Here is a 70,766-nt window from a genome sequence, read left to right on the forward strand (position 1 = left end):
AATGGTGTAGTAGAGAGGAAGAATCGAACTCTATTGGACATGGCAAGAACCATGCTTGATGAGTACAAGACACCGGACCGGTTTTGGGCCGAAGCAGTCAACACCGCCTGCTACGCCATCAACCGGTTATATCTTCACCGAATCCTCAAGAAGACATCATATGAACTCCTAACCGAAGGCTTTTTGCTTGGTTATGACTCAAACACAAGGGCATATAGGGTCTTTAACAAGTCCACTGGACTAGTTGAAGTCTCATGTGACGTTGTGTTTGATGAAACTAACGGCTCTCAAGTAGAGCAAGTTGATCTTGATGAGATAGGTAATGAAGAGGCTCCATGCATAGCGCTAAGGAACATGTCCATTGGGGATGTATGTCCTAAGGAATCCGAAGAGCCTCCAAGTGCACAAGATCAACCATCCTCCTCTATGCAAGCATCTCCACCAACTCAAAATGAGGATGAAGCTCAAGTTGATGAAGGGCAAAATCAAGAAGATGAGCCACCTCAAGATGATGGCAATGATCAAGGGGGAGATGCAAATGATCAAGAAAAGGAGGATGAGGAAGAACCAAGACCGCCACACCCAAGAGTCCACCAAGCAATACAACGAGATCACCCCGTCGACACCATCCTCGGCGACATTCATAAGGGGGTAACCACTCGATCTCGTGTTGCACATTTTTGTGAACATTACTCTTTTGTTTCCTCTATTGAGCCACACAGGATAGAGGAAGCACTTCAAGATTCGGATTGGGTGGTGGCAATGCAAGAGGAGCTCAACAATTTCACGAGAAACGAGGTATGGCATTTAGTTCCACGTCCTAACCAAAATGTTGTAGGAACCAAATGGGTCTTCCGCAACAAGCAAGATGAGCATGGTGTGGTGACAAGGAACAAAGCTCGACTCGTGGCCAAAGGGTTTTCACAAGTCGAAGGTTTGGATTTCGGTGAAACCTATGCACCCGTAGCTAGGCTTGAGTCAATTCGAATATTATTAGCCTATGCTACTTACCATGGCTTTAAGCTTTATCAAATGGACGTGAAAAGTGCCTTCCTCAACGGACCAATCAAGGAAGAAGTCTATGTTGAGCAACCTCCCGGCTTTGAAGATAGTGAGTACCCTAACCATGTCTATAGGCTCTCTAAGGCGCTTTACGGGCTCAAGCAAGCCCCAAGAGCATGGTATGAATGCCTTAGAGATTTTCTTATTGCAAATGGCTTCAAAGTCGGCAAGGCCGATCCTACACTCTTTACTAAAACTCTTGAAAATGACTTGTTTGTATGCCAAATTTATGTTGATGATATTATATTTGGGTCTACTAACGAGTCTACATGTGAAGAATTTAGTAGGATCATGACACAGAAATTCGAGATGTCAATGATGGGGGAGTTGAAGTATTTTCTAGGATTTCAAGTCAAGCAACTCCAAGAGGGCACCTTCATTAGCCAAACGAAGTATACTCAAGACATTCTTGCTAAGTTTGGGATGAAGGATGCCAAGCCCATCAAGACACCCATGGGAACCAATGGGCATCTCGACCTCGACACGGGAGGTAAGTCCGTGGATCAAAAGGTATACCGGTCGATGATTGGTTCATTGCTTTATTTGTGTGCATCTCGACCGGACATTATGCTTTCCGTTTGCATGTGTGCAAGATTCCAATCCGACCCTAAGGAATCCCACCTTACGGCCGTAAAACGAATCTTGAGATATTTGGCTTATACTCCTAAGTTTGGACTTTGGTACCCTCGGGGATCCACATTTGATTTAATTGGTTATTCGGATGCCGATTGGGCAGGGTGCAAAATCAATAGGAAGAGCACATCGGGGACTTGCCAGTTCTTGGGAAGATCCTTGGTGTCTTGGGCTTCAAAGAAGCAAAATTCGGTCGCTCTTTCCACCGCCGAAGCCGAGTACATTGCCGCAGGCCATTGTTGCGCGCAATTGCTTTGGATGAGGCAAACCCTGCGGGACTACGGTTACAAATTAACCAAGGTCCCTTTGCTATGTGATAATGAGAGTGCAATCAAGATGGCCGACAATCCCGTCGAGCATAGCCGCACTAAGCACATAGCCATTCGGTATCATTTTCTTAGGGATCACCAACAAAAGGGAGATATCGAGATTTCTTACATTAACACTAAAGATCAATTAGCCGATATCTTTACCAAGCCTCTTGATGAACAATCTTTTACCAGACTTAGGCATGAGCTAAATATTCTTGATTCTAGAAATTTCTTTTGCTAGCTTGCACACATAGCTCATTTGAATACCTTTGATCATATCTCTTTTATATGCTATGACTAATGTGTTTTCAAGTCTATTTCAAACCAAGTCATAGGTATATTGAAAGGGAATTGGAGTCTTCGGCGAAGACAAAGGCTTCCACTCCATAACTCATCCTTCGCCATCGCTCCAAGAAAAGGACCTTGTCTTTGGGGGAGAAAGTAAAAGCCCAAAGCAAAAGGACCGGACTTCGTCTTTGGTATAATCTTAACTCATTTACTTATGACCAAAGGGGAAGATAGTACTTCAATGGGCTCTAATGATTCCGTTTTTGGCGATTCATGCCAAAGGGGGAGAAAGTATGAGCCCAAAGCAAAAGAACCGCACCATCCACCACCAATTTCAAAAACTTAGTGCTTTCCAAGAGTATTTATCAATTGGTATCCTATTGTGTTCAAAAGGAGGAGAAAATTAGTTTTTCAAAAATGTATATCAAAACCCTCTTGAACACTAAGAGGTGGATTTCCTTTAGGGGGAGTTTTGTTAAGTCAAAGAAAAAGCATTTGAAATAGGGGGAGAAAATTTCAAATCTTGAAAATGCTTTGCAAAATCTTATTCATTCACCTTTGACTATTTGCAAAAGAACTTTGAAAAGGATTTACAAAAGAGTTTGCAAAAACAAAACATGTGGTGCAAACGTGGTCCAAAATGTTTCATAAGAAAGAAACAATCCATGCATATCTTGTAAGTATTTATATTGGCTCAATTCCAAGCAACCTTTACACTTACATTATGCAAACTAGTTCAAATTATGCACTTCTATATTTGCTTTGGTTTGTGTTGGCATCAATCACCAAAAAGGGGGAGATTGAAAGGGAATTAGGCTTACACCTAGTCCCTAATTAATTTTGGTGGTTGAATTGACCAACACAAATTATTGGACTAACTAGTTTGCCCAAGTGTATAGATTATACAGGTGTTAAAGGTTCTCACTCAGCCAATAAAAAGACCAAGTTTTGGATTCAACAAAGGAGCAAAAGGGGTAACCGAAGGCTCCCCTGGTCTGGCGCACCGGACTGTCCGGTGTGCCACCGGACATGTCCGGTGCACCAGGGGGACTCAGACTCAAACTTGCCACCTTCGGGAATTCCCTGAGGCGACTCGGCTATAATTCACCGGACTGTCCGGTGTACACCAGACAGTGTCCGGTGCGCCAAGGGTGGTCGGCCTCAGGAACTCGCCAGCTTCGGGAAACTCCAACGGCTAGTCCACTATAATTCACCGGACTGTCCGGTGTGCACCGGACTGTCCGGTGCGACTCCGGAGCAACGGCTATCTCCGCGCCAACGGCTCTCTGCAGAGCAATAAATGCGCGCGCAGCGTGCGCAGGAGTCAGAATCGCCCATGCTGGCACACCGGACAGCAAACAGTACATGTCCGGTGTGCACCGGACACCCAGGCGGGCCCACAAGTCAGAAGCTCCAACGGTCAGAATCCAACGGCAGTGATGACGTGGCAGGGGGCACCGGACTGTCCGGTGTGCACCGGACTGTCCGGTGCGCCATCGAGCAGACAGCCTCCCAATGGCCACTTTTGGTGGTTGGGGCTATAAATACCCCAACCACCCCACCATTCATTGCATCCAAGTTTTCCACTTCTCAACCACTTACAAGAGCTCTAGCATTCAATTCTAGACACACCAAAGAGATCAAATCCTCTCCAAATTCCGGATACGCCATAGTGACTAGAGAGAGTGATTTGCTTGTGTTCTTTCGAGCTCTTGCGCTTGGATTGCTTCTTTTCTTTCTCACTTGTTCTTGTGATCAAAACTCCATTGTAATCAAGGCAAGAGGCACCAATTGTGTGGTGGCCCTTGCGGGGAAGTTTTGTTCCCGGTATTGATTTGAGAAGAGAAGCTCACTCGGTCCGAGGGACCGTTTGAGAGAGGGAAGGGTTGAAAGAGACCCGGCCTTTGTGGCCTCCTCAACGGGGAGTAGGTTTGCGAGAACCGAACCTCGGTAAAACAAATCCGTGTGTCACACTTCATTATTTGCTCGCGATTTGTTTTGCGCCCTCTCTCGCGGACTCGTTTATATTTCTAACGCTAACCCGGCTTGTAGTTGTGTTTATATTTGTAAATTTCAGTTTCGCCCTATTCACCCCCCCTCTAGGCGACTATCATCTACTGTGTTGTTTCTCTCTGTGGTTTCTGTGTTTCACAAGTACTACTCTCCAACTACTTGATCCTATTGCACTAACACTTAACCAAGTTTTTGTGGCAATAAGTTTTTAAGTTTTTACAGGATCACCTATTCACCCCCCTCTAGGTGCTCTCAATAGGGAAAGACTTTGCTTATATTGCATGGAGTATATAAGAATCCTAACATGATATGGTCCTAAGAATTCTAATAGGATACAAATGATCATCAGAAGATAGAAAATAACTATGCTAGTAGTGTAACTCCCACTATTACAACTCATGTTTCTAATAAACCACACATTTATGCCTTGAGCGACAGACACCAAATAGACCCAACAACTATCAACAATGTATCAAAGGCAGTCTACGTCACAGAAGAGCCCAAGAGCCTGCGTCATGCTTGCTTGTCATCATTGCTAGCATCTACAAAGTCCTTACACAATGAAGTGCAACCTTTGGAACACATCTAGCTTGAGATGCTAGCCCTTAATGTTGTTTTTGGTCGTTTGATATTCTAGAGACATCTTAGGGTTAGTTCCTATGCACACAGGGTGCTAAGGAATACTAGTTGTAGGAGCAACAATAGTACACCCTCAAAGGTAGAGCTAAGGTGTCTCCAGTAGGGTCTAAACCATTGTTCAATTCATCTGATTTTCATCACTAGTGCCCCCACTCACCCAAACTAGGTGTTTTTACTCATTGGTGTAAGTAAAGGCTTTGTAAGTGTGGCACATTATGGATTTTGTCATAGGTCCGTCCCTGCACAACCCTCAACGTGGAATGCCATAAGGAGTCCTAGGCCACCACTAGTCGCGGGCCTAGAATTGAGCTAAAGGGAGGTTGATCAGTGGTAGAGACAATATAAGTTGGTAAGGGGTCATTTTTCTCCCTTCTTCCTCCTCCTCCCTCCTCCTCTACCCTCCATCTCTTTCTCCAATGAAGTTTCATGGATGTAGGGAGGATGGAGCTCCCCAGTCACCTTTAGATCCGCCCTTGGCCATCACCCACCACGCATGATTAACACGAACACCACTTGCTTGTGAGACGATAGGAGGAAGATCATTTTAGTCAGAGTAGAGCATAGTTACTACTATATGCATCTCTTTAATTTGTTCATGTTGTCAGTTCTCGCAAGCATCTTGAAGGTGCAATAGCACATCATAGTGTGGCGATATTTTTTTTACTATCAATAGAGGGAGAGAGAGTCCCCACCTAAATTATATTGCCATTAGGCCTCAAAACGGCATGAATCGTAGAAGTGAAAGGGGGTTACATCATAAGAACCTACCGAGAACATTAGGTGAAGACCTCACTGGACCTTGTCTTTAGGGAACACTACGTAGTACTCAACGCCCGACACTAGGAAGCCACAATAGGTTAGGTTGAAGTGACCAAAGGTTATGAAAAATACGACAAGTCGTCCTGCGAACGATATCCTTAATATCTTTATTATAGATGTAGATCAGTTTCAATATAGTGTGGTGGTTGAGACTTGAGACTATGGAAGATAGGTATGAGTGAGACAAAGAGGGAACGTGAGGGTAAATGGTATTTCTATGCATCACAAATCTCGCAACACATTAAAGGAAGTGGCACGTGCGGTTCTAAAAGTTGAAGTGATGGCTACTGCGAAATAAAAAAAAAACTATTATTATAAATAAGGATTGTTTTTAAAGTGGTCCATGCGGAATTATCTCTTATATCTAGGCCTCCTGTTGACGCCTTTTCGGAGCGCCAAACACTCAACAAGAACCGTGGCGGTGCCCTCTGCACAGGGGCGGACGGTCCGCGCGCAGGGGCCGGACGGTCCGCGGCCTGGTGCGAGGCGCGGTGGTGCTCTCTGCGCAAGGGCGGACTGTCCGCGGCCTGGGGCCGGACGGTCCGCGGCCTGGTGCGCTGCTGGGACTTCTGCCTGACGGCCGGACGGTCCGCGCCCTGGGGCCGGACGGTCCGCACGTACGCAGGGATGGCGGAAGATCGCCGACGGTGCCTGGATCTCGCTCCCGGGAGGGACCCCGTCGGGGAGTAGAGATCCTAGGTGGTGTCTAGGCTCGGGCAGGCCGACCTAGACTCCTCTAATCGACGTAGAGTCGAGGAGAGACGGAGAATTTGGGGATCGAGTGGCTAAACCTAAACTAGACTAGAACTACTCCTAGGATAAAATGCGAGTAAAAGTTGTATTGATTCGATTGTTGATGATTACAAATCGGCCGTAGACCTCTCTATTTATAGAGGAGGGGGGCTGGACCCTTTACACAACTGATTCCGAGCTAATCCCGCGAATATAGCTAACAACCGTAGCACAAAACTCGGAACCCTAATCTGTTCTGCGCACGCGCGGACCGTCCGGCCCACAGGCGCGGACCGTCCGGACCGCGGACCATCCGACCTCATGGCCGGACTGTCCGCCGGCTCAAAACCGGTTCGAACATATGCCCCCCTGCCTTTTGGTGGAGCTGGGCGAACCAAAAGCAACTAACTCGATGTGATCACATCGGTTTTCTTAGGCATCTTGCCACATACTAGGATGGTACTGTTTGAGGAAACGCCCATTCAAAGCCTTAGGTAAATCCTTGCCTTGTAATGTTTGTAGTAAATAAGCGTTACCAGACATCACCTGTTTCACTTTATAAGGACCCTCCCAGCTTGGCGACCATTTCCCGAACTTTCGGTCTTTATTCCTTAGAGGTAGAATGGTCTTCCACACCAAGTCTCCTACTTGGAATGATTTTGCTTTGACCTTCTTGTTGTAGGCCCTGGCTACCATGATCTTGTCCTTTTCTATTGCTCCTAAAGCTATCATCCTCTTGTCGGTCACCTCATCAATATTATCCATCATTGAATTATAATAATCAGTAGCAGTTAGATCATTTTGTCTGGCAAACCTGACAGCATTCAAACTTATTTCCACAGGTAACACTGCTTCCTGCCCATAGACAAGCTCAAAAGGAGATACTTTAGTAGCACTATGCTTAGATATTCTATGAGCCCATAAAGCTTCAGACAAAATCTTATGCCAATGTCTAGGATTATCAGATACCTTTTTCTTTATCAAATTAATCAACGTCCTATTACTAGACTCGGCCTGTCCATTGGCCTGAGCATAATATGGAGACGAATTAAGCAGCTTAATTCTGTATAATTCAGCAAATTCACGTACCTCTTTTGACATAAAAGAAGTACCTTGATCTGTAGTCAAGGTCTGGGGAATGCCGAATCTATGAATAATATGCTCAGTTATGAACTCAATTACCTCCTTGTGCGTCATGTTCTTTAGAGCAACGGCTTCAGTCCATTTGGTGAAATAGTCAGTGGCAACTAACACAAACCGATGCCCCTTTGATGACGAAGGATGAATTTCTCCAATAAAGTCTAATCCCCATCCTCTGAATGGCCAAGGCTTGATGATAGGATGTAATTCGGCTGCAGGGACCAACTGTAGGTCGCCGAATTTTTGACACACTTGGCACCCCTTGTAGTACTTGAAACAATCAGCTGTCATACTAGGCCAATAAAAACCAGACCTTCGCAACAACCACTTCATCTTTGGAGCTGATTGATGGGTACCACAAATTCCTTCATGTACTTCGGCCATGGCTAATATAGCATCGTCTGGGCCCAAGCACTTAAGCAGGATATCATTAACCGTTCGGCGGTAAAGTTCATCACTCATCAACACATACTTGAAAGCTGTTCGCCGAATGTTCTTATCTGTCCTGATATTGGGATTTTGCAAATAATTAAGTATAGGTGTCCTCCAATCACTTGTATCGGCTTCATTGTCAGCCGAATCGATTAAGAGAACCCTTCTGGTAACCTCGGACGGTCCGGCGTCAACACGCGGATGGTCCGCGACCTGGGAATTTGGCTCTGCACTGGTTATCAGATTTTCAGTTTTGTGAAATTTCCCTCTCTTTATCCGATAACCCGATGCATCTTGTGCCAAGTTGTTAGCTCTATGATTCTCAACTCTAGAGATATGCTGAATACTGAATTCATCAAAAGAATGGATTATGCTCCAACATTTCTCAAGATAATTATTTAGAGTACCATCAAGACATTGATATTCTTCTAACACTTGTTGGACAACCAGCTGAGAATCACCAAATACCTTCACATGTTTTACTCTCATACCATTTAACAGTTCTAAACCGAATAGGAGGGCCTCATATTCAGCTTGATTATTAGTGCAATACGTTTTCAATCGGCTAGAGAAGTCAAAGGAGACATTACTTGGTGAAACAAGCACAATGCCAATTCCTTGCTGAAAGAGAATTAGGCTTACACCTAGTTCCTATATATTTTTGGTGGTTGAATTGCCCAACACAAATCTTTGGACTAACTAGTTTGCCCAAGTGCATAGATTATACAGGTGTTAAAGGTTCACTTTCAGTCAATAAAAAGACCAAGTATTGGATTCAACAAAGGAGCAATGAGGCAACCGAAGGCACCCCTGGTCTGGCGCACCGGACTGTCCGGTGAGCCACCGGACAGTAAACAGTACCTGTCCGGTGCACCAGGGGACTCTGACTCAAACTCTTCACTCTCGGGATTTTTCGGAAGCCGGCACGCTATAATTCACCGGACTGTCCGGTGTGCACCGGACATGTCCGGTGCTCCAAGGAAGCTCGGCCTCCTGAACTCGCCAGCCTCGGGTTCGCGCGGCAGCCGCTCCGCTATAATTCACCGGACTGTCCGGTGTGCACCGGACTGTCCGGTGTGCCAGCGGAGCAACGGCTCCCTGCGGCGCCAACGGCTCCCTGCGGTGCATTAAATGCGCGCGCAGCGCACGCAGTAGTCAGAATCGCCCATACCGGTGCACCGGACATCAAACAGTACATGTCCGGTGTGCACCGGACACCCAGGCGGGCCCACAAGTCAGAAGCTCCAACGGTCAGAATCCAACGGCAGTGATGACGTGGCAGGGGCACCGGACTGTCCGGTGTGCACCGGACTGTCCGGTGCGCCATCGCGCAGAAGCCTCCAGCCAACGGTCAAGTTTGGTGGTTGGGGCTATAAATACCCCAACCACCCCACCATTCATTGCATCCAAGTTTTCCACTTCTCAACTACTACAAGAGCTCTAGCATTCAATTCTAGACACACTAAAGAGATCAAATCCTCTCCAATTCCACACAAAGCCCTAGTGACTAGTGAGAGTGATTTGCCGTGTTCATTTGAGCTCTTGCGCTTGGATTGCTTCTTTTCTTTCTCACTTGTTCTTGTGATCAAAACTCCATTGTAATCAAGGCAAGAGGCACCAATTGTGTGGTGGCCCTTGCGGGGAAGTTTTGTTCCCAGCTTTGATTTGAGAAGAGAAGCTCACTCGGTCCGAGGGACCGTTTGAGAGAGGGAAGGGTTGAAAGAGACCCGGCCTTTGTGGCCTCCTCAACGGGGAGTAGGTTTGAGAGAACCGAACCTCGGTAAAACAAATCCGTGTGTCACACTTCATTATTTGCTCGCGATTTGTTTTGCGCCCTCTCTTGCGGACTCGTTTATATTTCTAACGTTAACCCGGCTTGTAGTTGTGTTTATATTTGTAGATTTCAGTTTCGCCCTATTCACCCCCCCCCCTCTAGGCGACTTTCAATTGGTATCAGAACCCGGTGCTTCATTAGAGCCTAACCGCTCGAAGTGATGTCGGGAGATCACGCCAAGAAGGAGATGGAGACCGGCGAAAAGCCCACTACAAGTCACGGGACCACTTCATCGGAAGAGTCCCGCACCAAAAGGAGGGAGAAGAAGAAGAGCTCCTCCAACAAGGGGAAGGAGAAGAAATCTTCTTCTCATCACAAAGAGAAGAAGGAAAAATCTTCTTCCCACAAGCCGCATCGGAAAGGCGACAAGCACAAGAGGATGAGGAAGGTGGTCTACTACGAGACCGACACTTCATCAACATCGACCTCCGACTCCGATGCGCCCTCCGTCACTTCTAAGCGCCAAGAGCGCAAGAAGTATAGTAAGATCCCCCTACGCTACCCTCGCATTTCCAAACATACACCCTTACTTTCCGTCCCACTAGGCAAACCACCAACTTTTGATGGTGAAGATTACGCTAGGTGGAGCGATTTAATGCGATTTCATCTAATCTCGCTCCACAAAAGCATATGGGATGTTGTTGAGTTTGGTGCGCAGGTACCATCTATAGGGGATGAGAACTATGATGAGGATGAGGTAGCCCAAATCGAGCACTTCAACTCACAAGCCACAACAATTCTCCTCGCCTCACTAAGTAAAGAGGAATATAACAAAGTACAAGGGTTGAAGAACGCCAAAGAGGTTTGGGATGTACTCAAAACCGCGCACGAGGGAGATGAGCTCACCAAGATCACCAAGCGGGAAACGATCGAGGGGGAGCTCGGTCGGTTCCGGCTTAACAAAGGGGAGGAGCCACAACACATGTACAACCGGCTCAAGACTTTGGTAAACCAAGTGCGCAACCTCGGGAGCAAGAAGTGGGATGACCACGAAGTGGTAAATGTTATTTTAAGATCTCTCATTTTTCTTAATCCCACTCAAGTTCAATTGATTCGTGGTAATCCTAGATATACTAAAATGACCCCCGAGGAAGTTATCGGGCATTTTGTAAGTTTTGAGTGCATGATAGAAGGCTCGAGGAAAATCAACGAGCTTGGCGAGCCATCCGAAGCTCAACCCGTGGCATTCAAGGCGACGGAAGAGAAGAAGGAGGAGTCTACACCAAGTAGACAACCAATAGACGCCTCCAAGCTCGACAATGAGGAAATGGCACTCGTCATCAAGAGCTTTCGCCAAATCCTCAAGCAAAGGAGGGGGAAGGACTACAAGTCCCGCTCCAAGAAGGTTTGCTACAAGTGTGGTAAGCCCGGTCATTTTATTGCTAAATGTCCTATATCTAGTGACAGTGATCGAGGCGACGACAAGAAGGGAAGAAGGAAGGAGAAGAAAAGGTACTACAAGAAGAAGGGCGGCGATGCCCATGTTTGTCGGGAATGGGATTCCGACGAAAGCTCAAGCGACTCCTCCGACGACGAGGACGCCGCCAACATCGCCGTCACCAAGGGGCTCCTCTTCCCCAACGTCGGCCACAAGTGCCTCATGGCAAATGACGGCAAAAAGAAGAAGGTTAAATCCAACTCCTCCACTAAATATGAATCTTCTAGTGATGATAATGCTAGTGATGAGGAGGATAATTTACGTTCCCTTTTTGCCAACCTTAACATAGCTCAAAAAGAAAAATTGAATGAATTGGTTAGTGCTATTCATGAAAAGGATGACCTTTTGGATTCCCAAGAGGATTGTCTAATTAAAGAAAACAAAAAACATGTTAAGGTTAAAAAGGCTTATGCTCTTGAGATAGAGAAATGTGAAAAATTGTCTAGTGAGCTAAGCACTTGCCGTGAGATGATTGACAACCTTAGACATGAAAATGCTAGTTTAAATGCTAAGGTTGATTCACATGTTTGTAATGTTTCAATTCCCAATTCTAGAGATAATAATGATGATTTGCTTGCTAGGATTGAAGAATTAAACATTTCTCTTGCTAGCCTTAGATTAGAGAATGAAAATTTGATTGCTAAGGCTAAAAATTTTGATGTTTGCAAAATTACAATTGCCGATCTTAGAGATAAGAATGATATACTTCGTGCTAAGATTGTTGAACTTAATTCTTGCAAACCATCTACATCTACCATTGAGCATGTCACTATTTGTACTAGATGTAGAAATGTTGATATTGATGCTATTCATGATCATATGGCTTTAATTAAACAACAAAATGATCATATAGCAAAATTAGATGCTAAAATTGCCGAGCATAACTTAGAAAATGAAAAATTTAAATTTGCTAGAAGTATGCTCTATAATGGGAGACGCCCTGGCATCAAGGATGGCATTGGCTTCCAAAGGGGAGACAATATCAAACTTAATGCCCCTCCAAAGAACTTATCTAACTTTGTTAAGGGCAAGGCTCCCATGCCTCAGGATAACGAGGGTTACATTTTGTACCCTGCCGGCTATCCTGAGAGCAAAATTAGAAAGATTCATTCTAGGAAGTCTCACTCTGGCCCTAATCATGCTTATATGTATAAGGGTGAGACATCTAGTTCTAGGCAACCAACCCATGCTAAGTTGCCTAAGAAGAAAATTCCTAATGCATCAAATGATCATGCCATTTCATTTAAAACTTTTGATGCATCTTATGTGCTTACTAGCAAATCCGGCAAAGTAGTTGCCAAATATGTTGGGGGCAAGCACAAGGGGTCAAGGACTTGTGTTTGGGTACCCAAAGTTCTTGTGTCTAATGCCAAAGGACCCAAAACCATTTGGGTACCTAAAGTCAAGAACTAAAATTGTTTTGTAGGTTTATGCATCCGGAGGCTCAAGTTGGATACTCGACAGCGGGTGCACAAACCACATGACCGGGGAGAAAAGGATGTTCTCCTCATATGAGAAAAATCAAGATCCCCAACGAGCTATCACATTCGGGGATGGAAATCAAGGTTTGGTCAAAGGATTGGGTAAAATTGCTATATCTCCTGACCATTCTATTTCCAATGTTTTTCTTGTAGATTCTTTAGATTACAACTTGCTTTCTGTTTCTCAATTATGTCAAATGGGCTACAACTGTCTATTCACTGATGTAGGTGTCACTGTCTTTAGAAGAAGTGATGATTCAATAGCATTTAAGGGTGTGTTAGAGGGTCAGCTATACTTAGTAGATTTTAATAGAGCTGAGCTCGACACATGCTTAATTGCTAAGACTAACATGGGTTGGCTCTGGCACCGCCGACTAGCCCATGTTGGGATGAAGAATCTTCATAAGCTTCTAAAGGGAGAACACATTTTAGGATTAACAAATGTTCATTTTGAGAAAGACAGGATTTGTAGCGCATGTCAAGCAGGGAAGCAAGTTGGAGTCCATCATCCACACAAGAACATCATGACGACCGACAGGCCGCTTGAGCTACTCCACATGGATCTATTCGGCCCGATTGCTTACATAAGCATCGGCGGGAGTAAGTATTGTCTTGTAATAGTGGATGATTATTCTCGCTTCACTTGGGTATTCTTTTTACAGGAAAAATCTCAAACACAAGAGACTTTAAAGGGATTCTTGAGACGGGCTCAAAATGAGTTCAGCTTAAGGATCAAGAAAATAAGAAGCGACAATGGGACGGAGTTCAAGAACTCACAAATCGAAGGCTTCCTTGAGGAGGAGGGCATCAAGCATGAGTTCTCTTCTCCCTACACTCCACAACAAAATGGTGTAGTGGAGAGGAAGAATCGAACTCTATTGGACATGGCACGAACCATGCTTGATGAGTACAAGACACCGGACCGGTTTTGGGCCGAAGCGGTCAACACCGCCTGCTACGCCATCAACCGGTTATATCTTCACCGAATCCTCAGGAAGACATCATATGAACTCCTAACCGGTAAAAAGCCCAACATTTCATATTTTAGAGTTTTTGGTAGCAAATGCTTTATTCTTATTAAAAGAGGTAGAAAATCTAAATTTGCTCCTAAAACTGTAGAAGGCCTTTTACTTGGTTATGACTCAAACACAAGGGCATATAGGGTCTTTAACAAGTCCACTGGACTAGTTGAAGTCTCATGTGACGTTGTGTTTGATGAAACTAACGGCTCTCAAGTAGAGCAAGTTGATCTTGATGAGATAGGTAATGAAGAGGCTCCATGCATCGCGCTAAGGAACATGTCCATTGGGGATGTGTGTCCTAAGGAATCCGAAGAGCCTCCAAATGCACAAGATCAACCATCCTCCTCCATGCAAGCATCTCCACCAACTCAAAATGAGGATGAGGCTCAAGTTGATGAAGGGCAAAATCAAGAAGATGAGCCACCTCAAGATAATGGCAATGATCAAGGGGGAGATGAAAATAATCAAGAAAAGGAGGATGAGGAAGAACCAAGGCCGCCACACCCAAGAGTCCACCAAGCAATCCAACGAGATCACCCCGTCGACACTATCCTTGGAGACATTCATAAGGGGGTAACTACTCGATCTCGGGTTGCTCATTTTTGTGAACATTACTCTTTTGTTTCCTCTATTGAGCCACACAGGGTAGAGGAAGCACTTCAAGACTCGGATTGGGTGGTGGCGATGCAAGAGGAGCTCAACAACTTCACCAGAAATGAGGTATGGCATTTAGTTCCACGTCCTAACCAAAATGTTGTAGGAACCAAATGGGTCTTCCGCAACAAGCAAGATGAGCATGGTGTGGTGACAAGGAACAAAGCTCGACTCGTGGCCAAAGGGTATTCACAAGTCGAAGGTTTGGATTTCGGTGAAACCTATGCACCCGTAGCTAGGCTTGAGTCAATTCGCATATTATTGGCCTATGCTACTTACCATGGCTTTAAGCTCTATCAAATGGACGTGAAAAGTGCCTTCCTCAATGGACCGATCAAGGAAGAGGTCTATGTTGAGCAACCTCCCGGCTTTGAAGACAGTGAGTATCCTAACCATGTTTATAGGCTCTCTAAGGCGCTTTATGGGCTCAAGCAAGCCCCAAGAACATGGTATGAATGCCTTAGAGATTTCCTTATTGCTAATGGCTTCAAAGTCGGAAAAGCCGATCCTACACTCTTTACTAAAACTCTTAAAAATGACTTGTTTGTATGCCAAATTTATGTTGATGATATTATATTTGGGTCTACTAACGAGTCTACATGTGAAGAGTTTAGTAGGATCATGACACAGAAATTCGAGATGTCAATGATGGGGGAGTTGAAGTATTTTCTAGGATTCCAAGTCAAGCAACTTCAAGAGGGCACCTTCATTAGCCAAACGAAGTACACTCAAGACATTCTTGTCAAGTTTGGGATGAAGGATGCCAAACCCATCAAGACACCCATGGGAACCAATGGGCATCTCGACCTCGACACGGGAGGTAAGTCCGTGGATCAAAAGGTATACCGGTCGATGATTGGTTCATTGCTTTATTTATGTGCATCTCGACCGGACATTATGCTTTCCGTTTGCATGTGTGCAAGATTCCAATCCGACCCTAAGGAATCACACCTTACGGCCGTAAAACGAATCTTGAGATATTTGGCTTATACACCTAAGTTTGGGCTTTGGTACCCTCGGGGATCCACATTTGATTTGATTGGTTATTCGGATGCCGATTGGGCGGGGTGTAAAATTAATAGGAAGAGCACATCGGGGACTTGTCAGTTCTTGGGAAGATCCTTGGTGTCTTGGGCTTCAAAGAAGCAAAATTCGGTCGCTCTTTCCACCGCCGAAGCCGAGTACATTGCCGCAGGTCATTGTTGCGCGCAATTACTTTGGATGAGGCAAACCCTGCGGGACTACGGTTACAAATTAACCAAAGTCCCTTTGCTATGTGATAATGAGAGTGCAATTAAAATGGCCGACAATCCCATCGAGCATAGCCGCACTAAGCACATAGCTATTCGATATCATTTTCTTAGGGATCACCAACAAAAGGGGGATATCGAGATTTCTTACATTAATACTAAAGATCAATTAGCCGATATCTTTACCAAGCCTCTTGATGAACAATCTTTTACCAGACTTAGGCATGAGCTCAATATTCTTGATTCTAGAAATTTCTTTTGCTAGCTTGCACACATAGCTCACTTGAATACCTTTGATCATATCTCTTTTATATGCTATGACTAATGTGTTTTCAAGACTATTTTAAACCAAGTCATAGGTATATTGAAAGGAAATTGGAGTCTTCGGCGAAGACAAAGGCTTCCACTCCGTAACTCATGCTTCGCCATCACTCCGAGCAACTCTCTATTCCTTGGGGAGAAATGAGCATCAAGGAAAAGGACTTCATCCTTGGGGGAGAGAATAAAAGCTCAAAAGCAAAAGGACCGGATTTCGTCTTTGGTATAATCTTAACTCATTAACTTATGACCAAAGGGGAAGAAATTACTTCGAGGGCTCTAATGATTCCGTTTTTGGCGATTCATGCCAAAAAGGGGGAGAAATGAGCCCAAAGCAAAAGGACCGCACCACCACCAATTTCAAAAACTTAGTGTTTTCCAAGAGTATTTATCAATTGGTATCCTATTGTGTTCAAAAGGGGGAGAAAGTAGTATTTCAAAAATGGTATATCAAAACCCTCTTGAACACTAAGAGGTGGATCTCTTTTAGGGGGAGTTTTTTTGTTTAGTCAAAGGAAAAGCATTTGAAACAGGGGGAGAAAATTTCAAATCTTGAAAATGCTTTTGCAAACTCTTATTCATTTACCTTTGACTATTTGCAAAAGACCTTTGAAATGGATTTACAAAAGGTTCTGCAAAAACAAAACATGGGGTGCAAACGTGGTCCAAAATGCTAAATAAGAAAGAAACATTCCATGCATATCTTGTAAGTAGTTGTATTGGCTCAATTCCAAGCAACCTTTACACTCACATTATGCAAACTAGTTCAATTATGCACTTCTATATTTGCTTTGGTTTGTGTTGGCATCAATCACCAAAAAGGGGGAGATTGAAAGGGAATTAGGCTTACACCTAGTTCCTATATATTTTTGGTGGTTGAATTGCCCAACACAAATCTTTGGACTAACTAGTTTGCCCAAGTGCATAGATTATACAGGTGTTAAAGGTTCACTTTCAGTCAATAAAAAGACCAAGTATTGGATTCAACAAAGGAGCAATGAGGCAACCGAAGGCACCCCTGGTCTGGCGCACCGGACTGTCCGGTGAGCCACCGGACAGTAAACAGTACCTGTCCGGTGCACCAGGGGACTCTGACTCAAACTCTTCACTCTCGGGATTTTTCGGAAGCCGGCACGCTATAATTCACCGGACTGTCCGGTGTGCACCGGACATGTCCGGTGCTCCAAGGAAGCTCGGCCTCCTGAACTCGCCAGCCTCGGGTTCGCGCGGCAGCCGCTCCGCTATAATTCACCGGACTGTCCGGTGTGCACCGGACTATCCGGTGTGCCAGCGGAGCAACGGCTCCCTACGGCGCCAACGGCTCCCTGCGGTGCATTAAATGCGCGCGCAGCGCACGCAGTAGTCAGAATCGCCCATACCGGTGCACCGGACATCAAACAGTACATGTCCGGTGTGCACCGGACACCCAGGCGGGCCCACAAGTCAGAAGCTCCAACGGTCAGAATCCAACGGCAGTGATGACGTGGCAGGGGCACCGGACTGTCCGGTGTGCACCGGACTGTCCGGTGCGCCATCGCGCAGAAGCCTCCAGCCAACGGTCAAGTTTGGTGGTTGGGGCTATAAATACCCCAACCACCCCACCATTCATTGCATCCAAGTTTTCCACTTCTCAACTACTACAAGAGCTCTAGCATTCAATTCTAGACACACTAAAGAGATCAAATCCTCTCCAATTCCACACAAAGCCCTAGTGACTAGTGAGAGTGATTTGCCGTGTTCATTTGAGCTCTTGCGCTTGGATTGCTTCTTTTCTTTCTCACTTGTTCTTGTGATCAAAACTCCATTGTAATCAAGGCAAGAGGCACCAATTGTGTGGTGGCCCTTGCGGGGAAGTTTTGTTCCCAGCTTTGATTTGAGAAGAGAAGCTCACTCGGTCCGAGGGACCGTTTGAGAGAGGGAAGGGTTGAAAGAGACCCGGCCTTTGTGGCCTCCTCAACGGGGAGTAGGTTTGAGAGAACCGAACCTCGGTAAAACAAATCCGTGTGTCACACTTCATTATTTGCTCGCGATTTGTTTTGCGCCCTCTCTTGCGGACTCGTTTATATTTCTAACGTTAACCCGGCTTGTAGTTGTGTTTATATTTGTAGATTTCAGTTTCGCCCTATTCACCCCCCCCCTCTAGGCGACTTTCACTTGCCCTTCATTGCAAACCGATCCATCAAAATATAAAGTCCAAGGAGTAATAGTGAGGTATGATATGTCTAGTTCATGAATATCATTAACCCGATGCTCTACAATAAAATCTGCTATGACTTGGCCTTTCATAGATTTCAATGGTTCATAAGCCAAGTCATATTCTATGAGTGCATAAGCCCACTTACCAATTCTACCACTCATAATTGGGTTATGCAACATGTACTTGATTACATCGGCTTGACCAGAAACAGTGCAATGACTAGACAGTAAATAACATCTACATTTGGTGCATGCATAAAACAAACATAAGCATAACTTTTCAATAAAAGTGTACCTTGTTTCAGCATCCACCAACCTTCGGCTTAGATATGTCACCACATGCTCCTTCCCCTCAGTTTCTTGTGTCAGAACAGCCCCAATAACCTTGTCTTCAGCTGCAATGTATAATCTGAATGGTGCTCCTACTTGTGGTGCTTTTAACACGGGAGCCGAAGACAAGTATTTTTTAATGAGTTTTTATCAAATGCTTTCTGCTGCTCTGTCCCCCAAGTGAATTCAGCATCATTCTTAAGCCGAAGGATAGGGGTGAAGGCATCAATCTTCCCGGCTAAGTTAGAAATAAATCTTCGTAAATAATTCACCTTGCCAAGGAACCTCTGTACTTCGACCTTACACGCCGGAGGCCCCACATTCCGAATAGACTTGATTCGGTCAGGGTCTATTTCTATACCATGTTCATGGATGACAAATCCTAAAAACTTACCAGCCGACACTCCAAAAGCACATTTACGTGGGTTCATTTTTAAACCATACCAACGCATTTTATCAAAGGCTTTGCGCAAATCAGCTATATGAGAACTAAACTCAGCCGATTTGACTACAATATCATCAATGTAGACTTCCACAGTGTTTCCTAATAACTCATGGAAGATCAGATTCATAGCCCTCTGATAAGTAGCACCAGCATTTTTAAGACCGAATGTCATGACAACCCATTCAAATAAACCAATGAAGCCTGGACATATAAAGGCCGTTTTAGACGCATCTTCTTCGGCCATGAAAATCTGATTATATCCGGCATTACCATCAAGGAAGCTAATAATTCTATTTCCTGATGCATTATTGATTAATGTATCGGCTATGGGCATGGGATACTCATCCTTAGGAGTTGCTTTATTTAAATTACGAAAATCAATGCATACTCTAAGCTTACCTGACTCCTTCTTCTCCACCGGCACAATATTGGAGACCCACTCTGCGTACCTGCAAGGTCTAATAAAATTAGCTTCTAGCAGCCGGTGGATTTCGTCCTTGATTCGTGGGAGAAGATCTGGACGAAATGTTCTAGCTTTCTGCTTGAAAGGTCTGAAACCAGGCTTAATAGGCAGCCGATGTTCGACAATTTCTTGGCTTAGTCCAGGCATTTCAGTGTAATTCCAAGCAAAACAATCTGAATATTCCTTCAATAGACCGATCATCTCATTTCTAGAATCGGTCTCCAGGGTCTTGTTTACAAAAGTCGGCCTTGGAGTTTTACCATCTCCTATGTCAATCTCCTCCAAAGGATCGGCCGATGTAAACCCCTGTCCTAGTTTATCAAGATCTCTGAATTCCTCTATCATGTCCCCCACAGAGGAATCAGATGATTTTTGCGTGATGGCGGACTTTCCGGTCTCGGGGACCGGATCATCCGTAATACTGTTTTTTCGCTGTGGTAGATGTTCGGTCTTAAAGTCCGAACTCTTTTGTGAAAGACCAGACCCTCCGGCCTTGGCGGCCGAACTGTCCGTGACCAAAGACTCATGAACTTTGTGTGTATTCATCATTTAACTTTATTTAGGATTTAGCCGATTCTCCATCGGCTCTAGCATTACAGGAATGAAACCTTTCTTATCTATACTTATGAATTGATAATCAGAAAAGTCTACTCCTGTGAGACATGTAGCAGTCTCATAAGTCCAGAGTACAGGGGCATCGGCCACAGCGATGCAGGCCGATACATCAGCATGTACTTGTTCTATGTCATCGCCTACCCATTGTATTAGCATTTGATGTAATGTAGAAGGTATACATTGATTGGCGTGAATCCAATCTCTGCCTAGAATTAAACTGTAATTTCCTTCTACATCAGCGACGAAGAATGCAGCAGCAAGGGTCTTAGTCCCGATGGTTAATTCAACGGACGTGACTCCCCTGGCTTTGATCGAACTATCAGTTCCAACACCGCTGAGGGTCATGTTGGTCTTGACAAGTTCGTCATCTTGTTTTCCTAATTTTCTGTATAATGAATAAGGCATTAGATTTACAGCCGCCCCTCCGTCTACCAACATCTTAGCAATCGGTATCCCATCAATGTGACCGCGCACGAAGAGCGGCTTTAAATGATTTACCGATTCCTTTGGTTTAGTAAAGGCGGCTTCTTTAGGACCAAAATCAAACTGGGCAACAACAGGTTCATCGTCGCCGATGATAGTACAATCGACAGAAAATGTAATAATATTTACATCCATACCTGGGCGTTCTGGAGAAGCCTCGTAGTCGGCCAGGTCTTCTCCCAGCAGGTCGTCCTCTTCCATTGATGTTGTCGTGTCGTTGGAGGCTTCCTGGTGAACGGCGGACGGTCCGCGCGCAGAGGCCGGACGGTCCGCGCCTGGTGCAGGTTGTCCAGACGCTTCCTGGTGAAAGCCGGACGGTCCGTGCGCAGGGGCCGGACGGTCCGCGCCTGGTGCAGATTGTCCCGACGCTTCCTGGTGAGGGACGGACGGTCCGCGCGCAGAGGCCGGACGGTCCGCGCCTGGTGCAGGTTGACTTTCTATTTCCGTGGCCGTTTGTTTTTTCTCGACGGCCTTTGGTCTCCATTTCTTTTGCGGTGGCGGGTATAGTGGATGCGTGTCATTGAATATCTTTTCCGCCTCTTTCTCCTGGCTCTCCTTCACTCTTAGGCGCTGTAATTTTCTCTTTTGGGATCGTGTCAATCCTGCCGGGCACCATCGAGGCATGGAGTATTTTGGATCGGCTGTTTTGACGATAGCCGTATCCTTTTTGGTTGTGTTATCCTTTTTGGTTGTGTTGGCCGATTCACCGAAAATCATCGACCCTTTATTGTCTCCCTGTATGACAACATCTGCGGTGCCTATTTTGATGATGTCCCCTTTTGTCGTTTTTTGAGTTGCTGCAGGCATATGCCCCCCTGCCGGATTGGTCGGCCTTGAAGGCCGAGTAGTCCGGCAATCCTGTTGGGTTTGTGCCTGGTGACCGGATTGAGCAGTGCTCAATCGGTCTTGTACTGGTGGCGTCAACCTGTTGAAAACAGATGTTTGGGGTGCCCCCCAGGCGGGGTACTGTGGCATCCCAAATGGATATGGTGGCATGCCCCACATTTGATTTGGGACATATGGCGGAGGTAAATATGTGTACGGATATGGCATAGGTGGATATGGAGGTGGAGGTGTCCATGCAGGTATGTTAGGTCTTACTTGTATAGTATGACCTTTCATTTCTTCCGATTGGTGGGGTGGTCCAATCGGCCTACCCTGGCGCTGCTCATGAATGGGTGAGCGGGGTCGCTTTGCTGGCCGGTCACTGGGGCCGGCCTTCTTTTTTACGTATTTAGACAATAATTGATCAAAAGTTGGGCCGGCTTTAACCAGCCGACCAGCTACTTTGAATGTATTTGTTTTCCACGTACCTATCTCTGGTCGTCGTGGTTTGAAAGTACGTGGACGTTGTGAATCCTGAGTACGGCCGGACCGTCCGCCGGAGCTCTCCGGACCGTCCGGTGGGGTCCCGGACCGTCCGCGCCTACGTGCCGGACCGTCCGGGATACGCAGTACGGGCTCCTGCATCTGTCTCCCTGTCTGCACTTGCCCCCAGTACTGGAGGCTGTGATGGTCACCTTTAGGGTCTCCCCTCCATCAGGAGTCTTCTCGGCCACCACTTTCCTGCAAGAAACTTTACGATCCCCATCGGCCTCTTTAGCATTGCCGATGATTATCTCTTTGTCTTTGTCTTTATCGGCTGTGTTTGGCCGAACTAGGACTTTCTTGCCCTCGAAGTCAATCATGTTCATCGGAAAGGGCTCTGTATCCACCTGCATTTCCTGAAATTTCAATCGTCCTTCGTTAATGGCCGATTGAATCTGTCGACGGAACACATTACAATCATTAGTGGCATGAGAAAATGAGTTATGCCACTTGCAATATGCACGACGTTTTAGCTCTTCGGCGGATGGAACAGTGTGATTTATTTTAATGTTGCCATTTTTAAGTAATTCATCAAATATTCTATCACACTTACCAACATTAAATGTAAACTTAACCTCCTCTTGCCGTTTCTTTTGAACCGGCTGTAAGGAGGCACAAGCCGAAGATTTGGCCTGCTTTGGCCAAACCATTTCAGCAGCATACACCTCTGCTGATTCGTCTTCAGAGCTACTTTGGTCGCATTCTACTACATGTACGTTGTGACGAATTGTTTTAGCAGTTTCTTTGCTTCGGCTTTCACAAGCCAAAGCTCTCTGGTGTAATTGTGCTAGTGTAAAGAATTGGATGCCTTCTAATCTTTCTTTTAAATAATATCGCAGACCATTAAAGGTTAATCCTACTAGCTGTTTTTCTGCTAAATGAATTTGAAAGCATCGGTTTCTTGTATCTCGGAATCTCCGGATGTAATCATTAACCGATTCATCTTTTGTCTGTCGCAACGACACTAAATCTACCAAATCCAACTCATAGTCACCGGAGAAAAAATAATCATGAAATTTTTGCTCTAGATCCCCCCATGATGAAATAGAATTAGGAGGTAAAGTGGCATACCATACAAACGCGGTTCCTGTCAGCGATAATGAAAATAAACGTACGCGAAATGCCTCTGTGTCGGCCAATTCTCCCAATTGTGCTAAGAACTGGCCTATATGTTCGCGTGTGTTCTTCCCTTGATCACCCGAAAATTTTGCGAATTCGGGTATCCTGGTTCCCTGTGGGTATGGGTGGTGATCAAATCGGCTGTCATAAGGTTTCCGATATGATTGCCCCCCAGGGACCATGCTTACTCCGAGCTTATCTCGGAACGCCCCGGCTATTTCTTCCCTTACTATATCAATGGCAGCCGGTGCGAGACCACCGGCTCTCTGGTCAAACATAGGTGGGGTTGGCTGGATATTAGCATGTTGTCTTTCCCCCCATTGGTTTGAGTTACGTGGTGCATTTTCATTTGCCCTATATGGGTCATAGGTTTGATCGTTTCTTTCCGGCCTCCTGGGTGGGGCCGGAAAGCTCTCCTGGGCTCTGGATCTTGAATTAATGGGTTGATGCATTGTATAGTGCGATGGGAAGTGCTACTGGGACGAGTGAGGATTCCGGTAACAATCCTCCTCAAAAAGGTCATGTGCGGACTGTCCGGACATTAGCCCGGACCGTCCGTGATCATGTGCGGACCGTCCGTTGTTGCATGCGGACGGTCCGACTGGGTAGTTTAGGTTCTGTGCCGTGCGTGGTAGCTCGGGCGCATATCTAGGTAACTCATTAAAAATAGGCCCGACTGTTGCTGGCCCGGACGGTCCGCGCTCACGTGCGGACGGTCCGGGCATGTGCAGATCGGCTGGTTTGCTGCCGATTTGCGGTTGATTAGGGTATGTGTCCATCGGCATCCCATAAAGGGGTTGTGACTGGTCGTGACAACCTGTAGCTGATGTGTTACACGCGTTATCTCCTAACTCAACCTCGTGCGAAGGAAAATTTGCTGTACTAGATTTATCAAATGCACGTACTAGTCTCTTAAGATCGCTTTGCATACCCCCTATGATGTTCTGCATTTGTTCACGCTGATCTTCTACATAATTTCTAAGAGATTGCAGATCGTTGGTATTACTTACATTGGGGATATCTGGCGTGGGTTGGAGCGAAGCCGGATCCGTCGCCCGATGTCGGACGACCTTGTTGTTCCTGTCCACTTTGAAGTTGGCCAAGAACTTTGCTTTCGCCTCCTGGATCATCCGCTCCTTGTGCTCCTCGAACTGGAGCTGCTCGTCAGCCGGCAAGGTTTCCCAAGTCGGCTCTATGATGTTGCTTGGAGAAATATCAGAGATATCCCTTGAACCGGCCATTGAGGGCCGATTTGATGAGCTTAGATATGTTGTCCCCAGCGGAGTCGCCAAAAGTATGTTGACGCCTTTTTGGAGCGCCAAACACTCAACAAGAACCGTGGCGGTGCCCTCTGCACAGGGGCGGACGGTCCGCGCGCAGGGGCCGGACGGTCCGCGGCCTGGTGCGAGGCGCGGTGGTGCTCTCTGCGCAAGGGCGGACTGTCCGCGGCCTGGGGCCGGACGGTCCGCGGCCTGGTGCGCTGCTGCGACTTCTGCCTGACGGCCGGACGGTCCGCGCCCTGGGGCCGGACGGTCCGCACGTACGCAGGGATGGCGGAAGATCGCCGACGGTGCCTGGATCTCGCTCCCGGGAGGGACCCCGTCGGGGAGTAGAGATCCTAGGTGGTGTCTAGGCTCGGGCAGGCCGACCTAGACTCCTCTAATCGACGTAGAGTCGAGGAGAGACGGAGAATTTGGGGATCGAGTGGCTAAACCTAAACTAGACTAGAACTACTCCTAGGATAAAATGCGAGTAAAAGTTATATTGATTCGATTGTTGATGATTACAAATCGGCCGTAGACCTCTCTATTTATAGAGGAGGTGGGCTGGACCCTTTACACAACTGATTCCGAGCTAATCCCGCGAATATAGCTAACAACCGTACCACAAAACTCGGAACCCTAATCTGTTCTGCGCACGCGCGGACCGTCCAGCCCACAGGCGCGGACCGTCCGGACCGCGGACCGTCCGGCCTCAGGGCCGGACTGTCCGCCGGCTCAAAACCGGTTCGAACACCTCCCAGCTTATATAATCATGCATATAGGCTACCCTAGTCCAGTTTATTCTAATTGTTGCCTTATACCCACCTATAAGGTGAATTATATAACCTTGCTGAAAACAGATACGACCTAGGTTAGTTCGATCCAAGCATTACGATCTGTCAAGTTGCTCCTCGGTGCGCAGTTCCTGGCCTCCACCACACTGTTCCCTGTACGACGACAAGAGCACAACCGCCCGCGACTTGACTTCTGCTATATACTGCGCCATTATTCTCTCTGTGTATGATGCATGGACAGCACTGACGAAGCAACAGAAACGCACTTTGATATCACTGCTCGTGCTCAGAATTATTTCTGCATCTTTCTTATTAAACATCAGATCAGCTAATGGAGGGTTAATGCTAACCTTGTCACATGGGGCTAACGGCGAATATTTAGCTGAAAGCCGATGCGTACATGCGGCAGGTGATGTCATTAGCATCAATGATTCAGAGCTTTTGGAACGCTCTACTAGCTGCCTAAAATATTGTTGCTTAAGATACGGAGTTCTTGGCCCCTTTCAGTATTGCGCTATTCCGGAATATCTATCTGCCTTTGCTTTCTTTTGCCCGAAAATGCTCCTCCCCTTTGTTGGAAAGGAAGAATATCGCTCTTTTTAATTTGCTGATCTTATCCGTTAGCTTGCATCCCCCATTCCCATGATCCAGTCTGAAACTTTGCTTGATTCAAAAATACTACAAATAAATAGCATCAATTGTCTACATGCTCAGAAAAAAAACGTATCATCTTTTCTGATGGTTTATGTATTAATCAAATTTAGAAGTATCATCTTTTCTGATGGTTTATGTATTAATTAAATCTAGAAGGAACCATAATCTCTTGGTATCTGAGTTGACGTACCATGTACATTATATTTCTTCATTAAGTTTTTAGGGAAGTAAATAGAGTTATCCCTATCATCCATATATATGAAGATGAAGGAACAACAATTTTGCACGCAAGTAGGTAGCAAAAGGCAAGTAAGGCTCACAGAGTTGGAACAAGGGAGTGTGTAGGGTTCAGAGAAGTACATGGCTCTTAGTTTTTCTCGGCTGATCTTTGGAATCAAACCACCTTTTTTGTTTCTCACCGCATGAACCAACCAGCGGTGAGACTCATGCACTTCGCCAAACATTCTTTCATACAGCAACCAAGTGGTGTTTTGGGCATTTTACCTTTCTAAACACAGTCATGTACTCGTGGCGCAAGTTGAAATCGACATCGAATTGAAGCCCGGAAGCTAGCTTATCGCTAATCAGTTACCAGCACCGTTGACGCACGATGCATGTCGACGGAATTCGTACCAAACCACACCCTTACATACGCGATTCACAAAAATCTATGTGCAAATTAAGCAGTCGCTGCACTATTCTTGACAAATATAGACAATAATGGATTGTACAGTGGCAACGACTGACTTCTTTATTCTGTTCTGTAATTTCTCTTTCCTCTGTACTCGCCCCCTGTATCTTCTCCCCCACTCTGGTTTCCTTAAAAGCAATAAGTAATAAAATACTGTAAGTGCCCCTACAGTAACATTTACTTCAAAAAAACGACTAATATGTAAGCAGTTAATAGGTGCAAGCGTCTAAGCAGACTTTTTAACCCGTTAGATCTGTATCCAACGGTAAATAGAATTGTGGTTTGTTAGGGGGTTTTTATAAAACTATACCAGGTGGTGGTGACATGGTTTAAGTGCTAAATATGACATACCGTTGGATCTAAATCTAACAGATCAAAATATCTGTTTGCGTACTTGCACCTAGTACTGCTTGCATATTAGTCGTGCCCCTGTACACTGTAGTATGTTGGAGGGCTGTGTCTCACATACTAGCTCCTTTCTTCAGAATTCAGCACTTTTTAAACCATATTTTTCTTTTTGATCGGAAATGTCAGCTAGCACCTGTGATGTGCCTTGCCAAATCAAAGAACGCTTTACGCTTGTGTAGTTGTGTTCCGTTCAAATGTGAAGCAGTTCAAGGTTCGAGCCCGTTATAACATTAAAAATTTGGTGGGATCAATTAGGATGCGTAGTTTTGTGGGGTTGGAGTCTGTTCACAATTATAATGCTTGAGCCTACACTCACACACCAAATAAAGGTTTAGGCAGTATCTCAATCTATTGTTGTAATGCTGTAAAAAAAAAACTAAAGTTAGATAAAAACTCTAAGGCCCTAGTTGGATCCTTGGAATTGAATTTCAATCTAATAATTGTAATTATTTAGTCACAAATCGATTAAGCTGATATGATTTTATATAAAATATATTTGTGTACCACTATTGATTATATGGAGGGGCTATTTATGTGCTATATTTTTAGCATAAATGAGTGAGCTAAAGAGCGTGTTATAAATTGCAGAGTGAAAACATAGCCTGGAGTACATAAAATCAAATTTTCATCCCTCTATTTTATGAACTTGAGATAGACTTATATTTAAAATTTAGAAACTGGTGGAGTAGATTACAATTCCTACAATACAAACTGAGGTTGTCCGCAGCCACGGACGGTAAACACAACTCTAAAGGTATAGAGTCAACAAATGTGCTGCAGCGGGGAAACTTCAGCCCGACGCTAAATGCAACAATAGCTGGGAAAACTCTAAATCTAGCGCACTCTTCCGCCCAACTCTATAGTCTCTCTCATCTTCTTTGCATGGCACAACGTACACAGTGGTAGGCAGGCGCGGTGGAGGTGGGCCCGGGCACAGTGGCAGGCGCGGTGGGGGCTGGGAGGGGATAGAATAGTGTGGGGTATAGGGTAGATATATAGAGTAATTGTGACCGCGGAGAATTGTTGAATAGAGTAGAGAATCTCGCTGGCCAGGATGAAATATTCCTTTTAGAGTAGAAATTTAGGGTTTCATGAGTGCGGATAGCCTGAAGGATCCAAACGGCCCCTAAAATTTAATTAGAATAAAACTAAAGTGAGGCTTGCCTACACCGCTCTAATAAAACTTGATGACACGCCTGATGATGATGAGTGCCGAAAATGGGATGATAGGTATCTGCAGTTATATTGCCAAACAAAGCATTTCCGGGGACATCAATCACCTCATGTCTCATACGTGACCCCCCACTCGCCTGCTTCTTTCCCATCGTGCTGGAGCCGTTGGGCCTCGTCATTGAGCCATTGAACGGGCCTGCACCGCTGCTCGCCATCGCCATGGATCGCCATTCGCCAGTGCCTAAACGCTGCTTTTCATAGTAGCTAGGGCCTGGACGAAGTTGCAAATTTTCGCCGAGAAGATTTCAGACAAGTTCGTAAAAGCGGGCACCGAAATCTGAGACTGGATCCTTATTCAGACTCTCCAGTCCAGTGCCCGGCCAGGCACTGGCAGACACACAAAGAACACGATGTGTCCTGCGGGGGTCCGATCCGGTGGTCCACTCTGGATTGGCTCGGTGACGCTGAAACCAAGCGCTTGTGCCACCAGCAAGTTGGCACAATAATACTCCATTTGCCCAGTACATTTTGAGACCTTTCGCCACCGTCACTGTCCATTGATCTGGTCATGCGTCAGGGTACAGCGATCACTTTCGCTTCCTCCATGTCCATCCGACCACCAAGCCTGGAAGAGCGGATCACTGAAAAGATACGGCATGGTAGAGCGGCGGTTCAATGGGCATCAATGCGTCTGCCGGTGCCGGATATGGGCTGTGAGCCGTGTATTGTGGTCGGAAGGTGATGGCGAGCCCAATACGGGATACCCACTTCCCCATGGGCCAGGCCTTATCACCTTTGCCAACTTGGATGACTTGCCTAGCCCGATCCGGCCTACTCAACACTCCCCAATCTCCGGGTATGCAGAGCGTGCGGCGTGCCTGCCTGCTTGCTAATGCTAGCCTCGAGTCGAGTATTCCTATTTCCTACCACAAAAGCTCGGGCCCACCTCATCAGCTAGCCACTAGTACTATACGCGCTCCGTCCAAATCCTTGGCCTCGTCATCCGCAAGTCCCACTACTACAGTGCCCGCCGCCGCTGCGTCCACCACCACCTCCTTTCCCAACTCCTCCGCGTACCCCCGCCCTCTCCGGCGGCCCGCGTAACCACCCGCGCAGATGGCGACGGCGGCCACGGCGTCCGCGACGGCGGCGACCCGCTTCACGCTCCTAGCGGGCGCCGGCCTCCGCAGCCGCATCACCCGCCTCCCCACCGCCGTGCGGTTCCAGCGCCAGCGGGGGCTCACCACCACCGCGCTCCTGAAGACCGCCGACCTCCAGCCCAAGGAGCAGGGCAAGCCCGAGACGCTCGACTACCGCGTGTTCCTCGTCGACGGCGGGGGCCGGAAGGTGTCGCCGTGGCACGACGTCCCGCTGCGCGCCGGGGACGGGGTGTTCCACTTCGTCGTCGAGATACCCAAGGAGAGCAGCGCCAAGATGGAGGTCGCCACCGACGAGGCCTTCACGCCCATCAAGCAGGACACCAAGAAGGGCAACCTTCGATACTACCCGTAAGGACTATCAGAGCAGGAAATTTTTATGAGAAATGTGCGGTTCTGACTTGTTTTTTCGTCCATCTAGAAAGGTATCGTATTTTTTTAGTAAAGAACGACAAAAGATTTACGGTACTAGTTTTTATTACACCAAGGGATGTTTACAAACTGATCTCAAAGATAAAACAAAGAAACAACCTCAAACCGGGTCAAAAAGAAAATCCGAAACAAGACAGAAGACCACTCACAACCCCAAAACGAAAGCAAAGCGACTCTACACCAAACCAAAGAGGGACCAACAAGCGACTACAAATTGCATAGGAAACCCACTAAGCCGACTGTATTTGTAGGCAGGGAAGAAAGTGGTAATCCGGACAAATTTAATATTGTAAAATAGATATGTATAAAATTTGATGTTGATCTTTTTTATGTTATCAAGCACATTATTACAAATAAGAATAAAATATTGCTTAAATTGTTTTATGTATTATTTGCTCCCTACAACAAAAAAAAGGTGAAAAAGTTACCGAATTTGTTTCCGAATCCATAACGAATTTTATACCAATCATTTGAGAAAATATATGATGAATTTGAGGTTTAACTTTTATGAATCTCAAGCTCAATGTTAAAAACAAGAATACAAATTTGTATAGTAGTTTCTCTATCCTATTTATTCGCAATCAAAGAAAAACGGCCAAGCCGTTTTTATCCTTGTTTGTAGCATTGCCAAGTTCTATTGTGTGATGTCATCCTTGCATAGGCTCGCAACTTCCCTTGTATGCCTTGCCTTGTGTTGAAAAGTTATTCTATTACGTTCCTTCCATATATGCCACTAGAGGTAGATTATGATACCGTCAAGAGCTTTCCTTTGAGAGGTATTAAAGGTGGAGCCGCTCGCTCTGGTTTATAATTCCGAATATGGGATGTTTCGCACCAAGTCTGTACTCTGTACTATTGCCCAGGTCTCCTTTGTGAAAATAGTCTTTACAAAGACAGTTGTGGCGTCTCAGGCTCCACCCTGCGTAACTTACAATTAGGGTGACTTGGCCAATCTCTTTTAGTCAGGTTGTTCGCGGTGAGGATCTTTCGATGAAGTAAAGTCCAAGCAAAAAAAACTGCATTTCTGTTCCGTCCTTGCTTTCCAAACTGGGGTAAGCCTAAGTTTACTGAGAGCAAGGTTTTTAAAGTCGAACGACTAGTTGCGACTAGTCGACAACTAGTCGAGAAGTCGATACAGATGTGATAGTCGATCTGAACGACTCGACTTTCTCTACTAGTCGCTCGAGTCGACGACTAGTCGCAGCAGTTGAGTCGGGCGACTTATTTAGGCCTAGGTATAAAAATGTGAGCCCACCCAACCATCTCAACCCTAGTAGGTAGGATGCCAATGGACAAGTTTTCTGCCTTTTTTATCTATGGATATGGAATGATTCATGACTTAATGAGGACTAAGACAAATGGTAGAAATCTTATGAGGCATGCAACTACTCTGTTTGCAACATCCTTCCTTACATTGGCTAATATGTGGAAACAAAGACAAGGATTGAAAGCTCTCTTTGTTAGTAATGAATGGTGTGAGAGCAAAATGAAGAACAATGAAGTAGGAAATGCACGTGTTGTTTGTCACTCTGTTGCATTTTGGCAAGCAGTAGAAGATTGCATGAGAGCTTCACAACCTATTCTAATATTCTTGAGAATAGTTGATGGTGATGAGAGACCAAATGTGGGTTGCCATGAACCATGAAAAAAAGAGCATCAAAAAAGTTTTTGAGCACAAAGAAAGAATAATAGATGAAGTAATTTCTATTGTTGATAAGAGGTGGGACAGTCAGATGGATACCAATCTGTATAGCAATGCTGCTTTTGAATCCAAACAAGTTCTTCGAAACCAGAGAGAACAATAGAAGACTTGCTACAAGACTATAGTCAATATGTAATGATATATTGTAGAAGATGGGGACGTATGAATGAAAATATACTAAACAAGGTGTTTTTTAGTGTTCCGGCATGTTTTTAGTCTTAGCATGTATAAAAAGTTATAAAATATAATCACCGACTTATGTTCGACTAGTCATAGCTAGTCTGTCCTAGTCTCGACTAGTCTACTAGTCAGTAGCTGCACAACTCGACTCGACTTCTCGACTCGAAAACATTGACTGAGAGTCACTGTAAACTGAATGTTGTAAGCGCTACTAGTGGTGTACTCATCCACCACCACCACCACCGAATAGTATCCTCAACCTCTCGATTCCTCGAAATCTGATGAATGGCCTCCCAAATAGGTATCATATCTTTCATTTGAATTGGAACTTAAACATGTGTATTAAGGGATGGTTGTAGACAAAATAACTGATTCAACTAAATGATACTAATGCTAACTGATTCAACTGAATGATGTGGTGTAGTTGAAAACATAGCATTTTTTAGGTTTTTGCTCCCTTCATCTAATCTGATGGATTCTGAATGGGGTATATTGTTTAGAGCCTTTTCGGTTGCCTATGCAATTGTCAAATTTGCACCTGTATTGTCTATAGTAGTGGAAAAATTCTGTAGCTGGTCTAGTGGTGGCAAAGTTCTGTAGCTTATAAATTACTATGGTTGTTATGAATTATGATGGGAACTGAAATTGCTAGTTTTTCTTAGTTTGGTGCAATTCAGATTCGGTGTTGATCTATACTAAAATAATTTTAATATTTTGAGTTTGACATATAAGATCATGGAAACAATTAATCACTGCCTGACTCCGATTCCATCTGATCCTAAATCTGAACCTGCCAATTCGTTTCGTTAGAGGTGGGAAATGGTCTCATCCAGCATTGAGTGGTCCTTGTAGTTATGGTTGCAATTCATTTTTCAGAATCATCTTGTCAGGCGGAAAAACAAGGAGCCACCTTGTATGGAGCTGTGCTGACCCAGACATCCTGATCTGCCAAAGCAAACAGCATATAAGTGTCTTTAGTCGAACGTTTGAACTGCCCTAGTGGGAGTTTAGCTTGGTGTGTGTATATCAAGTTGCAAGGTTCCAACCATCTTGGTTCTTCACTTCTGTTAATTGGTAGATTTGAGAAGAAAAACTTTTACAGAGAATCCTCAAGGATGATGGTAGTTGTAATCATGCTAGAAACTTATGTTTCGTTATGATACATTGATGAAATGAACATGGGAAAGTTGTTCTCAACTAAGACAGCCTAACACTGTTCTGTTATGCTTTGACTTGATTCCTTTATTTGGGATAATACAATATCCATGGAGTCATTTGTTAAGTTATCATGTGTCATCTGTGAAACACATACTTGTTTGCAGTGCAATTGAGTTTACACTGTTACTGGCCTCACTAGACATTTTTTCTTTTAAGTTATCATGCATCATCTGTGAAACACATACTTGTTTGCAGTGCAATTGAGTTTACACTGTTACTGTCCTCACTAGACATTTTTGCACAGCTTTCTTTGACATTGCTTGTTGCATCAGGTACAACATTAACTGGAACTATGGGTTACTTCCTCAAACATGGGAGGACCCAACTTCTGCAAATTCTGAGGTTGAAGGAGCATTTGGGGATAATGATCCTGGTAATGAACATTTTTTATCTGTTATCTTTGGCAAACATGGTTTTCATATTAGCTTCGCTTTCAATAAATCTTTCTTTTCCAGTTGATGTTGTTGAGATAGGTGAAAGACGTGCCAATGTCGGGGACGTTCTTAAGGTTAAGCCATTGGCAGCTTTAGCAATGATTGATGAGGGAGAGCTTGACTGGAAAATTGTGGCCATTTCTTTGGATGACCCGAAAGCATCTCTTGTGAACGACGTGGATGATGTTGAGAAGCATTTTCCGGTATGACTGGTCCTTATCCTCTTTTAGTGCTTTTCCTTCAGTATCTGTTTGCTGATCTCCCTGGTGGGAAGTGGGGCATGTCTCAGACTCTCAGTGTTATGTCACTGTTATTGCTTCCTTTTCTTTTTCATATCCAGTTTCTCAGTTTCTCTTAGATTTGTTTTGACCATTTTGTAATATCTATTCAGGGGACACTGACTGCCATCAGAGACTGGTTCAGAGACTACAAGATACCTGATGGAAAGCCTGCCAACAAATTTGGTCTCGGCAACAAGCCCGCAAGCAAGGTAAGCTTGAACTCAACTTCTTCGGTTTAGCCTGAAGCACATAGGTCGTTCTTGCAATAATATGGTATCCTTGTTTGTCTGAACTAGGAATACGCCCTGAAGGTCATTCAAGAGACCAACGAATCATGGGAGAAATTGGTAAAGAGAAATATTCCCGCTGGAGAGCTCTCGTTGGCCTGATTTTGGCCCATGGAAGCCACCACATTCTTTTGAACTGCTTTCGTGAGCATGTCGTTTTGTATGCTGTGACCATGCTTCTTCGTTTGCATTCCAAACCTTTTTTACGAACTGTTTAACAAAAATGATCTTGTCGGATAAATAATGATTCTGGTGCGAGTTTACCAGAACGGCAAGGAGTTTCTCAAGTAAATGCAGCGTATTTTTCTATACATACAAATGTGTAATTTATAAAGTTGGAACACACCATTCAACTGAGCAAAAGCAGTTTGAGGTCGTTAAGCAAGTCTTCCCACACCGTGCTTTGTGATGTTGGATGGATAGCGGAAAATAGAAGACGTGGCACTGTAGATGTAACATTGCGTCTAGAGAAATTCCCATGTCCAAAATAGGTTTAAAGTGTAGAAATTAACCACTTTGAACCTAAAGTATTGGTTGATGAAACTAGAAAAAGCTTCCACTTGCATATTCGTTTGGATTTAATCCGTATTGGTTTCTACTGTTTTTACAGTGTTTTTGTCTCTATGGATTGTAGCTGTAACAGTCAAATAGCTGATTTCAATCTGAAGCGAACAACATTGTCCATATACGCCTTCACTTCTACCTGTGAAACATACTTAGGTTAGCAAAGAGCCGAGCTCTGTTCATGTGCAAAATCACTATCAGTGATTAAACAAAGCCAGAGTATTGCATTATGTTTTGCAGCCATTGAGGCTCACATCTGATTATGCCAAAATTAACAACAAAGCAAGAGAGCTATAGCAAAGGAAATACAAAAATATGCACGGTGCTCATGACAGTTATTATATAATCTGTCCCAAACTTAGATGGCAGTTTTCTAGATGATGACAATGTGATTCTATAGGCTCAGACAACACAAATATCACACCAAGCAAACGCTAATTTGACGGTGAGATAATTCTTTTGTCGCTTTAGCATCTTGTTCTCTTCTCTAAGCTTCTTACTGTTAATAGTCATTGCATGATTGTAAAACCCTAATTTGGTGGTGAGATATAATTCTTTTGTAGCTTTAGCATCTTGTTCTCTTCTCTAAGCTTTTTATTACTAGAACAGGGCAGCGCCCCTATCGGGCGCTACAGTCTCCTTAGTGTATTTGTGCTAGTGGTAGATGTTGCCAAGATGTAAATACGTATCTGCGGCAGTCAATGGTATAGGTACAAAATACAATATACATTAAAGTCTCGAAGTCGTATGAATACTTTATCCAACAACAGTTTTAGTAGTGATGGTTCAAGATCAGCCTTCAAATAATTGTTTTTTATCGGCTTCTACTACTTCTATAATGGTTTTGTCTCTATAAATTACAGCAGCAACACTCTAAACAGACGGCTTTAATCCGAAACGAACAGTGTTGCCTGCAGACTTATCTCAAAGACATATAGTGTATTGTCTATGCAATTTACCAGTCAACTTAATCACAACTAAGTGGTGCTACTGCATTATGATTACTTTATATGTTGTTGCATGGTCACTACTACATAACCAAGACTGACAACTTTTTGTTTGAAACACTAATTAAGACACAGGCTGCGCACTCTGGATTTTATTTACACATGCGCACAAGCAAATTGTACGTCGCGGCAACACAAACTTGTTGCATTTTAGAGTAATCTTGACCAATTATCCAATATATAAACAATAACTTATCCATTGATGACCTTTCTTATCACTGATTATCTGGGAGCACGAGCCATGCTTGTCGCCTCACCGGACGACGGCACCGGCTGGCTCCAAGCACGCGATGGTGTTTTTTTGTCAACCGACTTGGATAAAGACAGCTGGGCATGTCTTTAATCGGATGCTGACGGTAGCAAATAAGCAAAACCCTGTTTTATACTATAAATTGTACTGTTTATATATGGAAATTTAGAATAAAAGACGAGAGATTCTGATATTTGCCATCAGCAAGAAACAGGTTTGTAAAATTGCCATCAGGCCCACATTTCATAGACTCGGCTGGACCCACAATTCATAGACACAGTGGTAATTATAACAAGAAGACAACATTATGAGTGGCAAAAATCCAATTATCTCAATAAAAGACAGGGATAGAAAGGCTGCTAACATAAGAAGCAACAATGCGTGCATTAGGCGAACTAAACTCCATTACGCAAAACCACACGATGCGTGCGCATTATGCGAACTAAACTCCATCACGCAAAACACGCGGCGCAACATGAATGGAGTACCGTATGCAAACAGTAGCCAGAGGTAGAGGACTCCCAGCGCGGAACCTAACCTGGATATGGAGTTTAATATGACACCGAGAAATGTGCATTATGTGCATACTTCCACAATCTATCTGAAATAACAGTTGGCTTTCATATCAAAATTCCCTTTCACGGCACTGTTCCCTGAACACCATCATTCACGCTGAACTTACCAACGTAAATAATTAGACATACAAAAGATTGTTGACACTATAAAAGCATGGTGTGTCGCTCAGCAACGATGACATGAGACGAATCCCCTTCTTCTTTGTGGGCTGGTTTGTTTCCGAGGCTGAACATTAGCGGGAGCGGGGCAAGGGTTCATGTATATATGGAAGTCGGAGCTGCTCTTGGCTTGAACTCAGCAACGATGACATTTTGCGACCTTTCACCTCGGACGGTTTGTTTTCATTTGGATCATCTGGAAGTGGCCATAGAAAATAGTTGCTGACATTTTGCGACCTTTCACCTCGGACGATCTGTTTTCATTTGGATCATCTGGAAGTGGCCATAGAAAATCAGAGCTGCTGGTTGCTTTGCAATCATGCTTGGCAACAATGACTTATGACAGTTTATGTGCTCTTCCGCACCGTGTTGATGGGTTAGCCCTTAGTGTGTGCTTTGTTTGCTCCATATAGGGCTAACTTCTTGTATTTGTTAGGTTTTAGGCCCAGTTTTTTTTAAAACATGATCAATTCTATTTCTTCTAAATTGAGAGATATTTTAAAAAAAAATAAACGCACGGTATGATATTAAAAATAGACGGTGAGATAGATGCTCACTGATGAGCTGAGCCTTAGAAATCAGTAACATCAATCATGGCAAACTTACGTTTCTGGATTTCTACGAGGACGAGGATCCGAGCATACAAATCATAGCCTTGAGAAATGTAAACAAATGAAAACAACATTAGGTTTGCCCGAAACTTAGCCCTTTTATACAGGCCAGCTGAATAGAACATCACTGTTTCACTAAACAAGCTAGAATAAGCATGACATTCTTGCCATCCTGTTTTGTTACAGGAGTCACTGTGTTGTAAGTTTTGAGAAAATGTTACAGCAAATGGGGAATTTCGGCTTCCAGCTTTCTCTCAAGAACTGATGCTGTAATTGGCCCAACCCTTAATCTGAAACGAGCAAGAAGTTTCAACCAATCACACCAACAAACAAGTAAACCAGTCAAGGAAGTCTCCTACAAACCAGATGCAAGGCGAGCTAAGGGCCGAGGCCTTTGATGGCATCAGTGAGCAAGCCGCAGACTTCCTTAGCCAGATCATGCCGCCGCATCTGAGATTGCATCTCTTGATCAAGCTGCTGCCTCCATTTGGTTTCAATGAGTCTGCCCTCCTTTTTCCCCAGTAGGGACAGACCCTTCTCAAGGGACACCCCTGCCATGGCTCGCTCATTCGTTTTCCAGTACTCGCCGAGCACCTCGGTGACCACCGGCATCATGGCTGCCGCATCCGGGACAGTGCGTCGCTCGCCGACGTCCGAGTCGTCCTCGGAAGAGGCCACGACGCCGACACCCCATAGGACGGAGCACAAGTCGCGCAGGCGACGGTCGCGCGGGCCGGCGGAGTGCTGGAACTTGCTCTTGAGGCGCTTGATCTTGTAGTACACCATGAACTGGTCGATGTGCGGGGAGATGGACTCCCTAATGGACTCGAACAGCTCGGCCATGTCCGGGAGGCGCGGTGCCCGGCCGTTGCGGTCGCGGAAGGCAACGGCGGCGGTGAGGAGCGTGAACTCGTCGTCGTCGCTCCAGTGTTTCTGGGCGGCGCCGCGGCCTCCGCCGACGCGGGCGGCGGCGGCTCCGAGCATCCGGATGGCCCCATCGCCTCCTTCAGCGCGGGTGCGCGGGCGTCTGCGCCTCTCGACGGCGCCGTCGCCCGCGTCGGAGCGGACGCCGGCCGCGGACGCGCGCGCGGCGACCGTGGCGAGCGCGAGCGCGGCGGACTCGGCGGATGTGCGGCGCCTGCGCTTTAGCTCGCTCCTGCGGGCGGGGGAGCCGCGGGGGCTAGGGTTTGGGCTCGAGTTGCCGTCGCCCATGCGGGACGGCCGCTTCTTCGATCTGGGAGGGGACGACGCCGCGGGCGTTGCGCCGGCGTTCATGGCGGGTTCAGACGGGCGTCCGGATGACATCGTCGCGGCACGACGTGCGGGCGGGGTGCGGGGCGCGGCGGGCGGCGTGGCGTGGCGTGGCCAGGGCGTGCGCTCTATGGGGCGTGGACTCGGGAGATTGGGGCGGGGAAGTCGCCGGGAATCGATGACATCGCGTCAATAGCCGCTGCGCCGGCTAGTTGCATTCCGAGACGTGTGCCCGCTTGCTTTGTTTGGCAACATCGCGTCAAGTGCTGAACTATGCGCCGTTTTCTAACAAAACAAAACAGGCAATAAAACGATCGACGTGAAATCCTCCTTTTGCTAGATTATTGTTGAGAAATAAAGTTATCTGGTCGTTTGTATCAGCAGCTGAGAATGCACAGAGCCGCCGTTGGTTATTACAACTTCCACCACGGAATAACACATGCTCTGAAAACCAACATGTTGGCACGACAGCGAATACATGAGAAAAAAAAAACTAGACTGTCGTATTACGCTAAAACTGACATGTATAGGAGTGAGCTTTGCTAAAAACGACATGCCAATAATTAAATCCCAATAGATTGGTATCTGTGATCACTGATCACTAATAGTGTTTTTAAAAAAATTAGGAGAAACATGGATCCACTAATATTGTTTTTTAAAATATTAGGAGAATCTTTAATGGGTCTTGGTGATTGAGGACATTAAATCACCAATAAATCTTTCTAAAACATGGAACCCGTTTGTCAAATATTAATTCTTTATTTTTCTTTCCTTTTTTCTCCGTCAATCACTAGATCAGTGCATGTGCTTGCCCACCTGTTGTATTGGGGAGTTACATCTACCTTTGAGGAGCATTTGGCTTGTTTTTTGTGATCACCAATTATTGAGAATAAAATGAGGGGTCTATTGGGACATAGATTTTGAGCTAACTCCCCAATATTTATGACTATGGGATAGGATCAGAGGAGAGGTGTTGGAGTTGGACTTAGGCTGTGTTTGGTTTCTATGTCTAAAATTTAGTATATGTCATATCGAACGTTTGAATAACAATTACGGATATCAAATATAGTTATAATACTAATTACATAGATGAAGACTAAACAACCAGAACAATTTATTAAGCCTAATTATTCCACGATTAGCAAATATTTATTGTAGCATTACTTGAGCAAATCATGGACTTACTAGGTTTAATAAGTTTGTCTTGTTGTTTATTTCTAATATGTGTAATTAGTTTTTATAATTATTGTCGGCGTTTCGAGACCGGGGGGTCCCTAAGCCGACGAGTGAGTGTGTCGCGTGCCCCAGCCCAGATGGGTCGAGCGCGTGGGCGAGCGCGAAGGGGGGAAGCGAGGTGGCCGGAGACGGGCGTGAGAGAGGTGGAGATCTCGTGGCCTTCGTGTTCGTCCCGCGCCCAGGTCGGGTGCGCTTGCAGTAGGGGGTTACAAGCGTCCACGCGGGTGAGGGAAGCGAGCGGCCCCAAGAGAGCGCCTGTCCCGTCCTCGTCCCCGCGCGGCCAACCTTCTCTAAGAAGGCCCTGGTCCTTCCTTTTATAGGCGTAAGGAGAGGATCCAGGTGTACAATGGGGGTGTAGCAGAGTGCTACGTGTCTAGCGGGGGAGAGCTAGCGCCCTAAGTACATGCCAATGTGGCAGCCGGAGAGATCTTGGCACCCAGCTGGTGTGGTGTCGTGGCTGTCGGAGGAGCAACGGAGCCTGGCGGAGGACAGCTGTCGGAGCGGTTGGGTCCTTGCTGACGTCCCCCTGCTTCCGTAAGGGAGCTGAGAGCCGCCGTCGTCACAGGGCTAGCGGGGCACCATCATTGCCTATCTGGCGGAGCTAGCCAGATGGGACACCAATCTTGTTCTCTGCGGCCCGAGTCGGCTCGGGGTAGGGTGATGATGGCGCTTCCTGTTGACGTGGCGGGCCTGTGCCCTAGGTCGGGCGACGTGGAGGCTCCTCCGAAGCCGAGGTCGAGTCTGTCTTCCATGGCTGAGGCCGAGCCCGAGCTCCTGGGTCGGACGAGGCGGAGGTCGTTCGGCCGAGGCCAGGGCGGAGTCCGACCCCTGGGGTCGGGCGAAGCGGAGTTCGTCGTCTTCTGGGGCCTAGCCCGAGTCCGAGCCCTGGGTCGGGCGGAGCGGAGTTCGTCGTCTTCTGGGCCTTAGCCCGAGTCCGAGCCCTGGGTCGGGCGGAGCGGAGTTCGCCGTCTTCCGGGGCCTTAGCCCGAGTCCGAGCCCTGGGTCGGGCGGAGCGGAGTTCGCCGTCTTCCGGGGCTTTAGCCCGAGTCCGAGCCCTGGGTCGGGCGGAGCGGAGTTCGCCGTCTTCCGGGGCTTTAGCCCGAGTCCGAGCCCTGGGTCGGGCGGAGCGGAGTTCGCCGTCTTCCGGGGCTTTAGCCCGAGTCCGAGCCCTGGGTCGGGCGGAGCGGAGTTCGCCGTCTTCCGGGGCTTAGCCCGAGTCCGAGCCCTGGGTCGGGCGGAGCGGAGTTCGCCGTCTTCCGGGGCCTTAGCCCGAGTCCGAGCCCTGGGTCGGGCGGAGCTTCCTATGGCGCCTTTGGCAAGGCCTGACTGCCTGTCAGTCTCACTCTGTCAAGTGGCACTGCAGTCGGAGTGGCGCAGGCGGCGCTGTCCTTCTGTCAGGCTGGTCAGTGGAGCGGCGAAGTGACGGCGGTCACTTCGGTTCTGCCGGGGGGCGCGCGTCAGGATAAAGGTGTCAGGCTACCTTTGCGTTAAATGCTCCTGCGACTCGGTCGGTCGGTGCGGCGATTTAGTCAGGGTTGCTTCTTAGCGAAGACAAGGCCTCGGGCGAGCCGGAGATGTGTCCGCCGTTAAAAGGGGGGCCTCGGGCGAGACGGAAACCCCTCGGGGTCGGCTGCCCTTGCCCGAGGCTAGGCTCGGGCGAGGCGTGATCGAGTCGCTCGTACGGACTGATCCCTGACTTAATCGCACCCATAAGGCCTCTGCAGCTTTATGCTGATGGGGGTTACCAGCTGAGAATTAGGCGTCTTGAGGGTACCCCTAATTATGGTCCCCGACAGTAGCCCCCGAGCCTCGAAGGGAGTGTTAGCACTCGCTTGGAGGCTTTCGTTCGCACTTTTTTGCAAGGGGACCAGCCTTTCTCGGTTGCATTTTGTTCCGGTGGGTGCGCGCGAGCGCACCCGCCGGGTGTAGCCCCCGAGGCCTCGGAGGAGTGGTTTCACTCCTTCGAGGTCTTAATGCCTCGCGTAATGCTTCGGCTGGTCTGGTGGTTCCCTCATGCGAACTGGCCGTAGCCCGGGTGCACGGTCGGGCCCAAGTTATCGGGCTGGTATGTTGACGCTGTCAACGGTTCGGCCGGAGCCGGGTTTGCGAGAGCAGCCCCCGAGCCTCCGCACAGGGCGAGAGGGCGATCAGGGACAGACTCGGCTTTTTTACATACGCCCCTACGTCGCCTTTCCGCAAGGAGGAGGGGGGAGTGCGCCATGTTACCCTCGATGGGCACCGAACATGGTGTCTCCGGTGAGCTGCAAGTGGGTAATCCGAGTGGACGTCCGTGCCCCGTTCGTTGGGGGTCGGCTAGGGGCCCAGAGGCACGCCCAAAAGTACCTGCGGGTGATCTGCCAGACCCGGTCCCCTGGCGACGGGGTCCGAGGGCTCGATGCCTCCCTCCGATGGGATTCCGTTACAAGATCGCTCCCGCTGGTCTCGGAAATGTCCTAGGGTACCTCGGGAGCGCAGCCCGAGCCTTGGTTATGTATCGAACGTACCCCTGGTCATCCCTCGCTCGGCGTCTGAGGCGACTGTGAACCCTTCGGGGGCCAGCCTTCGAACCCCTGATTAGTAATGGGCACGGATCCCGAGTAGCCTGAGGCGGCCGTGGAACCCTTCGGGGGGCCGGCCTTCGAACCTCTGACCAGTAGTGGGTGTCGGGCCCACGCGATCTGCGGCGCTGTTGAACCCCTCGGAGGGCTAGCCTTCGAACCTCTCATCAGTAGGGGGAGGCTCGGAGCCCGGTTCCTTCACAGGGAAGGATCCTTTTCGGGGTATCCCCCTTTCCCGGTCCCTGTTGCAGGAGATAGAGAAAGAGGAAAAAAGGAAAAGGATTCGAAATCGAACGATGTGGCGTACCTTTTCTGGCGCGGTTGTTACGGCGAAGGCGAAGCGTCGCCCGCTGCTCCTGCCAGAAGCGCCGCCTGTCCAGCCGCGGAGTTAATGCGACGGGGCGAGTAGTTGGCGGGGCGGCCGTTGCGCGTGTGCGAGCCGTTCGAGGAACGGCCGTTTCGCTTCGCGTTTTTGAATCCCGCGTCCGGTCCGGGCGGAACGTTGGAACCGCCTTGTAGCATCCCAAAAATCCTAACCCAGGTTTGAAACCCTAATCTACCCCTTTCCCCTCCCTTCATCCTTTAATTCCAATACCTCCACTAGTTTTCTTTCATCATATGCATACATTTTGTTTGATCACAAAGCACCTCACTTAGATTCTAATTTCTAAACACTTAGAGTATTCACAAAGTATTTTTGTTCAAAGAAAAAGGGGCAAAATGGGAAATAGAAATTAGAAAGTAAAAAGAAAAAGGGAAAAAGCTCTCTCCTCCCCTGCTGGACCGAATCCCGGCCCAAGCCCGCGACCTCTCCCTCCCCACGCGCCCGCATTCGGCCCAACTTCGGCCTGCTTCCGCGCGCGCGACAGCTGCTCCACACCTCGCCCTCTCTCTCGCTGACAAGGCGTCCCCACCCGTCAGCCACCCGCTCTCTCGCTCGCTCGCTCCCTCTGACCAAGCGACCCCACGGGTCAGCTGCTTCGTCGTCCGTCCGCCGTCCCCTCGCCGAAGTCACCTCCGGCCGTCGCCTCCGTCCTCCCCTCTGCCATCCTGCCGCACAGGGAAGTTTGGCACCGCTCCGTCCTCCTCCCCTTGACCAGCGTCCTCGCCGGTACCGCCCCGCCGTAGCATCCCCTCGGCGGCACTGTGCGCCATTTATGGCGGCACGGGGAAGCTCGCCGGAGTCAGGGAGCTCCACCGCCCCCCTTCCCCCGCGCGCCTATAAAAAGCTCGCCCCGAGCCCCTCCTTCCTCGCACCAGCCCCGGCCATCCCTCTCCTCCCCTCCCCCGAGCCCAATTCGCGAAGCGCCGGCGTCGTTCTCCTCTCCGGTGAGTCCTTTCCTCCTCCTCCCTCTCCTTCTCTGTTGGTCCGGCAAGGAATTGAGTGAGCCGAGTAGCTCCCTCGCGTAGCCACAAACCCGAAGCGCCACTTTCCAGCCCCCGTTCCCCACCCAGAGCCCACCGGCGGCGATCCCCGCCGCGGAACTCCGCCCCCTCCCCGTGGGCAGCCCCCTCCCAACCCCCTCTGGCCAAATTGAACCTACCATAAGAATCGCCAACTGCCGCCGTGCTAAACCACCTGCTCATTGTCCAAAAACCGGGCCACCGGCGGCGAACCGCCGCCGAGCCCACCGGCGGCCGGGTCCTCCCCCGCGGACGGCCGATTCATCCCCCCGTCAACCTGACGCCGTTCTCTCCCCCCTCCCGTTCTCTCTGGCACGTGGGGCCCGCGGCGACGCCGTCACCTTCGCGCGCCCGCGCCGTCCCTTGCCCTGGGCCGCAACTGGGCTGGCGCATTCGCGCCCGCGCGCGCTCGCGCCTGGCTGGGCCAGATTCCTTCCACCCGGCCCACCAGAGCTGAAACCCTTTTTCTTTTTCCTTTTTCAGCACTTTCCTCCTTTAATTAGTCTCCTCAATATTTTATGCACTAAAAATTATCAAAAATAATTTCTAAGGTCACATGCAATAATGATGTTAGAAAATGACACACTATAATTTGTGAATCCTTGTTGATGTATTGTTTTATTGCCTGTTTTCCTAGAGGAAGCGGGGACCGTTAATCCGGAACCCGTAGCCCCGGAAGAGGGACCAGAGCCCGAACTTCCGGAAGTAGATCTTCTGTGCCAGGAGAGCTTCAACGAAGGCAAGTCCATCCTTCCCTTGATGCATAAATTACCTATTCTCTCTACCACTGCCTAGGCCGGGAATCATGGGGGAATATTGCATTGTGAGTAAGAGATGGCCCGCATTAACATATTATTTCCGATTACGAAAGGTGGATCTGGAAGTAGGGCAAAGTGTTTCTTCAAATAAAACCTCTTTTTGAAAAGTTATGCGATGAAGGGTACTCACCCTCATCACCTTAAGAGTGGGGTGATCAGGGACTCCCTGGTTTAGGGGAGGGCCTAAGGTGTTGGCTCAGCTGGTTTAGGCGTGAGCAGAAGGATTGTCCCCTCATATAAGGACCGGCTTGTCATTTTCACTACATGTACTCCTTTATCGTACAACCACTCGAGACTGTGTGGGCAGTCACTCGATCCGAACTCGTACGGTCCAACCCCAGGGTTAAGAAGGCTGGGGAGCACCGGGAGGATAAGGAGGGGGAAAGTTTTGTCCGGTTTGGGCATGGTGGTGGCCTGACTCCTTCCGGATAACCGTTAAGGTTAGGACGTACGGGTAAGGAAAGAGATCCGGCATTCGGGTCTCGCGACGGTGAGATCGCAGAAACCGGGCTAGTGGGTAAAGTGTACCCCTCTGCGCAGAGTTGAAACCTATTCGAATAGTCCGTGTCCACTGGTATGGATGAGTCCGGTATGGTATGACAATTAGAACTTTCTCTATGAATTTCAAGAAAAGGGGGAATGTGTGAATGAGTAAGTGTTAAGAAAGAACTAAGGCCACGGGAGCGGGAAGCTCAGTGGTGGTTGAGTTTTTGGTTACTTTTAAAGACTATGGGGTAAACCTTCAAGCAACTGCCTTTCTCTAAGAAAATGATGAGTGACATCAACTCCACCAAATTGAGCATGTACATCATAGGTCTCTTTCTCTCTATGGGAGCGGGGTGGGCTTGCGGAATACCTAGTGTATTCACCCAGATTTATTTATGTTTTTCAGCAGCCGAGGACTTCTTTTCTGCTATGCTTGATTAAGAGGGCTGTGTCTGCACCCAGTTCTGCCTGTGGCTTGGGCTAGTGTATTTTCCTACTGCGTTTCTCTATTTTGCTCTCTCGAGCTTGTACCCCGGTATTGTAATAAATTTATCTAAACTCTGTACTATTTGAAGTAAGGAATGTGTTTACTAGCCTCCTGGGACTAGTAATTGTTTCACATTTGAGTCCCAAAGGATCGGGACGCTTCACGCCTTCGCCTTGGTCTTTATATACCCCGGAGAGGGTCCGGTGACGGTTCTTTGCCCTGCTTCCTGCCTGCCCCTTAGGTTTTCGCAACCTGAGAGATCTAGCCAGAGAAGAGAGAACCGCCCTTCCTGCCCTTCGCGCCGCCATCCCTTTTAGCTTGGTGATGGCTGAGCGGGTGACCATCATTCCGCCGCGTGATCCGTGGCCCCTTTCCACGGTGACGGCGAGCGACCTGGAAGATCTGGTCGGCGAGGGTTTGCTCCGTCCCCTCACCGATAAGCAGCGACCGGAATGGATTCCTCCCGCGGGTGAAGCCGCTCCGTCCCCACCGCCGGGGTACATCGTGAGCTTTGTCTTCTTCCACGAGCGGGGATTCGACGTGCTGGCGACCCGCTTCATGCGGGCGATCCTGTACCACTATGGAGTGGAGTTGCATAACCTCACCCCTAACTCCATCTCGCAGGCCGCCATCTTCGTTGCGGTGTGTGAGGGGTACTTGGGGATCACCCCCCATTGGGATTTGTGGACCCATTTCTTTTGCGCGGAGCTTTTCGCCTCGCCGACGGGGGAGAGGAAAGTCCGTGCAGCGGTGCGGGCCGGCGGCTGTACCCTTCAGCTGAGGCAGTCGCGGGCGTCGCTGTATATTCCTGCCATCCTCGCGTCCTCGAACAAGGGGTGGCAGCGCCGGTGGTTCTACCTCCGGAACGACGGCGAGTTGCTCCCGCCGTTCTCCCAGCGAGTAGTCACTGCTGCCGCCGACGCCTGGCGCCACGGGACCTCGCACGAGAGGCAGAAGAACCTCGAGCCACTCCTCCAGGCCTTGGAGGCGTTGCGGGAAGGGGGACTCACCGCAGCGGGAGTGATTGCCGCCATCCACCGTCGGAGGGTGCTTCCCTTGGCGGAGTGGCGGCTGCCGCTTTGGGAGATGACCCCGGAGGCTGACTGGGAGGGCTCACGAATGTCCCCTGATCCCCTTCCCTTCGACGCCCTCCAATGGCGGGTGTCGGCTGCGATGGGGAAGCCGGACTCCCACGCCTTCTCCCAGCTTCGGATGCGCCCCGACCAGGGGTGCGTAACTCTGGTGAGTGTTCGCTCCTTCCTTCTTTATACATCGGGTTGCTCCTGGTTCTTATGATTGGGTTTCTTTCCCCCCTTCTTCAGGAGGTGGGGTGGCACAAGCCCTCCCTGCCACGGGTCCCGGAGGACGCGGTGGACCGAGCAGCGCGGCGGGTCGCCGCGGAGGAGAAGGAGAAGAAGGACGCGGAGAAGGCCCGGGCCCGCGAGCGGAGGCGGGCTCGGGACGCCTTGGAGAAGCACCGTCGCCAGCAGGAGAGGGAAGGACTCCCAAGGGAGCCGTCGCCGGAGACACCCGACGACGATGATGACGACGATGATGAGGAGGAGGACGACATGGCCGCCCGTCTCGGCCTCAGCCCCGGCTTGGGGTGTGGCCAGGAGCCGTCGAGCCAGCCCCCGAGCGGGCCGACACCGTCAGTCCCCGGAGTCGGGGCGTCGGGGTCCCGGCCCGAGGCACGGGGGCAACCCGAGGGATCACCCGACCCCTTGGCTGGAGGAGCTGAGGTGGTTCCGGAGGGCCAGGTCAGGGCGTCTGCTCCCCAGGGGCCGCCGCTTGTACCGGCAGCGCATGGGGGTGACCCTCAAGTCATCGCGACCGTGCCCGGGCCATCTGCTCCCCGGGCGTCCAAAGCAAGGGCGGCGCCGAAGTTGCCGGCGAAGCGGACCTCAGCGGCTGTTTCGGGAGCCGGGATCCAAGAAACCTCCCCCCAGGCGCGGTGGATCATGGCCCGAAGTGGGTAAGTACCTCGGAATGTCTTCGTCTTGGCTTCCCATTAATAGATCTCGGCCGTGATTTTCCCTTTCTTTTTTTTTATTCAGCAAGCGAAGCCATGGCCAGACCGACCTGGCACCCCGGAAGGCCCTTAAGGCGTCGGTCTGTGCGGCCAGCGCCGCCCCGGGCCATGTCGTTCAGCCGACCCTTTCGCAGGGCGTTTCACCGCAGGGGGCTCGGGCGTCGCCTGTCTCTGGGGAGCAGGTTCCCGAGGCGGGCTCTTCTGCCGAGGCGGCCATCGTGATAGGGGAGGCGGCTGGCGCGACGTGGTCCCGAGCCTGCTTGTCGTGCCGGCCATGCTGGCGCCTGTCGCCACCGGAGTCGCCGCCGTCCCAGTTGGAGAGCGACCGGTTGCTGCCAGCGTCGGGATGGCTGATGCGTCGGCGCCCAGCGCCTCGGAAGAGGTGGGCGTGGACGCGCGATCCGTCCAGCCGGGCGGCAGCCTCATCGCTGTGCGGTGGAGCCCCGAGGCCCGGCGCCAGTTGCTCCGATTCCGGACCCTCGAGGCCTCGGACCCTGTCTTCGTTCTCGACGATGAACAGGAGGACTAGTCCTGGGATGAGCTCCGCGAGCGTGCTGAAGCAACGGTGGGGTCGCTCCGGTCGTCGCTGGAGGTTTTCTGCAGGGACGTCCCCAAAATCCTCCAGGTAACGGTTTCAGGCATACCTTTCCCTTTCTGTGAGCGAGGCGTTCGTCGTGACGCCCTGTTTCCTTCCCCCAGGATCTGACGGATCGAAGCGCCGCCAAGTCGTCGTTCATCCGCCGCGAGGTCGATGTCTGGGGCTCGCTGCGATCCATGAGGACCTCGCTCGCCGGGGCTACCGCGCGCCTTTCTCAGCAGGATGCCAAGGTAGCGGACCTCCAGTTGCTCTGCGCTGACCTGAGAGCAGAGGCGGCAGCAGCGCGCGCAGAGGCGCAACGGCAGCGGTCGGAGTTCGTCCAGGTCGTCGAGGAGCGGGACCAATCTCGGGGCTGGGCTGCCGAGGCCGAAAGCCGGGCTGAGACCCTCGCGGCCGGCCTAGCCGCAGCCCAAGTCGCGGCCTCGGAGCAGCGTGCCCGAGCCGGGGGTACGCCTTGGCCGTCCCTGGTTCTTGTTCTTGTCTGTTTCTTCTGCTCGTGCTTGAGGCCTTTCTTCTGGTTGTTCGCAGAGCTCGAGTCCGCCCTTGACGAGTCCGCCAAGGCGCTCGCCGAGGCGCTTGCCGGAGCTGCCGAGCAGAGGGAGGCTGACCTCGCGGCCATGTCCGAGGTCGTCTCGGACGTTTATCGGGTCCTTGGCTCCGGCGACGTCCCTTCAGGAAGCTCCCCTCAAAGCCGCCTTCAAGCCTTGGGTGATTACGCGTGCGGCAAAGTCCGCGAGGCGCTACACCACGGCGTCAGGCGGGCCTTCGCCGTGCTCGCTTCCCATTACGTTGTGGACCTGGAACGGGTTAGTGAGGGGTATTGTCTTCCTGACGAAGACGAAGCTGCCCTGGCAGAAGTTCAGCGGCTCGACGCGGTCGCCGCGGGTCCGAGCGCGGCGCTGGCGACCACCTTCGAGGCGGAGATCCTTCCCCCTGCGCCGTCGCCGGAAGCTGAGATGGACCTTACCGACGGTGGGGACGGAACTGAGGGCGCTACTCCTTCCCAAGGCGGCGCCTAATTCTTGTTGGAACAGTTTCTGTTGGATGTGCGTCTTACTACGGCCGCCGAGGCCTGAACACTTTGTTTTTCTTGCATGAAGTCGTACTCTCCTTTCTTTCAATTTGCGTGTCCGGCCTAGCTTGTCAATAATAGGGTGGCTTCCCGAGTTGGGTCATTTTTCGTGGCAGGTGATGAGTGAGGTGTCCCTAACCCGGAGGCATAGGAGTTCCTCGGCTCAGTCGGCCTCGCCACTTACATGTACCCACGTTCGCTCCTCGGGACCCTGCTTCTGACATAGCCGGGAGAACGCAAAAGCCCCTTTTTGATCGAAAATTTTTGATGCGGAGAAGTACACCCAATCTCGACGCAGAGGGGTTCCCCCTTTTTAGCCCCCGAGGGAGGGTCGGGCTCTGCCGAGGCGAGGCCGACCCTTCCTCGACGACCGATACTTGCGTATGAGCGAGGTATACGAACAGCTTGGAAACATCTTAAGGGTAGAAGCGACGTAGCTGTCGGACGCTCCAAGCGTTGCCGTAGACCTCGCCTTGACCGCCGGCCAGCTCGTACGTTCCGGGCTCCAGAACGTCGGTGATGACAGGCGGCCTTTCCCGGGGGGGTGCGCAGCCCCCGGGTGTCATCCGCGCAGAGGCCATTTGATGGGTCGGGCTCCTGCCCGAATATCCGGTGAGTGCTCGGCGACATCCCTCGGCGCGCCAGGCATGCCCGAGGGACTCCCCGCGAAAACGTCGGCGTTCGCGCGGAGAAAGTTGACGAGCACTGCTTCTTATTTGGGGTCGAGCTCGGAACCGATCCGGATCTGCCTAGAGGCGTCGCCACTGGGGTCGAGGGGGGCGGCCTTAGCCGCCTCCATTGGCTCGAAGTTGTCGGCATGGCGCTTCACGTCTGACATCTCTTTGGAGAGGCTCTCCAGGTCGGCGAGGAGGGCCTCGGACTCGGCGAGGGCCTCGGCGTACTCCACGCACTCCACGTCGCATTCGAACGCGTGTTTGTATGTGGGGCCGACGGTGATGACCCCGTTGGGGCCCGGCATCTTGAGCTTCAGGTAGGTGTAGTTGGGGACGGCCATGAACTTCGCGTAGCATGACCTCCTCAATATCGCGTGGTAGGTTCCTCGGAACCCGACCACCTCGAATGTCAAAATCTCCCTTCGGAAGTTGGAGGGCGTTCCGAAGCAGACGGGGAGGTCGAGCCGTCCAAGGGGCTGGACGCGCTTCCCAGGAATGATCCCGTGGAAGGGCACAGCGCCTGCTCGGACGGAGGACAGATCGACGCGCAGGAGCCTGAGGGTCTCGGCGTAGATGATGTTGAGGCAGCTGCCCCCATCCATCAGGACCTTGGTGAGCCTGACGTCGCCGACGATGGGGTCGACGACGAGCGGGTATTTCCCCGGGCTCGGCACGTGGTCGGGTGGTCAGCTTGGTCGAAAGTGATGGGCTTGTCGGACCAGTCTAGGTAGACTGGCGCCGCCACCTTCACCGAGCAGACCTCCCGGCGCTCTTGCTTGCGATGCCGAGCCGAGGCATTCGCCGCATGCCCTCCGTAGATCATGAAGCAGTCGCGGACCTCGGGGAACTCTCCTGCTTGGTGATCTTCCTTTTTGTCGTCGTCGCGGGCCCTGCCACCCTCTGCGGGTGGCCCGGCCTTGTGGAAGTGGCGCCGAAGCATGACGCACCCCTCGAGGGTGTGCTTGACGGGCCCCCGATGGTAGGGGCACGGCTCCTTGAGCATCTTGCCGAAGAGGTTAGCACCTCCGGGGGGCTTCCGAGGGTTCTTGTACTCGGCAGCGGTGACAAGATCCGCGTCGGCGGCGTCGCGTTTCGCTTGCGACTTCTTCTTGCCTTTCTTCTTGGCGCCGCGCGGAGTAGATGCCTCGGGAGCCTCTTCCGACGGGCGGCCCTGGGGCTGCTTGTCCTTTCGGAAGATGGCCTCGACCGCCTCCTGGCTAGAGGCGAACTTGGTGGCGATGTCCATCAGCTCGCTCGCCCTGGTGGGGGTCTTGCGACCCAACTTGCTCACCAGGTCGCGGCAGGTGGTGCCGGCAAGGAACGCGCCGATGACATCTGAGTCGGTGATGTTGGGCAGCTCGGTGCGCTGCTTCGAGAATCGCCGGATGTAGTCCCGAAGAGACTCTCCCGGCTGTTGCCGGCAGCTTCGGAGGTCCCAGGAATTCCCAAGGCGCACGTATGTGCCCTGGAAATTGCCGGCGAAGGCTTGGACCAAATCATCCCAGTTGGAGATCTGCCCCGGAGGCAGGTGCTCCAACCAGGCGCGAGCAGTATCGGAGAGGAACAGGGGGAGGTTGCGGATGATGAGGTTGTCGTCGTCCGTTCCACCCAGTTGGCAGGCCAGGCGGTAGTCCGCGAGCCACAATTCCGGTCTCGTTTCCCCCGAGTACTTTGTGATAGTAGCCGGGGGTCGGAAATGGGTCGGGAACGGTGCCCGCCGGATGGCCCGGCTGAAGGCCTGCGGACCGGGTGGTTCGGGCGAGGGACTCCGATCCTCCCCGCTGTCGTAGCGTCCCCCACGCCTGGGGTGGTAGCCTCGGCGCACCCTTTCGTCGAGGTGGGCCCTACGGTCGCGACGATGGTGCTCGTTGCTGAGGTGGCCCGGGGCCGCAGGCGCGGTGTTGCGCGTGCGCCCGGTGTAGACCGAGGCTTCCCGCATGAATCGGGAAGTCGCGGCATGAGGTTCCGAGGGGTATCCCTGCCTTCGGGAGGCAGAGCTCTCGGCCCGTCGGGCCGCGGCGCCTTCCAGAAGATTCTTGAGCTCTCCCTGGATTCGCCGACCCTCGGTGGTCGATGGCTCCGGCATCGCGCGGAGGAGCATCGCTGCGGCTGCCAGGTTCTGACCGACCCCGCTGGATGCGGGTGGCGGCCTGACCCTGACGTCGTTCGCGACGCGGTGCTGGAAACCCTGGGGCAGGTGACGTATTTCTCCGGCCGGGGGTTGGCCCGCCCATACCTGCCCGACGTCCCGGCGGATCGACTCGAGCGCTCCCGCTCCCTCGTCGAGCCTGGCCTGCGCCCCGCGGACTTGCTCGAGCTGTGGGTCGTGACCCCCCGCCGGAACGGGGACCACAGCTAGCTCCCGCGGGATGTCGGCGCGAGGCACCGGCCTAGGGAGATCACCGTCCTCCGGCATGCCGAGACGGTTGCCTTCGGAGGGATCCCCTAGCTCGATGTGGAAACATTCGCGGCCTGGGCCGCAGTCCTTGTCGTCAAGGCTGCGGCTACCGTCGGAAAAGTCGGAGAGGCAGTAGTCACATGCGGTCATAAAGTCCCGCATGGCACTGGGGTTGCCAAATCCAGAGAAATCCCAGCAGATGCTGGGATCGTCATCTTCCTCGGACCCAGAGGGCCCGTAGGTCGAGACGTCCGTCAATCGGTCCCAAGGCGACCGCATACGAAACCCCAGAGGGGTTGCACTCGCCTCAACGAGAGCGCCCGCCAAAGCGAGGTCGCTAGGCGGGTTGAGGCCGAGTCGAAATGACGTAGGATGGGAATCAGTCAGTACCTTTCGGTCGATGAGGAGCGACATAGTCACGTCGGGGGCTGATTGCGCCGTCGTCTTAGGTACGAGGGCGACGTCCTGCAGGCCCTCCGCGAGCGCGCTGGCGTCGTCCACTTGCTCGGGATTGGCGTGTCGCGGGGGGACGGCACTCGCCTTCGTCTCAAACGCGAGGTCGACGCCCGACGCGCCCCCCGTTGGGGCGCTGCGGACGTCGATTCGCTCGACAGCCGACGAAGCGCGGCCTCCCGCTCGGCCTTGGTTGCCCCGCCTCCTCCTCCGATGGCGGGGGAGAGGACGGGGCGAGCTCGAATGTTGTTCTTCCACCACGCGGGGAAGATGTCGTCGATTCCGCCGCCGGCGGGCGGGTTGTCGGCCGCCATTGTCGTCGTCGCGCGGCGGTGGAAGGAGTATCATGTCGTAGCTGCCGTCGAGGGACATGAACTCAAGACTCCCGAAACGGAGCACCGTCCCAGGTTGGAGAGGTTGTTGGAGACTGCCCATCTGGAGCTTGACGGGAAACTGCTCGTCAACACGCAGCATGCCCCTACCTGGCGCGCCAACTGTCGGCGTTTCGAGACCGGGGGGTCCCTAAGCCGACGAGTGAGTGTGCTGCGTGCCCCAGCCCAGATGGGTCGAGCGCGTGGGCGAGCGCGAAGGGGGGAAGCGAGGTGGCCGAAGACGGGCGTGAGAGAGGTGGAGATCCCGTGGCCTTCGTGTTCGTCCCGCGCCCAGGTCGGGTGCGCTTGCAGTAGGGGGTTACAAGCGTCCACGCGGGTGAGGGAAGCGAGCGGCCCCAAGAGAGCGCCTGTCCCGTCCTCGTCCCCGCGCGGCCAACCTTCTCTAAGAAGGCCCTGGTCCTTCCTTTTATAGGCGTAAGGAGAGGATCCAGGTGTACAATGGGGGTGTAGCAGAGTGCTACGTGTCTAGCGGGGGAGAGCTAGCGCCCTAAGTACATGCCAATGTGGCAGCCGGAGAGATCTTGGCACCCAGCTGGTGTGGTGTCGTGGCTGTCGGAGGAGCAACGGAGCCTGGCAGAGGGACAGCTGTCGGAGCGGTTGGGTCCTTGCTGACGTCCCCCTGCTTCCGTAAGGGAGCTGAGAGCCGCCGTCGTCACAGGGCTAGCGGGGCGCCATCATTGCCTATTTGGCGGAGCTAGCCAGATGGGACACCAGTCTTGTTCTCTGCGGCCCGAGTCGGTTCGGGGTAGGGTGATGATGGCGCTTCCTGTTGACGTGGCGGGCCTGTGCCCTAGGTCGGGCGACGTGGAGGCTCCTCCGAAGCCAAGGTCGAGTCTGTCTTCCATGGCCGAGGCCGAGCCCGAGCTCCTGGGTCGGGCGAGGCAGAGGTCGTTCGGCCGAGGCCAGGGCGGAGTCCGACCCCTGGGGTCGGGCGAAGCGGAGTTCGTTGTCTTCTGGGGCCTAGCCCAAGTCCGAGCCCTGGGTCGGGCGGAGCGGAGTTCGTCGTCTTCTGGGGCCTAGCCCGAGTCCGGGCCCTGGGTCGGGCGGAGCGGAGTTCGCCGTCTTCCGGGGCCTTAGCCCGAGTCCGAGCCCTGGGTCGGGCGGAGCGGAGTTCGCCGTCTTCCGGGGCCTTAGCCCGAGTCCGAGCCCTGGGTCGGGCGGAGCGGAGTTCGCCGTCTTCCGGGGCTTTAGCCCGAGTCCGAGCCCTGGGTCGGGCGGAGCGGAGTTCGCCGTCTTCCGGGGCTTTAGCCCGAGTCCGAGCCCTGGGTCGGGCGGAGCGGAGTTCGCCGTCTTCCGGGGCTTAGCCCGAGTCCGAGCCCTGGGTCGGGCGGAGCGGAGTTCGCCGTCTTCTGGGGCCTTAGCCCGAGTCCGAGCCCTGGGTCGGGCGGAGCTTCCTATGGCGCCTTTGGCAAGGCCTGACTGCCTGTCAGTCTCACTCTGTCAAGTGGCACTGCAGTCGGAGTGGCGCAGACGGCGCTGTCCTTCTGTCAGACCGGTCAGTGGAGCGGTGAAGTGACGGCGGTCACTTCGGTTCTGCCGGGGGGCGCGCGTCAGGATAAAGGTGTCAGGCTACCTTTGCGTTAAATGCTCCTGCGACTCGGTCGGTCGGTGCGGCGATTTAGTCAGGGTTGCTTCTTAGCGAAGACAAGGCCTCGGGCGAGCCGGAGATGTGTCCGCCGTTAAAAGGGGGGCCTCGGGCGAGACGGAAACCCCTCGGGGTCGGCTGCCCTTGCCCGAGGCTAGGCTCGGGCGAGGCGTGATCGAGTCGCTCGTACGGACTGATCCCTGACTTAATCGCACCCATCAGGCCTCTGCAGCTTTATGCTGATGGGGGTTACCAGCTGAGAATTAGGCGTCTTGAGGGTACCCCTAATTATGGTTCCCGACAATTATACTATATTTAGTACTTTTAACTAGTATTTAAACATCTGATATGATAGGGACTAAACTTTAGCCCCTTACAATTAGAGCCTAGCTGAATTGCCCAATATATTCTGACCATAATATGATGTATGTTATGATATCATTAATCTAACTTATTGTAAAAAAAATATTTGGATCTTTATCCATTACCACTTCTATACACCACCTACGCAACCACCGTGCCACCACTTCGCAGTTCCAGCTGGGGGAACAGTGGACCCACCCAAGAGCCACCACTGTCATCGAATGTTGGATCACTTTCGAACACCACAAGGGACCTCAACAGTACTGGACCAGCGACACCGGGGGAACCATTGCAGTGCTACCCCACCAACATTTTCAAGCCAGAAAGCCACCACAACATAGGTCATGTTGCAACCCACCTCCAAAACCGCACCACAAGGCCACACGATCATAAGCTGAAAAAACTCAAACAAACATGCCTGACGGCGTTCCGAGACCGGGGGGTCCCTTAGGCCGACGAGTGAATGTCGCCGCGTGCCCCAGCCCAGATGGGTCGAGCGCGAGGGCGAGCGTGAAGGGGGGAGAAGCGAGGCGGCCGGAGACCGGCGTGAGAGAGGTGGGAATCCCGCGGCCTTCGTGTTCGTCCCGCGCCCAGGTCAGGTGCGCTTGCAGTAGGGGGTTACAAGCGTCCACGCGGGAGAGGGAAGCGAGCGGCCCCAGGAGAGCGCCTGTCTCGTCCTCGTCCCCGCGCGGCCAACCCTCTCTAAGAGGGCCCTGGTCCTTCCTTTTATAGGCGTAAGGAGAGGATCCAGGCGTACAATGGGGGTGTAGCAGAGTGCTACGTGTCTAGCGGGGGAGAGCTAGCGCCCTAAGTACATGCCGTCGTGGCAGCCGGAGAGATTTTGGCACCCAGCTGGTGTGATGTCGTGGCCGTCGGAGGAGCGATGGAGCCTGGCGGAGGGACAGCTGTCGGAGCGGTTGGGTCCTTGCTGACGTCCTCTTGCTTCCGTAAGGGGGCTGAGAGCCGCCGTCGTCACAGAGCATGCGGGGCGCCATCATTGCCTATCCGGCGGAGCTAGCCAGATGGGACACCGGTCTTGTTCCCTGCGGCCCGAGTCAGCTCGGGGTAGGGTGATGATGGCGCTTCCTGTTGACGTGGCTGGCCTGCGCCCTAGGTTGGGCGATGTGGAGGCTCCTCCGAAGCCGAGGTCGAGTCTGTCTTCCGTGACCGAGGCCGAGTCCGAGCCCTGGGTCGGGCGAGGCGGAGGTCGTCGTCTTCTGGGGCTGAGCCCGAGTCCGAGCCCTAGGTCGGGCGGAGCGGAGTTCGCTGTCTTCTGGGGCTGAGCCCGAGTCCGAGCCCTAGGTCGGGCGGAGCGGAGTTCGCCGTCTTCCGGGGCTTAGCCCGAGTCCGAGCCCTGGGGTCGGGCGGAGCGGAGTTCGCCGTCTTCCGGGGCTTAGCCCGAGTCCGAGCCCTGGGTCGGGCGGAGCGGAGTTCGCCGTCTTCCGGAGTTCGCCGTCTCCCGGAAATATGTTCGCCGTCGGAGGGGGGGCCTCGGGCGAGACGGAAATCCTCCGGGGTCGGCTGCCCTTGTCCGAGGCTAGGCTCGGGCGAGGCGTGATTGAGTCGCTCGAACGGACTGATCCCTGACTTAATCGCACCCATCAGGCCTTAGCAGCTTCATGCTGATGGGGGTTACCAGCTGAGAATTAGGAGTCTTGAGGGTACCCCTAATTATGGTCCCCGACAGTAGCCCCCGAGCCTCGAAGGGAGTGTTAGCACTCGCTTGGAGGCTTTCGTCGCACTTTTTTGCATGGGGACCAGCCTTTCTCGGTTGCATTTTGTTCCGGTGGGTGCGCGCGAGCGCACCCGCCGGGTGTAGCCCCCGAGGCCTCGGAGGAGTGGTTTCACTCCTTCGAGGTCTTAATGCCTCGCGTAATGCTTCGGCTGGTCTGGTCGTTCCCTCATGCGAGCTGGCCGTAGCCCGGGTGTACGGTCGGGTCCCAAGTTCTCGGGCTGGTATGTTGACGCTGTCAACGGTTCGGCCGGAGCCGGGTTTGCGAGAGCAGCCCCCGAGCCTCTGCACAGGGCGAGAGGGCGATCAGGGACAAACTCGGCTTTTTTACATACGCCCCTGTGTCGCCTTTTCGCAAGGAGGAGGGGGGAAAGCGCCATGTTGCCCTTGATGGGCGCCGAACATGGTGTCTCCGGTGAGCTGCAAGCGGGTAATCCGAGTGGACGTTCGTGCCCCGTTCGTTAGGGGTCGGCTAGGGGCCCAGAGGCACGCCCAAAAGTACCTGCGGGTGATCTGCCGGACCCGGTCCCCTGGCGACGGGGTCCGAGGGCTCGATGCCTCCCTCCGATGGGATTCTGTTACAAGATCGCTCCCGCTGGTCTCGGAAATGTCCTAGGGTACCTCGGGAGCGCAGCCCGAGCCTTGGTTATGTATCGAACGTACCCCTGGTCATCCCTCGCTCGGCGTCTGGGGCGGCTGTGAACCCTTCGGGGGCCAGCCTTCGAACCCCTGATCAGTAATGGGCGCGGAGCCCGAGTAGCCTGAGGCGGCCGTGGAACCCTTCGGGGGGCCGGCCTTCGAACCTCTGACCAGTAGTGGGTGTAGGGCCCACGCGATCTGAGGCGGCTGTCGAACCCTTCGGGGGGGCAGCCTTCGAACCTCTGATCAGTAGGGAGGCTCGGAGCCTGGTTCCTTCATGGGGAAGGGTCCTTTTCGGGGTATCCCCCTTTCTCGGTCCCTGTTGCAAGAGAGAGAGAAAGAGGAAAAAAGGAAAAGGATGCGAAATCGAACGACGCAGCGTACCTTTTTTGGCGCGGTTATTATGGCGAAGGCGAAGCGTCGCCCGTTTCTCCTGCCAGAGGCGCCGCCTGTCCCGCCGCGGAGTTAATGCGACGGGGCGAGTGGTTGGCGGGGCAGCCGTTGCGCGTGCGCGAGCCGTTCGAGGAATGGCTGTTTCGCTTCGCGTTTTTGAATCCCGCGTCCGGTCCGGGCGGAACGTTGGAACCAGTCTTGCCTTGGTCTTTATATACCTGGGAGAGGGCCTGTTGACGGTTCTTTGCTCCGCTTCCTGCCTCCCTCTTAGGTTTTTGCAACCCGAGAGACTTAGCCAGAGAAGAGGAAACCGCCCTTCCTGCCCCTTGCGCCGCCATCCCTTCCGCTCGGTGATGGCTGACCGGGTGACCATCATCCCGCCGCGCAATCCATGGCCTTTTTCCACGGTGACGGCGAGTGATCTGGAGGATCTGGTCGGCGAGGGTTTGCTTCGCCCTCTCACCGATGAGCAGCGACCGGAATGTATTCCTCCCGTGGGCGGAGCCGCTCCGTCCCCACCACCGGGGTACAACGTGAGCTTCGTCTCCTTCCACGAGCGGGGATTCGGTGTGCCGGCGGGCCGCTTTATGCGGGCGATCCTGTACCACTATGGGGTGGAGTTGCACAACCTCACCCCCAACTCCATCTCGCAGGCCGCCATCTTCGTAGCGGTGTGCGAGGGGTACTTGGGGATCGCCCCCCCCATTGGGATTTGTGGACCCATCTCTTTTTCGCGGAGCTTTTTGCCTCGCCGACGGGGGAGAGGAAAGTCCGCGCAGCGGTGCGGGCCGGCGGCTGCACCCTCCTGCTGAGGCAGTCGCGGGCGTCGCTGTATTTTCCTGCCATCCTCGCGTCCTCGAACAAGGGGTGGCAGCGCCGGTGGTTCTACCTCCGGAATGACGGCGAGTTGCTCCCGCCGTTCTCCCAGCGAGTAGTCACCACTGCCACCGACGCTTGGCGCCACGGGACCCCGCACGAAAGGCAGAAGAACCTCGAACCCCTTCTCCAGGCCTTAGAGGCGTTGCGGAAGGGGGGACTCACCGCTGCGGGAGTGATTGCTGCCATCCACCGCCGGAGGGTGCTTCCCTTGGCGGAGCGACGGCTGTCGCTTTGGGAGATGACCCCGGAGGCTGACTGGGAGGGCTCGCGGATGTCCGCTGATCCTCTTCCCTTCGACGCCCTCCAATGGCGGGTGTCCGTTGCGTTGGGGAAGCCGGACCCCCACGCCTTCTCCCAACTTTTGATGCGCCCCGACCGAGGGTGCGTGACTCTGGTGAGTGCCCGCTTCTTCCTTCTTCATACATCGAGTTGCTCCTGGTTCTTACGACCGGGGTTTTCCCCCCTTCTTCAGGAGGTAGGGTGGCACAAGCCTTCCCTGCCACGGGTCCCGCAGGACGCGGTGGACCGAGCAGCGCGACGGGTCGCCGCGGAGGAGAAGAAGAAGAAGAAGGACGCGGAGAAGGCCCGGGCCCGCGAGCGGAGGCGGGCTCGAGACGGCTTGGAAAAGCTCCGTCGCCGGCAGGAGAGGGAGGGGCTCCCGAGGGAGCCGTCGCCGGAAACGCCCGACGACGACGACGATGATGAAGATGATGACGAGGAGGAGGACATGGCCGCCCGCCTTGGCCTCAGCCCCGACTTGGGGTTTGTCCAGGAGTCGTCAAGCCAGCCCCCGAGCGGGCTGTCACCGTCAGTCCCCGGAGTCGGGGTCCCGGCCCAAGGAGCGGGGACAACCCGAAAGGGCGCCTGACCCCTCGGCTGGAGGAGCTGAGGTGACCCCGGGGGGCCAGGCCAGGGCGTCTGCTCCCCGAGAGCCGCCGCTCGCGTCGGCAGCGCAGGGAGGCGACCCTCAGGTCATCGTGACAGTGCCTGGGCAATCTGCCCCCCGGGCGTCCAAAGCAAGGGTAGTGCCGAAGTTGCCGGCGAAGCGGACCTCGACGGCGGTTCCGGGGGCCGGGATCCAAGAGACTTCCCCCCAGGCACGGTGGATCATGGCCCGGAGCGGGTAAGTATCTCGGAATGCCTTCGTCCTGGCTTTCCATTCATATGTCCCGGCCGTGATTTTTCCTTTTTCCTCAGCAAGCGAAGCCATGGCCTGACTGACCTGGCACCCCGGAAGGCCCTTAAGACGACGCCGGCCTGTGCGGCCAGCGCCGCTCCGGGCCTCGCCGTTCAGCCGTCCCTCTCGCAAGGCGTTCCACCTCAGGGGGCTCGGGCGGCACCGGTCGCCGTGGAGCAGGTTCCCGAGGCTGGCTCTTCTGCCGAGGCGACCATTGTGATAGGGGAGGCGGCTGACGCTGGCGCGGTCCCGAGCCCACCGGTCGTGCCGGCCATGCCGGCGCCTGCCGTTATCGAAGTTGTCGCCGCCCCAGTCGAAGAGTGACCGGTTGCTGCCGACGTCGAGACGGCTGATGCGCCGGCGCTTGGTGCCTCAGAAAAGGGGGGCGTGGAGACGCGATTCATCCCACCGGGCGGCAGCCTCGTCGCTGTGCGACAGAGCTCCGGGGGCCGGCGCCAGTTGCTCCGGTTCCGGACCCATGAGGCCTCGGACCCCGTCTTCGTTCTCGATGATGAACGGGAGGACCAGTCCTGGGATGAGCTCCGCGAATGTGCTGAAGCAACGGTGGGGTCGCTCCGGTCGTCGCTGGAGGTTTTCTGCAGGGACGTCCCCAAAATCCTCCAGGTAACGGTTTCAGGCATACCTTTTCTCTTCTGTGACCGAGGTGTTCCTCGTGACGCCCCGCTTCCTTCCCTTAGGATCTGACGGATCGGAGCGCCGCCAAGTCGTCGTTCATCCGTCGTGAGGTCAACGTCTAGGGCTCGCTGCGATCCCTGAGGACCTCGCTCGCCGGGGCCACTGCGCGCCTTTCTCAGCAGGGTGCCGAGGTAGCGGACCTCCAGTTGCTCTGCACTGACCTGAGAGCCGAGGCGGCAGCGGCGCGCGCGGAGGCGGCCGCGGCGCGCGCAGAAGCGCAACGGCAGCGGTCGGAGTTCGACCGGGTCGTCGAGGAGCGGGACCAATCTCGGGGCCGGGCTGCCGAGGCCGAAAGCCAGGCCGAAACCCTTGCGGCCGACCTCGCCGTAGCCCAGGTTGCGGCCTCGGAGCAGCGTGCCCGAGCCGGAGGTACGCCTTGGCCATCCTTGGTTCTCGTTTCTGTTTGTTTCCTCTGCTTGTGTTTGAGATCTTTCTTCTGGCTGTTCGCAGAGCTCGAGTCCGCCCTTGATGAGTCCGCCAAGGCGCTTGCCGAGGCGCTTGCCGGGACGGCCGAGCAGAGGGAGGCCGACAACGCGGCCATGTCCGAAGCCGTCTCGGACGTTTATCGGATCCTCGGCTCCGGCGACGTCCCCTCAGGAAGCTCCCCTCAAAGTCGCCTTCAAGCCTTGGGTGATCACGTGTGCGGCAGACTCCGCGAGGCACTACACCACGGCGTCAGGCGGGCCTTTGCCGTGCTCGCTTCCCACTACGTTGTGGACCTGGAGCGGGTTAGTGAGGGGTACTGTCTTCCTGACGAAGACGAAGCTGCCCTGGCAGAAGTCCAGCGGCTCGACGCGGTCGCCGCGGGTCCGAGCGCAGTGCTGGCGACCACCTTTGAGGCGGAGATCCTCCCCCCTGCGCCGTCGCCGGAAGTTGAGATGGACTTTACCGAAGGCGGGGACGGAGCTGAAGGTGCGGCTCCTTCCCAATGCGACGCCTAACTCCGTTGGAACAGTTTCTGTTGGATGCGCGTGTGTCTTTCTGCGGCCGCTGAGGCCTGAACACTTTGTTTCCATTGCATGAAGTCGTACTCCTCTTCCTTTTATTTTGCGTGTCTGGCTTTGCCTATCAATAACAGGGTGGCTTCCCGAGTAGGGGTCATTTTTCGTGGCGGGTGATGAGTGAGGTGTCCCTAACCCGGAGGCATAGGAATTCCTCGGCTCAGTCGGCCTTGCCACTTACATGTACCCACGTTCGCTCCTTAGGGCCCTGCTTCTGACGTAGCTGGGAGAACGCAAAAGCCTTTTTGACCGAAAATTTTGGATGCGGAGAGGTGCACCCAATCTTGACGCAGAGGGGTTCTCCCCTTTGTAGCCCCCGAGGGAGGGTCGGGCTCTGCCGAGGCGAGGCTGACCCTTCCTTGACGACTGAGACTTGTGTGGGAGCGAGGTATACGAACAGCTTGAAAACATCTTAAGGGTAGAAGCGACATAGCTGTCGGATGTTCCAAGCGTTGCCGTAGACCTTGCCTCGACCGCTGGCCAGCTTGTGGATCTCCTCGCCTATCGCTCTGCGCTTCTCCTCGTCGAATCGGCGCAGAGGCTGCTTGACGGGTCGGACTCCGGCCCGAATATCCAGGGAGTGCTCGGCGACATCCCTCGGTATGCCAGGCATGTCCGAGGGACTCCACGCGAAGACGTCGGCGTTTGCGCGGAGAAAGTCGACGAGCACTGCTTCCTATTTGGGGTCGAGCCCGGAGCCGATCCGGATCTGCTTGGAGGTGTCGCCACTGGGGTCGAGGGGGACGGCCTTAACCGTCTCCACTGGCTCGAAGTTGCCGGCGTGACGCTGCACGTCTGGCACCTCCTTAGAGAGGCTTTCCAGGTCGGCGATGAGGGCCTCGGATTCGGCGAGGGCCTCGGCATACTCCACACACTCCACGTCGCATTCGAACGCGTGCTTGTACGTGGGGCCGACGGTGATGACCCCGTTGGGGCCCGACATCTTGAGCTTCAGGTAGGTGTAGTTGGGGACGGCCATGAACTTCGCGTAGCATGGCCTTCCCAGTACCGCGTGGTAGGTTCCTCGGAACCCGACCACCTCGAACGTCAGAGTTTCCCTTCGGAAGTTGGAGGGCATTCCGAAGCAGACGGGAAGGTCGAGTCGTCCGAGGGGCTGGACGCGCTTCCCGGGAATAATCCCATGGAAGGGCGCAACGCCTGCTCGGACGGAGGACAGATCAACACGCAGGAGCCCGAGGGTCTCGGCGTAGATGATGTTGAGGCTGCTGCCTCCGTCCATAAGGACCTTGGTGAGCCTGACGTCGCCGATGACGGGGTCGACAACGAGCGGGTATTTCCCCGGGCTCGGCACGTGGTCGGGGTGGTCGGCTTGGTCGAAGGTGATGGGCTTGTCGGACCAGTCTAGGTAGACTGGCGCCGCCACCTTCACCGAGCAGACCTCCCGGCGCTCTTGCTTGCGATGCCGAGCCGAGGGATTCGCCGCATGCCCACCGTAGATCATGAAGCAGTCGCGGACCTCGGGGAACTCTCCTGCTCGGTGATCCTCTTTCTTGTCGTCGTCGCGGGCCCTGCCACCCTCCGCGGGTGGCCCGGCCCTATGGAAGTGGCGCCGAAGCATGACGCACTCCTCAAGGGTGTGCTTGACGGGCCCCTGATGATAGGGGCACGGCCCCTTGAGCATCTTGTCGAAGAGGTTGGCACCTCCGGGGGGCTTCTGAGGGTTCTTGTACTCGGCGGCGGCGACAAGGTCCGCGTCGGCGGCGGCGCGTTTCGCTTGCGACTTCTTCCTGCCTTTCTTCTTGGCGCCGCGCTGAGTAGACGCCTTGGGAGCATCTTCCGATGGACGGCCCTGGGGCTGCTTGTCCTTTCGGAAGATAGCCTCGACCGCCTCCTGGCCAGAGGCGAATTTGGTGGCGATGTCCATCAGCTCGCTCGCCCTGGTGGGGGTCTTGCGACCCAACTTGCTCACCAGGTCGCGGCAGGTGGTGCCGGCAAGGAACGCGTCGATGACATCCGAGTCGGTGATGTTGGGCAGCTCGGTGCGCTGCTTCGAGAATCGCCGGATGTAGTCCCGGAGGGACTCTCCCGGCTGCTGCCGGCAGCTTCGGAGGTCCCAGGAATTCCCGGGGCGCACATACGTGCCCTGGAAATTGCCGGCGAAAGCTTGGACTAGGTCGTCCCAGTTGGAGATCTGCCCCGGAGGCAGGTGCTCCAACCAGGCGCGAGCGGTGTCAGAGAGGAACAGGGGGAGGTTGCGGATGATGAGGTTGTCGTCGTCCGTTCCACCCAGTTGGCAGGCCAGACGGTAGTCCGCGAGCCACAGTTCCGGTCTCGTCTCCCCCGAGTACTTTGCGATAGTAGTCGGGGGTCGGAACCGGGTCGGGAACGGTGCCCGTCGGATGGCCCGGCTGAAGGCTGTGGACCGGGTGGCTCGAGCGAGGGACTCCGATCCTCCCCGCTGTCGTAGCGTCCCCCACACCTGGGGTGGTAGCCTCGACGCACCCTCTCGTCAAGGTGGGCCCGATGGTCGCGGTGATGGTGCTCGTTGCCGAGGCGGCCCGGGGCCGCAGGCGCGGTGTTGCGCGTGCGCCCGGTGTAGACCGAGGCTTCCCGCATGAATCGGGAAGTCGCGGCATGAGGTTCCGAGGGGTATCCCTGCCTTCGGGAGGCAGAGCTCTCAGCCCGTCGGACCGCGGCGCCTTCCAGGAGATTCTTGAGCTCCCCCTGGATTCGCCGACCCTCGGTGGTGGATGGCTCCGGCATCGCGCGGAGGAGCATCGCTGCTGCAGCCAGGTTCTGGCCGACTCCACTAGATGCGGGTGGCGGCCTGACCCTGGCGTCGTCGGCGACGCGGTGCTGGAGACCCTGGGGCAGATGACGTATTTCTCCGGCCGGGGGTTGGTTCGCCCATGCCTGCCCGACGTCCCGGCGGATCGGCTCAAGCGCTCCTGCTCCCTCGTCGAGCCTGGCCTGCACCCCACGGATTTGCTCGAGCTGTGGGTCGTGACCCCCCGCCGGAACGGGGGCCACAGCTAGCTCCCATGGGATGTCAACGCGGGGCACTGGCCTAGGGAGATCACCGTCCTCCGGCATGCTGAGAAGATTGCCTTCAAAGGGACCCCCTAGATCGACGTGGAAACATTCGTGGCTTGGGCCGCAGTCCTCGTCGTCGAGGCTGCGGCTACCGTCGGAACAGCCGGAGAGGCAGTAGTCACATGCGGTCATAAAGTCCCGCATGGCACTGGGGTTGCCAAGTCTAGAGAAATCCCAACAGATGTTGGGCTCGTCGTCTTCCTCGGACCCAGAGGGCCCGTAGGTCGAGACGTCCGTCAGCCGGTCCCAAGGAGACCGCATGCGAAACCCCAGAGGGTTTGGACTCGCCTCTACGAGAGCGTCCGCCAAAGCGAGGTCGCTAGGCGGGTCGAGGCTGAATCCAAATGACGTAGGATGGGAATCGGTCGGTACCTTTTGGTCGACGAGCAGCGATGAAGTCACGTCGGGGACTGACTGCATCGTTGACTCAGGTACGAGGGCGACGTCCTGCAAGCTTTACGCAAGCGCGCTGGCGTCGTCCACTTGCCCGGGTTTGGCGTGTCGCGGGGAGACGGTGCTCGTCTTCGTCTCAGGCGCGAAGTCGATACCCGGTGCGCCCCTCGTTGGGGTGCCGGCGCTGTCGACTCGCTCGACAGCCGACGAGGCGCTGCCTCCTGCTTGGCCTTGGTTGCCCCGCCTCCTCCTCCGTCGACGGGGGAGAGGACGGGGTGAGCTCGAATGTTGTTCTCCCACCACGCGGGGAAGACATCGTCGATTCCGCCGCCGGCGGGCGGGTTGTCGGCCGCCATTGTCGTCGTCGCGCGGCGGTGGAAGGAGTATCATGTCGTAGCTGCCGTCGAAGGACATGAACTCAAGACTCCCGAAACGGAGCACCGTCCCGGGTTGGAGCGGTCGCTGGAGACTGCCCATCTGGAGCTTGACGGGAAGCTGTTCGTCAACACGCAGCAGGCCCCTACCTGGCGCGCCAACTGTCGGCGTTCCGAGACCGGGGGGTCCCTTGGGCCGACGAGTGAATGTCGCCGCGTGCCCCAGCCCAGATGGGTCGAGCGCGAGGGCGAGCGCGAAGGGGGGAGAAGCGAGGCGGCCGGAGACCGGCGTGAGAGAGGTGGGAATCCCGCGGCCTTCGTGTTCGTCCCGCGCCCAGGTCAGGTGCGCTTGCAGTAGGGGGTTACAAGCGTCCACGCGGGAGAGGGAAGCGAGCGGCCCCAGGAGAGCGCCTGTCTCGTCCTCGTCCCCGCGCGGCCAACCCTCTCTAAGAGGGCCCTGGTCCTTCCTTTTATAGGCGTAAGGAGAGGATCCAGGCGTACAATGGGGGTGTAGCAGAGTGCTACGTGTCTAGCGGGGGAGAGCTAGCGCCCTAAGTACATGCCGTCGTGGCAGCCGGAGAGATTTTGGCACCCAGCTGGTGTGATGTCGTGGCCGTCGGAGGAGCGATGGAGCCTGGCGGAGGGACAGCTGTCGGAGCGGTTGGGTCCTTGCTGACGTCCTCTTGCTTCCGTAAGGGGGCTGAGAGCCGCCGTCGTCACAGAGCATGCGGGGCGCCATCATTGCCTATCCGGCGGAGCTAGCCAGATGGGACACCGGTCTTGTTCCCTGCGGCCCGAGTCAGCTCGGGGTAGGGTGATGATGGCGCTTCCTGTTGACGTGGCTGGCCTGCGCCCTAGGTTGGGCGATGTGGAGGCTCCTCCGAAGCCGAGGTCGAGTCTGTCTTCCGTGACCGAGGCCGAGTCCGAGCCCTGGGTCGGGCGAGGCGGAGGTCGTCGTCTTCTGGAGCTGAGCCCGAGTCCGAGCCCTGGGTCGGGCGGAACGGAGTTCGCCGTCTTCTGGGGCTTAGCCCGAGTTCGAGCCCTGGGTCGGGCGGAGCGGAGTTCGCCGTCTTCCGGGGCTTAGCCCGAGTCCGAGCCCTGGGTCGGGCGGAGCGGAGTTCGCCGTCTTCCGGGGCTTAGCCCGAGTCCGAGCCCTGGGTCGGGCGGAGCGGAGTTCGCCGTCTTCCGGGGTTTAGCCCAAGTCCGAGCCCTGGGTCGGGCGGAGCGGAGTTCGCCGTCTTCCGGGGCTTAGCCCGAGTCCGAGCCCTGGGTCGGGCGGAGCGGAGTTTCCTATGGTGCCTTTGGCAGGGCCTGACTGCTTGTCAGTCTCACTCTGTCAAGTGGCACTGCAGTCGGAGTGGAGCAGGCGGCGCTGTTCTTCTGTCAGGCCGGTCAGTGGAGCGGCGAAGTGACGGCGGTCACTTCGGCTCTGCGGGGGGCGCATGTCAGGATAAGGGTGTCAGACCACCTTTGCATTAAATGCTCCTGCGGTTTGGTCGGTCGGTGCGGCGATTTAGTCAGGGTTGCTTCTTAGCGAAGGCAGGGCCTCGGGCGAGCCGGAAATATGTTCGCCGTCGGAGGGGGGCCTCGGGCGAGACGGAAATCCTCCGGGGTTGGCTGCCCTTGTCCGAGGCTAGGCTTGGGCGAGGCGTGATCGAGTCGCTCGAACGGACTGATCCCTGACTTAATCGCACCCATCAGGCCTTAGCAGCTTCATGCTGATGGGGGTTACCAGCTGAGAATTAGGAGTCTTGAGGGTACCCCTAATTATGGTCCCCGACAATGCCCTTGATCATAGGAGTACCAACAGTTAGAAACCAACAGAAAACACCTCATCTCACCATAAGTTATTGACCAGTACGAAATGTGACAACCTTCAATTCAAGTTACAAAACCTTGAATTTGAAACAAAATCTAGGGTGCTTGATGTACAAGGTTATGAATTATGATCTTATTTTAGACATTGACTGGTTGTCAAGTTTTGGTCAAATCGACAGTTGACTGGAGTCAAGGAAAGCAGAAACTCGAGCATAAAGGCAAGCGAGTAGGCCTTCTTTCCTCCGTACCAGCACATGATGTTTAAAATTCATTTCCATAATTTGCTTGAGTGGCCTTTTCAGTTTCTTCGAAGAGGCGGCTCGGTAGGGTGTAGGGATGAAATGGTCAATCGTCAAGTCAACAAGATTGTCGTCGGTCAGTTGCCTTATTATCATAGTTTCCAGTAAATATCCCAACCAACAAAGGTTTAGTTGTTTTATCTATTATGATTCTTGCTTCTAGTTTTTCGGGTGACTCTTTCTTCTGTATCCGCTCCCCTAGTGCACCTGTAGCGGGTAGGAAAAGAAAATCCTCTACTCTTGCTCGAGCAGTCGAATTTAGGACTTGTTTTCTAGTTTTTAAGAAATCGGTCTGTATCTTTTAGCTAGAAAAGACTAGCTTCTTGGTTTTAAAAAAACCAAGAATCTAATTTTAATAAATTAGGTTATAAACAGGTATGTTTAGAACCATCTCAATTTCTATAAACCAGTATTTTAAAAATTAGGTGCTTCCAAACAGGATCTTGAAAGATTCTTTTACTCTCATATTAGTCTAGTGTACTCGTTGTAGCAAGGGTATCATTCAATCTCCATTGGTCAGTGTCTTTCCAGCATTTATAATTTAGTTGTAGATTAGTCTTTTTTTAGTTGTAGATGGATATATTTTATGAGGGTGTAGATATTTTTTTCTAGATATATTTCTACTAGCTATTAAAACTTTATTGTATACGTCCAAGGAAGACAACCGATATTTGATAAGGTAGTAAGGTAGAGTGGTAGACACACATCTGGCCTAGCATATCACATTTGCAACTTCGTCTCATAACACGTTGCTTATATTTGTTATGATTTGTAGGCTTACACAATGTAGTTGGAAGCCGAAGTTCAGAAACTGAAGGGACAAAATGCAGAATTGCAGAATGTGAATTAACATATGTTTAGTTTTAAATTGAAGCAGGTATATACCATGTACACTTTCTGTACACTGAAGAGTATTTTCTGTCACTTGTTGTGAGGGATTCTGATCGCATTTTCGCGTCTGGCCCAATGCTAATTGGAACAGTTATTCCACAGATTTTGGTAAATTAACATATGTTTATTTACTCACTAAAGTGACAGTGATTTTTACTTAGAGTTGGAACGGATAATTGTTTACTTTGAATAGTTCTACTTTGAAAAAGCTAAATTATGTGGCGAAGTACATGTGAACAAGTGTCATGTAGGTTCTCTTTCAATCATTTTTTGGTGACTTTCATAATTGATATGAGCACAGCTAAATTGAAGAAAAAACTTGAGAAGGCAAAATCGTTTTAAGAACTGAAGTGGACATTTTATTCAACTGATCAACATTTTAAAAGAAGTAGCATTATTTTTTAAAAAAACAAGCAGTTGCAGAGCTTGGCCTTTACTTGTATTTGTATTTGAATGCTAGACAAATTCAATACAGTTTTATTGTTTCCAAAGAAATACACTTGATTCTAAAAACATTCAAGATTTCTTATTTATATCACGGATCCCAGTTTTTTTCATGATAGGTATCTAACTATCTATGGAGGACTGATTCTGGATGGCCAGCTTGAGAATTCATATTACTTTTGAGTTCCCGCAAACATGCTGATGCATCTGCACAATGTGAAAATCTGCACGTGACTTGCCTAAGTCTGAAAGGAACTCTTGGTGCTTTGGTTGAATTACCAGCAAATGTGTCCGACAGGAACCAATACTATTTTCTTGGTAGTATGACATCAAGCTAAAACATCTATGGTTGTATGGTAGCAAGTTAAAGCATCTGTGTTCTCAATATTTTTATATCCAAATTAACCTTCTTTGTGCTTTTCCAGTTGAGAGAAGAATTATCAGTTGCAGTTGTCTTGCTTTGGTAAGCTTTCGGAAAGCAAATATATAATAACACACATTTAGATAGTCAGATTGTTGATGGGAAGCCTTGCTTTGGAAAGATTTCTGAAAGCAAATCTATACAGACAGTCAAACACATATTCAGATAGTCAGATTGTTGATGGAAGTGTTTTGCTCATTGTTTTTGAAAGCAAATGCTATCTAGCTTCCAAGAAAATGGTAAGATTTTTTGCTCACTTTGGTTTCAAGAATTCCCTGTCCTTGTCCTTGTTCTCGTAGAGGAGATGGGTTGGTTTATGAGAAAATTTGAAGATGGGAACGCAACTAGCAGCATAGGATCCATGAGACAACAAGTGAGGTTTCTTGAACAACGTGGTTCTGGCCACGTAAAAAAACTAAATGTCTTTCTTTAGTGTATATGTCCTTAGTTTCTAAAGTTTATCTTTAAAACTGTACCATTGTAAACCATACATGCTATGAATTATCAGCTACCACTAATGTCCTATGAGTTTAGGCTTTTTATGCTTAAACTATGTTGCTATATTTTTAACCCTAAACCTTACACATATTTTTGCTGGAACAGTGACGTCTTAACCAAAATGCTGGTCTACCATCACGAAGAAACAACTTGTACTTGCACTATTTCACGAAAATAAAATTTTAACGCACCATGAGCATCTTCGTTGATGATTTGGTCATTCTAGTTGGAACCTCAGTTTTTTCTCTGAGTTGGTCGTTTAATGTTACTTGTATCAATCGTGTACTTTTGTAAGCCTTCTAGACTCCAGCCTTACTTCAGTCTTCCACTATTTCTATATTTTCCATAGATAGAGCTTCAGTTATTGGTTGATGTTATTTTTCCAACCCGTCGACGGAGCCAACGCTGCGTCGCTGCCGACAGTAGCGCAGCCATCTCCACCATGACGCCGGCCACCAAGAACGCCCCAGACAGAACCTCCATCTCAGGCACCACCACCTTCTAGAATTCCTGTCAAACCTTCTCTGACCAGTCCCTCACGAATTCACGATATGGTTCTATAAGAAGCCATGTGTGCCAAACTGGAATAACTGCGGTCTGCCGCGTGCGGCGGCGACGGTTGGCACCGGTTTGGCTCTTGGCTCCTTTGCTCCCTGCTGTCGCGGTCTCGCCGCCGGCGGAAGGGCCTCTGGTGCGGTGCTGCTCCACGCGGACCTACGTCGCCGGGCTGCTGCTGCGGCATATCAATCCATGGTCGCCTGCTCGTCACCGGCCTCGTCGGCCTGCTGGCCGGGTACGAACTGTAGCCAGGGGTTGCTGGATGGCCATGGTTGCTGCGGGCGTGGAGGAGTTTGGCGAAAGCTGTCCCAATTCATGTTGGGACTGACGACGGAGACGACCATCACAATGGTCGCCTTAACCCTCTTGGGGCGCGTCGTCGTTAAAACCTCCACCGCAGCAACCACTCAACGACCCTCTTGTTTGCTGTCATTGTGGTCATAATCTAATCGGTGATCATAATTAGGGATATCCAGATTATGCTTCTAAGTATGTATAACACTTGAGTACCAAAGAATCAGAAAACGCCCTCCCCGAGGTCAAGCAGGGTCGAATCGTGATTCGCTCGAGACCCCTCTCGACGGTTGCTCAAAACGTCTCGCCTGAGCCCATTCCCAGACGAATGTTGCGTCCGATTCTCGACTCGCCCGAGGGACCCCATTTACAGAAAGAAATCTCCATCTCGTTTGTGGGCATCTTAGACGAAGGACGGTCTCGAGCCTTACCACGGTCAAAGTTCTCGGGGATCGTAAAGATGCGCGCATTAAA

General features: G+C 52.0%; 2 protein-coding genes across 3 annotated transcripts; one reads left to right on the forward strand and one right to left on the reverse strand.

The window, feature by feature from the left end:
• The first annotated feature begins 29,126 nt into the window (after positions 1-29,126).
• On the forward strand, positions 29,127-34,137 carry LOC100272927 (uncharacterized). The gene is made up of 5 exons (NM_001147379.1): positions 29,127-29,575; positions 33,029-33,129; positions 33,212-33,393; positions 33,582-33,680; positions 33,768-34,137. Exons 1-5 carry the CDS (start codon positions 29,184-29,186, stop codon positions 33,858-33,860), a joined length of 867 nt encoding a protein of 288 aa, NP_001140851.1. The 5' UTR covers positions 29,127-29,183; the 3' UTR covers positions 33,861-34,137.
• Positions 34,138-36,904: 2,767 nt separating this feature from the next.
• Positions 36,905-38,506, reverse strand: LOC100273710 (uncharacterized). Of its 2 annotated transcripts, XM_008683249.3 has the most exons (2): positions 37,288-38,506; positions 36,905-37,214 (listed from the first exon to the last, which is right to left on the reverse strand). In XM_008683249.3, the coding sequence occupies exon 1, from the start codon at positions 38,227-38,229 to the stop codon at positions 37,303-37,305; it is 927 nt and encodes a 308-aa protein (XP_008681471.1). In that variant the 5' UTR covers positions 38,230-38,506; the 3' UTR covers positions 36,905-37,214; positions 37,288-37,302.
• Between the last annotated feature and the right edge of the window lie 32,260 nt (positions 38,507-70,766).

The sequence above is a fragment of the Zea mays genome, chromosome 5 (genome assembly GCF_902167145.1).
Source record: "Zea mays cultivar B73 chromosome 5, Zm-B73-REFERENCE-NAM-5.0, whole genome shotgun sequence".
Taxonomy (NCBI): Eukaryota; Viridiplantae; Streptophyta; class Magnoliopsida; order Poales; family Poaceae; genus Zea; species Zea mays.

What these genes read in the sequence shown, in the direction of transcription:
- LOC100272927 (NM_001147379.1), top strand. Translation starts at nt 29,184, where the DNA reads ATGGCGACGGCGGCCACGGCGTCCGCGACGGCGGCGACCCGCTTCACG. An exon ending in GGCAACCTTCGATACTACCC is followed by an intron (nt 29,576 to 33,028) that starts GTAAGGACTATC and finishes TTGTTGCATCAG; the next exon opens with GTACAACATTAACTGGAACT. An exon ending in ATTTGGGGATAATGATCCTG is followed by an intron (nt 33,130 to 33,211) that starts GTAATGAACATT and finishes TTTCTTTTCCAG; the next exon opens with TTGATGTTGTTGAGATAGGT.
- LOC100273710 (XM_008683249.3), bottom strand. Translation starts at nt 38,229, where the DNA reads ATGTCATCCGGACGCCCGTCTGAACCCGCCATGAACGCCGGCGCAACG.